The 71,846-nt window shown below is 46.2% G+C and overlaps 3 protein-coding genes and 1 pseudogene across 3 annotated transcripts; 2 read left to right on the forward strand and 2 right to left on the reverse strand.

Annotated features, from left to right (window-relative positions):
• Positions 1 to 39,082: 39,082 nt before the first annotated feature.
• Positions 39,083 to 41,664, reverse strand: LOC147974570 (uncharacterized; annotated as a pseudogene).
• Positions 41,665 to 43,101: 1,437 nt separating this feature from the next.
• LOC125553466 (uncharacterized) lies at positions 43,102 to 44,765 on the forward strand. The gene has a single exon (XM_048717246.2). It carries the CDS (start codon positions 43,278 to 43,280, stop codon positions 44,478 to 44,480), a length of 1,203 nt encoding a protein of 400 aa, XP_048573203.2. The 5' UTR covers positions 43,102 to 43,277; the 3' UTR covers positions 44,481 to 44,765.
• Positions 44,766 to 48,856: 4,091 nt separating this feature from the next.
• On the forward strand, positions 48,857 to 53,155 carry LOC125550375 (uncharacterized). Its single transcript, XM_048713359.2, has 9 exons — positions 48,857 to 49,233; positions 49,359 to 49,428; positions 49,859 to 49,926; positions 50,810 to 50,871; positions 51,050 to 51,131; positions 51,230 to 51,463; positions 52,425 to 52,553; positions 52,652 to 52,713; positions 52,816 to 53,155. The coding sequence occupies exons 1-9, from the start codon at positions 49,183 to 49,185 to the stop codon at positions 52,931 to 52,933; spliced, it is 876 nt and encodes a 291-aa protein (XP_048569316.2). The 5' UTR covers positions 48,857 to 49,182; the 3' UTR covers positions 52,934 to 53,155.
• A 116-nt stretch (positions 53,156 to 53,271) lies between these two features.
• Positions 53,272 to 54,494, reverse strand: LOC125550376 (FKBP-like peptidyl-prolyl cis-trans isomerase family protein). The gene is made up of 3 exons (XM_048713360.2): positions 54,025 to 54,494; positions 53,885 to 53,929; positions 53,272 to 53,813 (listed from the first exon to the last, which is right to left on the reverse strand). Exons 1-3 carry the CDS (start codon positions 54,375 to 54,377, stop codon positions 53,456 to 53,458), a joined length of 756 nt encoding a protein of 251 aa, XP_048569317.2. The 5' UTR covers positions 54,378 to 54,494; the 3' UTR covers positions 53,272 to 53,455.
• Positions 54,495 to 71,846: the final 17,352 nt, after the last annotated feature.

Genomic DNA, 71,846 nt, shown 5'->3' on the forward strand with positions numbered 1-71,846 from the left:
ATTGAGATGAACAATCCGGATTTCTTCAAGGTTGAAACACTTATTGGAGCAAGTCTTAAGTTATCACTATGTTCTCCTCTTAAGGCTTGGGGGCTATAGGTATTATGCATATAAAGGAGGAACATCTTCATTTTATTAGTTTTGAGCAAATCAGGAAGATCAATTACATGACCCGGTGTCGACAACAATTATGACCCGGCGCCATCAATATTTATAAACCGGCCATTTTGGTAATATTAAACCGGCAAGTTTTACATCTTCAAACCGGCTGAATATCAGATAAGTATTTTCAGACCCATATTTCTTAAACCGGCGGAGCTGAGTCAAAGGAGTTATTCTTCACAATATTTCTCGGTGACATGCCAATGTCGGCAAATTGATTATGAAGCTGGTCTGTTGACCTGGATTTCCCAGAAGGAGGAAATAACAAGGACTTAAGGATGATTAGGTACCGGTTTACAAAAATTCTTAACCCGGAGCCTAACCTGTCAAATTTGTTCTTGTGTTTATTTTGCAGCATAAGTTTACCATGAATAAATCCAAGCTAAACTTGGGGGCTAATGTCGGGGATATACCCTGCGGTGTAAACCGGCCGGAAGTTAACCCGGCCGGACTTGGCGGTTTATCTGAAGACCCCGCTGACACTTGGCGAGTTACTGGCAACCCGCCCTGACCTAGCGGTTTACAAGCAACCCACCTGGTCATTATGACTCACTGGTGATCCGGCATGCGGGACAGACGGATGACAAGGCCCAAGACCCAGAAGGCCGGTTCACGTTTAACGATGGGCCGGTTTAAGAGGAAAGGCATGAGGAATATTTGTCCTACAAGGAGTTAAGACCTGGACTTGTATCCGGTTTGTATTAGAGGTAGACTAGTCCTAATCCTAATAGGACTCTACATGTAAACCACCCCTCCAACATATATAAGGAGGGGCAGGGCTCCCCAAAAGGGGAGAAGATTGACAAGTTCCACAAGTTGGACAAGTTAGGTTTAGACAATAGCTCTCGAGATAGAGCACTCTTGTAACCGTGATCATCATCATCAATATCAATGAAGCAGGATGTAGGCTTTTACCTCCACCGTGAGGGGCCGAACCTGGGTAAAACATCGCGTCTCTCGTCCCGCTCAACCCCTCTCAAGCTACCACATAGATGCGTTGGCCTCGCGACTAAGTCCTGACACTAAGGACATCTGTCGTGACAATTCCACGACACATACCCTCAGCACCGAGGGAGAACTACTCCCTCCTCGTCATGGAGAGCACTGGGATGATGAAGATGGCCACCGGAGAGGGATTGCCCCCTCCGACAGGGTGCCGGAATGGGTCTAGATTGGTTTTCGGTGGCTACGGAGGCTTCTGGCGGCGGAACTCCTGATCTATTGTGCTTTTTGGAAGTTTTAGGGTACGTGAGTATATATGGGTGCAGGAAGTACGTCGGTGGAGCTTCGCGGGCCCCACGAGGCAGGGGGCACGCCCTAGGGGGGGGCGCCCCACCCTCGTGAGCACCTCCCTTGGCTCCTGACGTGGGGTCCAAGTCCATCCGGTAGCTTTTCTTCCAAAAATAACTTCTCAAGTTGATTTCGTTCCGTTTCAACTCCGTTTGATATTCCTTTTCTTCGAAACACTGAAATAGGCAAAAAACAACAATTCTGGGCTGGGCCTCTGGTTAATAGGTTTGTCCGAAAAATAATATAAAAGTGGATAATAAAGGCCAATATTGCCCAAAACAGTAGATAACATAGCGTGGAGCAATCAAAAATTGTAGATACGTTGGAGACGTATCTACAACCTATGTCAATTGTGGACCTGACTAATTGTAAGCAAGAGGAAGGTGAGTCCACAACCCATTGGGTGCGCCGGGTCAAGGAGATAATACATTCATCTGATAAGATGGATGCCGGATCTGCGGTCTTAATGTTGGAGAAAAATTGTCGTTTTGAACCTCTGAAACAGAAGCTGGGGCGGCTCAAGCGTGACTGTAATGACATGGGCCAGTTCAAAGAAGGACAAATCCTGGCGGCCCTTGTAGCGGAAGTTCAAAGCAGCCTCTCCAAGCAGTTCTCCAGTCCGGCCACTAAACGACCGGACACCGTCAAGCGCGCCCGGAGTAACCTACAACAAGACCGCCTGGCATGATCCGAGCAGGCGTAGCAATGCGGCCCCAACCCCAACCCTCGCAAAAGGCGACGCCAGTACTTCGCGTACATAACTACGCTCTAGAGATACCATGGGCACAAGGGGAGGGGCACCATCACGGCACGCCCAAAACACGGCTTAAACCGTACCAGGGGCTGCCGATTTTTTAATTTTCTCTTACTTTCAGGACTTCATCCTTCGGAAGGCCTGTTCGGCAGTTCAATTGCCGCACAAACGATGCAAAAACCAGGGAAGCAGACAAGCCACGCCGCACTACGGAACTCCCAGGTGGTCTCTATCACGAGCAGTATACCCGTTCCGCATACTATTCCGCAGCTTGCCCCTGGAACAGACATGTTAACTAGTCCAACCTTCCACTTATCGCATTATTTGCATCGTTCTGCTTTGATCGCAGCCCTTTTTAATAAACAATGCATAGCTTTCGTCTATTTTTGCATTACCTTTTTTTCTTTATATATGTTCCTTAACGACATGTTGCACCCGTACACGTTGGTACGGCCAAAATATGCCAGGGGCTTTAGTACCCCTCAATATGGTGTGAGAAGTCCGAACACTTTAACAAGTGCGGCACCCCAAACTTATAGCATTATATGCATCAGCTCTGAATCATGTCTTGGGTCAATAGTTGGGTTTGCCCGGCTCCTATGTTTTGGTGCCTTACGTTCCGCTATATCGGCTAAGGTAGCACTAGGAGAACCACTGTGATTGTGCCCCGGTTGAGCTGGGTCGAGCACCTCAGTGGAGAAAGCTAAAACTGACTGTCATGATGAAGCGAGAGCTAGTCGCTATTCGAGAGGTTTTTTCGAGTCCCTAAAGACTTATGTCGCTTAGGGCGAGGAGCCGGCTCTGTCTGGCCAAGGCGTGGATAGCGCCCCAAACTCGGTCTTCCGAATATCAGGGGCTTCGCCGAAATTTAAAATTATAGAATTCTATGGCTAAGTGAGAGTGTTCACGCATTATAGTCCGACTGCCTTGTTCGTTGGGCTGAGCACCTCCCTCGAAGGACCCAAACATGGGAAAAAGAGCGCTCGGATTTATCCCCGAACACCCCAGCACTAGCGGCACGGGGCAGAAGCCGATGACTCGCCATCTCTCAGAATTGATAAACAGCCGCACAGAAGGTAATATTTTAAATTCCAACAGCATTGCTTAGCGCATATAAACAAGTTTTCAGCGCACAGGACAAAACGAGCAAGTTTCACTCAAAAATTACATCCCTAGAACATTCATCCGCCACAAGGCGGGAACCCTTCAGAACATCCTTATAGTAATTCTCGGGCTTGCGATGCTCTTTCCCCGGCGGTGGCCCATCCTTCACCAGCTTCTCAGCATCCAGCTTGCCCATGTGCACCTTCGCACGGGCAAGGGCCCTACGGGCACCTTCAATGCAGATGGAGTGCTTGATGACTTCGAGCCTTGGACAGGCCTCCACCAAGCACCGCACCAGCCTGAAATAGCTCCCAGGCAGAGCCCCTCCAGGCCACAGCCGAACAATGAGACCCTTCATGGCCTGTTCGGCCACCTTGTGGAGCTCGACCAGTTGCTTCAGCTGGTCGCTCAGGGGCACGGGGTGTCCGGCCTCAGTATACTGAGACCAGAACACCTTCTCTGTCGAGCTGCCCTCCTCGGCTCGGTAGAATGCGGCGGCATCGGATACACTCCGGGGAAGATCTGCGAACGCTCCTGGAGAGCTCCGGATTCGGGTAAGTAACAAGTAACTCACGTTTATGTGTTTGCTTTGCATAAAGAATGCCTTACCCGCCACTATCTTCTTCACCTCATCCAACTCTTGGAGGGTCTTCTAGGATTCGGCCTTGGCAGACTTGGCGTTTTCAATAGCCACCGCGAGCTCGGACGCTCGCGTCTTTGAGTCAAACTCCAAACTCTCATGTTTTTCCATGAGAGCCTGGAGCTCTTGCCGCACCTTGCCAACCTCGGCCTCATACTTCTCGCGCTCGGTGCGCTCCGAGGCCGCCCTTTTCTCGGCCTCGGCCAGTGCCTGCTTAAGGGTTGCCACTTCAGACGTGGCCCCTAAAATAGCCACGATAATCCTGTCATTCTTTGCAATTGCACCTTTATATATATATATATTTAAAAACAAGGTATTTCTTACCTTCATTGTCCTCGAGCTGCTTCTTGGCACGCCCGAGCTCTTGCTCGGACCGCTCGAGGTCCTGCTTCAGCATGTCCACTTCCGCAGTCAGTGTGGCGGACGCAAGCAGGGTCGCCTGCACATGCATATTGATTCATTTTTGTTAGACTCCTGCGAATTCTATTTGATCCTCTATTCGGCTTTTCTTCCCGAACGCCAAACAGAGCATCAGGGGCTACTGTCTATGCGGTACTATTATTTACACTTTCTTTACTTACCTCAAAGCCTGTCAAAAGGCTAGTACAAGCTTCAGTCAGTCCGTCTTTGGTGGACTGAACCTTCTGGACCACCGCACTCATAATAGCGCGGTGCTCCTCGTCGATGGAGGCGCCTTGGAGCGCCTCCAACATATTGTCGGGCGCCTCTGGTTGGACGGGGGCCGCTGGCACGGTGGACTTGCTCCTCTTGGAAGGAGGTCCCCCGCCGGACTCTGGAACCTTTGAAGGTTCCGGAGCGGTGTCCGGCCTAGAGCCGGACTTGGAACCCTGAGGGGTTTCATCCCCTTTACTCCTGGAGTCCGGGAGGTCGCCTTGCGGCGCCTCCAGGACCACCTCCGCCCGGCTTGGAACCTGTTGAGACAACACCTCGGTGTCGTCCGTAGGGCGGGGGGAGGAAGCCGTCGAAAGCGAGTTCACATCCAACCAGTCCAGTGAGCCGCTCGACGACGCGTCGAGCCGGTCTTTGGGTGGGCTGCATAAACATATTCGACGTAAGGGAAAGCTATGCAATAAACGAATACTATGAATTACTCTGGTATCCGGATACTTACAATTTTGCCAGGGGCTTGGCCCTAGGCGCCCAATCCTCTCCGCCACCGTCAGCGTCGGTGGAGCAGTCCGGAGGAAGGGTTTTCCCCTTCTTGGACCCTTCGGCCTCCCCAGTTGGGGCGGCCTTCCTTTTCTTCCCTTCCCCCGCTAGAGGGGGAGGGGTCTCTTCTTCCTCCTCCTCGTCTTCACGGGAGGAGTGCGTCTTGGATTCGTCGGATGATGAATCCGACACCTCCGGGCATCAGGCACTCTTTCGAGTCCCCGTGGCCTTCTTCTTGACCTTCTTCTCCGGCACCACATAGGGTGCCGGAACCAGCAGCTCCGCCAAGCGAGCGTCCGCTGGGCCTTCGGGCAAAGGAGCCGGACAGTTGATCTGTCCGGATGTCACCTGCCAATCCTGTCAAAGGTAAGGGAGTTTAGATCCCGCATGGAGTCAAACTATGAAAAACTGATACCCTGTAAAAGGAAAAAACAGCTTACCGCGAGAGCGTGACGCTGCGCACTGAATCCGCGATCCTCAGTAGCGGATGCGGGAGCCTTGGCGCCCTTGAAAAGCACCTTCCAGGCATCTTCGTACATCGTGTCGAAGAGCCTGCTCAGAGTCTGGTGCCACGCCGGGTCGAACTCCCACAGGTTGAAAGCCTGCTGTTGGCACGGGAGGATCAAGCGGATGAGCATAACCTGGACTACGTTGACAAGTTTGAGCTTCTTGTCCACCAATGTTTTGACGCATGTTTGGAGTCCGGTCAGCTCTCCTTTTTTACCCCACGATGAAGTTCGGGGCCAGATCGTGGAAATCCAGGCCGTAGTAGAACATGAGCCCCCGGACAAATGGGTGGAGAGGGAAGCCCAGTCCGCGGAGGAAATGGGGGAGGAACACCACCCTCTCATGGGGCCTAGGGGTGGGGATGAGCTGCCCCTTTTCGGGGAGCCGGTACGCGATGTCGTTAGACAGGTATCCGGCCTTCCTCAGCTTTTTGATATGTCCCTCCGTGACGGAGGAGACCATCCACTTGCCTCCCGCTCTGGACATGACTGGAGAAGGTTGAGGTTGGGAGTGTGGACTTGGGCGCTGGAGCTCGAGTGCGCAAGAATGGATAGGCGAAGGAGGAAGAAGGCGTAGGTGAGAAGGTGGATCCTTATCCCCTTATATGGGTGGACGCAACTACATGTCCCCACCAGCCTGGTAAAACTCGCTTATCTCCAAGCGCCGTAATCAATGGCGCGGTTGGGTTACCCACGCCCGTATTGATGAGAATCCCGGAATAAGGGGACACGATCTCTGCTTTAACAAGACGTGCCAAGGAAACCGCCTCGCATAACGCGCTAAGATGGGACAGTAAAACGGTTCGAATAAAAGCTTGGCCATGGTGTGATGTCACACTACGGAATACATCAGCAGATTAGATTTGTGTAAATATTATTCTCTCTATGGCAATATGTGGAAACTTATTTTGCAGAGCCGGACACTATCTTTGTGTTCAAAATCTTCTATGAAGTACTTGGAGGAGGAACCCGCCTTGCAATGCCGAAGACAATATGCGCGCTGGACTCGTCGTCATTGAAGCCTGGTCCAGGGGCTACTGAGGGAGTCCTGGATTAGGGGGTGTCCGGATGGCCGGACTATACCTTCAGCCGGACTCCTGGACTATGAAGATACAAGATTGAAGACTCTGTCCCATGTCCGGAAGGGACTTTCCTTGGCGTGGAAGGCAAGCTTGGCGATACGGATATGTAGATCTCCTACCATTGTAACCGACTCTATGTAACCCTAACCCTACCCGGTGTCTATATAAACCGGAGGGTTTTAGTCCGTAGGACAACATACACATCAACAATCATACCATAGGCTAGCTTCTAGGGTTTAGCCTCCTCGATCTCGTGGTAGATCTACTCTTGTACTACCCATATCATCAATATTAATCAAGCAAGACGTAGGGTTTTACCTCCATCGAGAGGGCCCGAACCTGGGTAAAACCTCGTGTCCCTTGTCTCCTGTTACCATCCGGCCTAGACGCACAGTTCGGGACCCCCTACCCAAGATCCGCCGGTTTTGACACCGACAGCGGCCCTGGTCAAATATGCTGATTCTGACAGTACCAAGGATCCCGTGTCTGATGAAGAAAAAAACAGGGAAGGGAAAAAAGAACGGCAATGGCAAGGGTCACCAGCATAACCCAGCGAATCAAGGAGGTAATAAACGTAAGGCTGACGAGTTTGTGGCTAACACCAATACACATGGCAACAACCAACGGCGCAAGGGTAGGCCACCTCCTTGGTCAGGCGGGTCAGGTCCCACCCTTGAACAACTACTGAATGAACCTTGTCCAAGACACGGCACCCGGGAGAAGCCAACTACCCATCTGTGGAAGGATTGTATGATCATGAAGGCATTTAAAAATTCCAACATGTTTGATGGTAGCCACGGACCTGGCAGCAGCTCAGGCGGAGGCGGCTTTCATGGCCCGGGCGCCGGTTCAGGCAGGGGCGGTTTTCACGGTTTGGGCCATCCGGGTAACCAGGGTGGCTATAATCAGCAACCCGGCTAAAGTAATCAGCAGCAACAGTCAGGGTATCAGAGTAATCCAAAACAGTTGAATAGTGGGCAGTACCACGTATTTACCACTAGTTTATGCAAAAGGGACCAGAAGCTTCATAAGAGGGCTGTCAATGTTGTTGAGCCGGCAATTCCACGTTATTTGAGGTGGTCAGAACAACCTATTATGTGGAGTAGGTAAGATCACCCTCCCCGGGTTGATAATCCGGGTCACTTGGCCTTGGTGGTGGCACCTCAGGTGGGTGGACATAAGTTCACTAAGCTGCTCATGGATGGAGGCAGTAGCATCAACATCCTCTATTATGAGACGTTTCGTCGGATGGGGTTGACTGATAAGAGTCTTAAACAATCCAACACTGTTTTCATGGTGTTGTGCCTGGTAAGTCGGCATACCCAGTTGGTAAGATTGAACTGAAAGTAGCCTTTGGGGATGAATATGATTTCAGGGCTGAGAAGTTAACTTTTGAGGTGGTTAAGATCAAAAGTATCATGCTCTGTTTGGACGGACGGCTTATGCCAAGTTCATGGCTCAGCCGTGTTATGTGTATCTGCAGCTCAAGATGCCAGGTTATAAAGGCACCATCACAGTACATGGAAGCCGGAAAATAGCCCTGAAATGTGAAGAAGGTGATGCCGCTTATGCTGAGTCTGTTTGTGCGACAGAGGAGTTAAAGTTTTATAAAGATAATGTTGACCCGATAGACATGATGTCTTTTAAGAAGCCAACTATGGAGCATGAACCGGTGTTGAAATTCAAGTCAGCTGATGACACCAAGATGGTTGATTTTGTGCCTAGCGACTCATCCAAACAGTTCATCATCAGTGCCAACTTGGATCCAAAATAGGAAAGCGCGCTCATCGAGTTCATCCGTGAGAACCGGGACATCTTTGCATGGAAACCTTCTGACATGCCGGGTGTCCCGAGAGAACTCGCTGAGCACACTCTTAATATTGATCCAAAGTTCAAGCCGGTCAGGCAGTTTCTTCGACGGTTTAACGAGGAAAGGTGCAAGGCCATTGGAGAAGAGGTGGCCCGGCTCTTGGCGGTCGGGTTCATTGTTGAAGTTTTTCACCCAGAGTGGTTGGCTAACCCGGTGCTTGTACTCAAGAAGAATGGCACCTGGCGTATGTGTGTGGATTACACCGATTTGAATAAGGCTTGTCCGACCGATCCTTTTGGTCTCCCTCGTATTGATCAGATCATTGATGCAGAGCCAGTGAGTAAGTGTGATGTAGCCACGGCGGTTCAGTTCATGAAAAAGGTGATTTTTCGCTTTGGTTTTTGACACAGCATTATCACTCACAATGGCACTAATTTGTCCCAAGGTGCTGTGGAGGAGTTTTGTCAACGAGAGCACATCCGGCTTGATGTGTCTTCCGTAGCTCACCCTCAGTCTAATGGTCAGGCTGAGAGAGGAAATCAGGAAATCTTAAAAGGTCTCAAGCCCCGGCTTATGGTTCCCTTACAACGGACGCCGGGTTGTTGGGTAGAGGAATTACCCTCGGTGCTGTGGAGTATCAACACCACTCCTAACAGGTCTACAGGTTATACACCTTTCTTCATGGTTTATGGAGCAGAAGCGGTGCTGCCCAGTGACATCCGCATGACTCGCCTCGCATGGCGGCTTACGTTGAAGCTAATAATGAACAAGCCCTATAGGATGCACTTGAAATGTTAGATGAGGAGAGACTTGGCGGCGGCTCGATCAACAATTTATCAACAGGACCTGCGCCGTTATCACAGTCGTCGGGTTAAGTCCAGGACCTTTCAAGAAGGTGACCTGGTGCTTGCTACGTCTCGAGCTAGCGTTGGTTTTCCCCGAAGAGGAGGGGGTGATGCAGCATAGTAGCGTAAGTATTTCCCTCAGTTTTTGAGAACCAAGGTATCAATCCAGTAGGAGGTCACGCGCAAGTCCCTCGTACCTGCACAAAACGGTAGCAACTTGCAACCAACGCTTAGGGGTTGTCAATCCCTTCACGATCACTTACGAGAGTGAGATCTGATAGAGATAATATTTTTGGTATTTTTGGTATAAAGATGCAAAGTGAAAAGTAAAAGCAAAACAAGTAAAATAAAGTAATGGAGATTGATATGATGAGAATAGACCCGGGGGCCATAGGTTTCACTAGTGGCTTCTCTCAAGAGCATAGATATTCTACGGTGGGTGAACAAATTACTGTTGAGCAATTGATAGAATTTAGCATAGTTATGAGGTTATCTAGGTATGATCATGTATATAGGCATCACGTCCGTGACAAGAAGACCGACTCCTGCCTGCATCTACTACTATTACTCCACTCATCGACCGCTATCCAGCATGCATCTAGAGTATTAAGTTAAAAACAGAGTAATGCCTTAAGCAAGATGACATGATGTAGAGGAATAAATTCATGCAATATGGTAAATACCCCATCTTGTTATCCTCGATGGCAACAATATAATACGTGCCTTGCAACTCTTTCTATCACTGAGTAAGGACACCGCAAGATTGAACCCAAAGCTAAGCACTTCTCCCATTGCAAGAACTACCAATCTAGTTGGCCAAACCAAACGGATAATTCGAAGAGACTTGCAAAGATAACTCAATCATACATAAAAGAATTCAGAGAAGATTCAAATATTATTCATAGATAAGTTGGATCATAAACCCACAATTCATCGGTCTCAACAAACACACCGCAAAAAGAAGATTACATCGAATAGATCTCCACGAGAGAGGGGGAGAACATTGTATTGAGATCCAAAAAGAGAGAAGAAGCCATCTAGCTACTAGCTATGGACCCGAAGGTCTGAAGTAAACTACTCACACTTCATCGGAAGGGCTATGGTGTTGATGTAGAAGCCCTCCGTGATGGATGCCCTCTTCGGCGGAGCTCCGGAACAGGCCCCAAGATGGGATCTCATGGATACAGGAAGTTGCGGTGGTGGAATTAGGTTTTTGGCTCCGTCTTTGGTCTAATGGGGGTACATAGGTATATATAGGAGGAAGGAGCACGTCGGTGGAGCTCCGAGGGGCCCACGAGGCAGGGGGCGCGCCCAGGGGGGGTGCCCTCCACCCTCGTGACCTCCCCGAAAACTTCTTGGAGTAGGGTCCAAGTCTCCTGGATCACGTTCGGTGAGAAGATCACGTTCCCGAAGGTTTCATTCCGTTTGGACTCCGTTTGATATTCTGTTTCCTCGAAATACTGAAATAGGCAAAAAAACAGCAATTCTGGGCTGGGCCTTCGGTTAATAGGTTAGTCCCAAAAATAATATAAAAGTGTAAAATAAAGCCCAATATAGTCCAAAACAGTAGATAAAGTAGCATGGAGCAATCAAAAATTATAGATATGTTGGAGACGTATCAGGCATCCCCAAGCTTAATTCCTACTCGTCCTCGAGTAGGTAAATGATAAAAAGAGAATTTTTGATGCGGAGTGATACTTTGGCATAATTTCAATGTAAATCTTCTTAATCATGGTATGAATATTCAGATCCGAAAGGTTCAAGACAAAAGTTCATATTGACATAAAAATTGATAATACTTCAAGCATACTAATCAAACAATTATGTCATCTCAAAATAACATGGCCGAAGGAAGTTCATCCCTACAAAATCATATAGTTAGGCTATGCTTCATTTTCGTCACACAAAGATGTTCCCAACTTCTATACCCCCGATGACAAGCCAAGCAATTGTTTCATACTCAAATAATCTCAAACTTTTTCAACCTTCACGCAATACATGAGCGCGAGCCATGGACATAGCACTATGGGTGGTATAGAATATGATGATGGGGATTGTGTGGAGAAGACAAAAAGGAGAAAGTCTCATATCAACGAGGCTAATCAATGAGCTATGGAGATGCCCATCAATTGATGTTAATGCAAGGAGTAGGGATTGCCATGCAACGGATGCACTAGAGCTAAGAATGCTCAACAAAAGAAAACTAGTGGGTGTGCATCCAACTTGCTTGCTCATGAAGACCTAGGGCATTTTGAGGAAGCCCATCATTGGAATATACAAGCCAAGTTCTATAATGAAAAATTCCCACTAGTATGAACAAGACAACTTATGAGACTCACTATATGAAATCATGGTGCTACTTTGAAGCACAATATATGAGACTCACTACATGAAGAACAAGGTGCTACTTTGAAGTACAAGTGTGGAAAAAAGAGATAGTAGCATTGCCCTTTTTATTTTCTCTTTTTTTGGGCCTTTCTTTTTTCCTTTATTTTTGGCCTTTCTCTTTTTTTTGATTGGGCAATGCTCTAATAATGATGATCATCACACTTCTATTGATTACAGCATAATGATTACAACTTGATACTAGAACAAGATATGACTCTATATGAATGCCTCCGGTGGTGTACCGGGATGGTGCAATGAATCAAGAGTGACATGTATGAAAAATAATGCATGGTGGCTTTGCCACAAATACGATGTCAACTACAAGATCATGCAATGGAAATATGACAAAAGTAAAGCATGTCATGATGATGATGATGATGATGGTGGAAGTTGCATGGCAATATATCTCGGAATGGCTATGGAAATGCCATGATAGGTAGGTATGGTGGCTGTTTTGAGGAAGATATAGAGAGGTTTATGTGTGAAAGAGCGTATCATATCACGGGGTTTGGATGCACCGGCGAAGTTTGCACCAACTCTCAATGTGAGAAAGGGCAATGCACGGTACCGAAGAGGCTAGCAAATGGCGGAAAGGTAAAAGTGCATATAATCCATGGACTCAACATTAGTCAAAAGAACTCATATAATTATTGCAAAAATTTAGAAGTCATCAAAAATCAAGTACTACGCGCATGCTCCTAGGGGGATAGATTGGTAGGAAAAGACCATCGCTCGTCCCCGACCGCCACTCATAAGGATGCACAAGCCAGGTACACTTCATGCTTGAAATTTGTTACACAACTTTAACCATACGTGCATGCTACGGGACTTGCTAACTTCAACACAAGTATTTCTCAAATTCACAACTACTCAAATAGCACGACTATGATATTATCACCTCCATATCTCAAAACAATTATCAAGCATCAAACTTATCTTAGTATTCAACCCACTAAAAAGAAAGTTTCACATATCTTGAATACCAAGTATATTAACATTAAGCAAATTACCATGCTATTAACAACTCTCAAAATAATCTAAGTGAAGCATGAGAGATCAAGTTTCTTTAAAACAAACCACCACCGTGCTCTAAAAGATCTAAGTGAAGCACTAGAGCAAAAATTATCACGCTCAAAAAGATATAAGTGAAGCACATAGAGTAAACTATCAAGCTCAAAAGATATAAGTGAGGCACATAGAGTATTCTAACAAATTTCAATTCATACATGGATCTCTCAAAAGGTGTGTACAGCAAGGATGATTGTGGTAGACTAACAAGAAAATACACAAATAATACAAGACACTCCAAGCAAAACACATATCATGTGGTGAATAAAAATATAGCTCCAAGTAAATTACCGATGGAAGTGGACGAAAGAGGGGATGCCTTTCGGGGCATCCCCAAGCTTTGACTTTTTGGTGTCCTTGGATTATCTTGGGGGTGCCATGGGCATCCCCAAGCTTAGGCTCTTGCCACTCCTTGTTCCATAATCCATCAAAAGAATTCACCCAAAACTTGAAAACTTCACAACACAAAACTCAATAGAAATCTCGTGAGCTCCGTTAGAGAAAGAAAACAAAAGACTATTTTAAGGTACTGTAGTGAACTTGTTCTTTATTTGTATTGGTGTTAAACCTAATGTATTCCAACTTCTCTATGGTTTATAAACTATTTTACTAGCCATAGATTCATCAAAATAAGCAAACAACACACGCAAAACAGAATCTGTCAAAAACAGAACAGTCTGTAGTAATCTGTTACTAACGCAAACTTCTGGAACCCAAAAAATTCTACCAAAATTAGACGACCTGGGAAATTTGTTTATTGATCAGCAGCAATTGGAATCACTATTTTATCACGTTCTGGTGATTTTTGACAATTCGGGCACTGAGCGCAAAGATTCTGGAAATTACAGCAAGATCAAATAACTATCTTCCAAGAAGATCTAATAGGTTTAACTTGGCACAAACACTAATTAAAAGATAAAACCACATCTAAACAGAATATATATGGATTATTTATTCCTAAACAAAACCAAAAACAAAAAACACAAAATAAAATTGGGTTACCTCCCAACAAGCGCTATCGTTTAACGCCCCTAGCTAGGCATAAAAGCAAGGATAGATCTAGGTATTGCCATCTTTGGTAGGCAATTCTTCAATGAGGCATCCACCTCCTTTAGAATTTTCTTTCTTTCTATGATTATCAAACTTTTAGGCATAAGATCGAAAAATTCATTCGTGGCAAATGGTTCCTTAATGATTGTAAAAAGATCGGGGTGAATACTTATAGATTTAAGATCCGCATTTTCCTTACTAGATGATTCACCCTTATTTTTAGGAACATACATAAACTTGGCAATTTTAGTGGGAGGACTAGGAGTACTTTTTACGGAAGAAAAAGCAGTTCCCAAGTTGGTAATGATACCCTCAAGTTTATCGATTCGAGTAGAGTCTAGATTTATTTTTTCATTAACCATGGGTTCCTTCTCCTTAATATTTTTCAAAGTCATTCCTACCTTAGATCCATATTGAGTAATTTGATTATGAATATTTTTATCTAGATTTTCAATGGATTCAATGGTAGCAACTTTGTTTTCAATAATTTCAAGCCTTTGCATAACATGCTCCAAGGTTAACACAGTTCCATTAACCAAAAGGGGAGTTGAGCCAAATAAATCTATTAAAACATTATAGGAATCAAAAGTATGGCTACCCAAAAAAATTCCCTCCGGTAATGGTATCAAGGATATATCTATACCAAGGATTAGCACCTACATAAAAATTGCGAAGAAGGACTGAAGTAGATTGCTTTCTGGTAGATCTATTTTGAGCATTGCAAATTCTATACCAAGCATCTTTTAGATTTTCTCCCTCCCTTTGTTTAAAATTTAGCACTTCATTCTTGGGAGATAACGGAGAAGATAAGGAATTCGACATAGCGACAGGTAAGCAAACTAACACACGAGCAAACAAAAGGCAAAGGGAAAGAGAGGGCGAATAAAATGGCAAGGGTGAAGTGGGGGAGAGGAAAACGAGAGGCAAATGGAAAATAATGTAATGCGAGAGATAGAGATTGTGATGGGTACTTGGTATGTTGACTTTTGCGTAGGCTTCCCCGGCAACGGCGCCAGAAATGGCTCGTTGACGGGAGAGTAAATCTTGACTTGACTTGGCGTAGGCCTCCCCGGCAATGGCGCCAGAAATCCTTCTTGCTACGTCTCGAGCTAGCGTTGGTTTTCCCCGAAGAGGAGGGGGTGATGCAGCACAGTAGCGTAAGTATTTCCCTCAGTTTTTGAGAACCAAGGTATCAATCCAGTAGGAGGTCACGCGCAAGTCCCTCGTACCTGCACAAAACGGTAGCAACTCGCAACCAACGCTTAGGGGTTGTCAATCCCTTCATGATCACTTACGAGAGTGAGATCTGATAGAGATAATATTTTTGGTATTTTTGGTATAAAGATGCAAAGTGAAAAGTAAAAGCAAAACAAGTAAAATAAAGTAATGGAGATTGATATGATGAGAATAGACCCGGGGGCCATAGGTTTCACTAGTGGCTTCTCTCAAGAGCATAGATATTCTACGGTGGGTGAACAAATTACTGTTGAGCAATTGATAGAATTTAGCATAGTTATGAGGTTATCTAGGTATGATCATGTATATAGGCATCACGTCCGTGACAAGTAGACCGACTCCTGCCTGCATCTACTACTATTACTCCACTCATCGACCGCTATCCAGCATGCATCTAGAGTATTAAGTTAAAAACAGAGTAACGCCTTAAGCAAGATGACATGATGTAGAGGAATAAATTCATGCTATATGATAAATACCCCATCTTGTTATCCTCGATGGCAACAATACAATACGTGCCTTGCAACTCTTTCTATCACTGAGTAAGGACACCGCAAGATTGAACCCAAAGCTAAGCACTTCTCCCATTGCAAGAACTACCAATCTAGTTGGCCAAACCAAACGGATAATTCGAAGAGACTTGCAAAGATAACTCAATCATACATAAAAGAATTCAGAGAAGATTCAAATATTATTCATAGATAAGTTGGATCATAAACCCACAATTCATCGGTCTCAACAAACACACCGCAAAAAGAAGATTACATCGAATAGATCTCCACGAGAGAGGGGGAGAACATTGTATTGAGATCCAAAAAGAGAGAAGAAGCCATCTAGCTACTAGCTATGGACCCGAAGGTCTGAAGTAAACTACTCACACTTCATCGGAAGGGCTATGGTGTTGATGTAGAAGCCCTCCGTGACGGATGCCCTCTCCGGCGGAGCTCCGGAACAGGCCCCAAGATGGGATCTCGTGGATACAGGAAGTTGCGGCGGTGGAATTAGGTTTTTGGCTCCGTCTTTGGTATAATGGGGGTACGTAGGTATATATAGGAGGAAGGAGCACGTCGGTGGAGCTCCGAGGGGCCCACAAGGCAGGGGGCGCGCCCAGGGGGGCGCCCTCCACCCTCGTGACCTCCCCGGAAACTTCTTGGAGTAGGGTCCAAGTCTCCTGGATCACGTTCGGTGAGAAGATCACGTTCCCGAAGGTTTCATTCCGTTTGGACTCCGTTTGATATTCTGTTTCCTCGAAATACTGAAATAGGCAAAAAACAGCAATTCTGGGCTGGGCCTCCGGTTAATAGGTTAGTCCCAAAAATAATATAAAAGTGGAAAATAAAGCCCAATATAGTCCAAAACAGTAGATAAAGTAGCATGGAGCAATCAAAAATTATAGATACGTTGGAGACGTATCAGTGCTCCGGCTCATTCAGGATCTGTCGGATGCACACAAACTATCCCCGCCTTGTGAAGGACCTTTTGTGGTCAGCAAGAATTTAAATAATGGGTCATATTACCTCATTGACATTCGAGAGCACAAAGACTCACGTAAGTCGGAGGAGGAGACCCACCGGCCGTGGAACATTGCTCAGCTTCGACCATACTACACCTGAGCTACCGGCTCTCGTCATGTACATACTTTGACGTTCTATATATTATGATAAGTAATAAAGCAGGACCTCTGTCTGTTTTTCTTCAAGGGTCATATATCTTTACTATTCTCATTATTTAAATGACTATTAAGGAGCTGATCATATCTGAATCTAGTTTAACCTTTTTGGTCCAGCTTATGATCGTATTCGAATCTAGCTGTAAACCTCATGATCACTTGGGGGCTTCCTGTTCAAACATAGGTCGTATTCGAACCAAAGAGAACATAGCTGTCGTAACCCTCTTGATCGGATCAAAGCCAAACTCACTAGGGGGCTTCTTGATCGTATTCGAATCATAGCTTAACCCCTTTTGGGTCCGACTTGGATCGTATTCGAATCAGGGTCGTTAAAAACCTCTCAAGGTCATTTGGAGGCTTCCTGTTCAAACATAGGTCGCATTCGAACCAAAGAGAACATAACTGTCGGTACCCTCTTGATCAGCGCAACGCCAACGCCACTGGGGGCTATATGATTGTATTCGAATCTTAGCTTAACCCCTTTGGTCCGGTTTACTGATCGTATTCGAATCAGAAACCCCCAATTTATGTTGTTTGAAATCTGCTATTTTGTCTTCCTGGTTTTCATTATCTCAAATCTAAACTATCAGTATGGTTTTTATTTAAGCCGGCTTGACAATAAGCCGCCAAGGCATGATAGTCATCAGGTGTATGGAAGCATTGACTTTTCAAAAAGATTGGATCATGAAAACCGGCAGTCCAGAAACACAGGCCAGTTCTTTCATTTTTTGCAGGAGCAAAGTTAAAACATTGCAGATGTAATCAAAGATGTGCTGGCAAAGAGTAGTATGCAACATTTTGTGTGTGATGGCATAAGCAACACATACCGTTTCAAGCTAAATCTATTACAAGGCTTTAAGAGCCCATAAGATGGTTATGACTCCCCCCTCGCTGGTTCACCTCCTTCTACTGATTGGAAGCTGGGATTGGACCAGTCAAAGCCGTTCAGGGCAATGAACTCTGCTTCATCATCAATCAGGCCGGCCGGATCAACTTCCGGAGCAAAAGTATGTTGACGAACCGGCGGGATAAGATATGTCACCTTATAAGAGGGAGTCGCCATCTTCTTATTCTCCATATCAAAACCCAGATGATATTTATAAATGTTGGTCTCATCTCCAAGAATGGTAGCTTGAGGTCGAACCCCCCTCACGCAGGCAATGAAGTCATCTTTCTCAAATAGAGTCCCGTCTTCCTTCACGGTAGGGTACCCCTTAGCTACATCCGCCGGGTCTAGATCTGGCACCCAGGCTTTGGAGCGGCTCAGGGCAGTCAGGGCTCCGGCTCTGGCACAGGATCATTTAACCTCTCGAAACCTGGCGGGTAAGATTGACAACTTCTTCAAGACATCCCTCAACCGATTGGGTCCTTGGTTGGCAGGGGAGATGGTGGCAAGTGCTCGTTGAGCGCCAGTATACAATTGCTCCACCAAGGTATAAACTGCCTTCAATTTGGTCACACTATCTTGGCTCAGATTTTTGCTTCGTGGACCTGCGAGTGTTTTTTAAACAAAGGCTCAGCAGGCGGCTTATATTCCGGGTCAAAAGAAGGTATAAGTGATTAATACAGATGACTTACCAAAGATGGTAGAAACCATTTGAGACACCCGGTTTTTTAAGCCGGTGAGCTCCGTGGTAACCTCCTCAAGAGCTGCTTCAGCTATTTCAGCACGTTGTATTAGCAGCGTCTTTTCTTCGGCCCAGGATTTATTCTTTGCAGTCAAGCTGGTCTTCAATTTTTCTGTCTCAGAAAGACTCAATTGGAGTTTAGAGTCAACAGTCTTGATTTCTGCCTCTTGATCCGTCAGCCGGGTCTTTGCATCAATTAATTGGGAGCTCAATTCAGATAGGGTGTTCTACAAAACATACACAGGTGTGTCAAAGCTTAAATTAAAAGATATAAGGGTTCAAGTCTCAAGTACTATGCACCGCAATACCACTTGACACTTGGGGGCTAATGTCTGCCAAAGCTTTTTTTGACTCTTATATGTTTTAAGTCCCAAGTGCTTTACAAAGTAATAGCATTTGGCACTTGGGGGCTAATGCATGATATTCAGAAAGTTTCTCAAGATTAAGTCGGATTGCAATACTTATTGGGACTAGTAAATGACAGTTATGATGTTAAGTACCGGTTCATTTATGATAAATTGAGCCGGCCCTTGGGGACTACAGGTGAAGTTTACACTACTTTGTTGGACTTTCAAAAAACTTAGAGAGAAAGTGTCAACCTATATCATAAAGTCTACAGATCATTCAGGTTCATCATCTGAAGACTTGGGGGCTGGCAGAGTATAAGTGAACCGGAGAACATACCTCATATTTTAGCTGCAATTGCTTGACCATCTCAATTTCTGACTCACTGCTGGAATGAACATGACTGAGATAGTCGGACAGTATGTCACTAGCATTCAGATGAGTGTAGTGAGAGATATCAAAACGCACTTTCTGCTTCTCCAAGGCTTCTTGTTTAGCAGTGTGCCAGGCTGACACAGTGGGGGTCCCCGGTTCAACAAATCGGCTACTAGTAATCAACACGTTAGTATCAGAAGTTGTTGGCGGGTTAGCTGAACTAGATGGTTCAGTGATAGCCGGATTAAGGGTGATCTCATCGACTGACAACTCAGGACGATCCAATTGAGTATGAACAGTCGGGTCTTCAGGTGCTTCAGTTTCAGAGGGAGGAGTTGGTATGGCCGGCTCAGGTGCAGGAACCTTCGGGTCTTCTGACGGCTTAATCACCTTGGCCTTCTTGGATTTGGCTTGGCCGCTAAGAATTTTTTTGAGACAGTTAGTATAAGAATGCAGTTTTTAAAGATACAGAGGAAAGCTAATTGTTCCTTACCCAGGAGCAGTTTTGAAAGCCGGAAACTGAGTCTGAGATGAGTCGCCAGAAGAGCGAGAAACCTCCTGTAAAAGGTAAAATAAAGTCAGGGAATAGATTCATTAATGAAAGCAACGGATGAAGATGAAAGAACCTCATTCTGGCGCTTTCGAGGAGTTTGTTGTAAAACGGAAGGCGGTTCATCATCGTCATTATTCCGGGCCTGACGGCGGCTCTCATGTTGCTGCTTTTTCAAAAGAAAATGAGGGTCAAAATAAGCCAAAGGGTGCGAAAACCTTACTTTTCGGGTTACCAGTCGAAGTTTTTGTCTTGGCAAATGGGTTGAGTCAGAGGAAATAGTTACCTCTTCTTCTATGGCATGACTGGCCCCCGTGTCGTCCTGGCAATAGTCAGTGTCAATAAGGTTATCAAAAAACTGGCCAAGGGATTCAAGGGCTACCTCCGACTCAATATCATCGTCAAGCTTTAACAGGTCCGAAGCACTGCTCCTTTTCTTCTTGGACCTCCGGGTCGTCTTCCTGGCGGCTATGGCGGCGGCTCTAGCCTTCTTGGCAGCTTCATGGTTGATAACCCACAAGTATCGGGGATCGCAACAACTTTCGAAGGTAGAGTATTCAACCCAAATTTATTGATTCGACACAAGGGGGGTCAAAGAATATTCTCAAGTATTAGCAGCTGAGTTGTCAATTCAACCACACCTGGAAACTTAGTATCTGCAGCAGAGTGTTTAGTAGCAAAGTAATACGATAGTGGTGGTAACAGTAACAAAAGAGTAATGAAAGCAAAGTAATATTTTTGGTATTATGTAGTGATTGTAACAATAGCAACGGGAAAGTAAATAAGCGTAAACCAGATATGGAAAGCTCGTAGGCATCGGATCAGTGATGGATAATTATGCCGGATGTGGTTCATCATGTAAAGTCATAACATAGGGTGACACAGAACTAGCTCCAATTCATCAATGTTATGTAGGCATGTATTCCGAATATAGTCATCCGTGCTTATGGGAAAGAACTTGCATGACATCTTTTGTCCTACCCTCCCGTGGCAGCGGGGTCCTAATGGAAACTAAGGGATATTAAGGCCTCCTTTTAATAGAGAACCGGAACAAAGCATTAGCACAGAGTGAATACATGAACTCCTCAAACTACGGTCATCACCGGTAAGTATCCCGATTATTGTCACTTCGGGGTTAACGGATCATAACACATAATAGGTGACTATAGACTTGCAAGATAGGATCAAGAACTCTCATATATTGATGAAAACATAATAGGTTCAGATCTGAAATCATGGCACTCGGGCCCTAGTGACAAGCATTAAGCATAGCAAAGTCATAGCAACATCAATCTCAGAACATAGTGGATACTAGGGATCAAACCCTAACAAAACTAACTTGATTACATGGTAAATCTCATCCAACCCATCACCGTCCAGCAAGCCTACGACGGAATTACCCATGCACGGTGGTGAGCATCATGAAATTGGTGATGGGGGATGGTTGATGATGACGACAGCGACGAATCCCCCTCTCCGGAGCTCCGAACGGACTCCAGATCAGCCCTCCCGAGAGATTTTAGGGCTTGGCGGCGGCTCCGTATCGTAAAACGCGATGAAATCTTCTCTCTTATTTTTTTCTCCCCGAAAGCAGATATATAGAGTTGGAGTTGGAGTCGGGAGATCTCCAGGGGGCCCACGAGGTAGGGGGCGCACCCTAGGGGGGGGCGCCCCCACCCTCGTGGACAGGGTGTGGGCCCCCTGGTCTTCATCTTTGGCGAGGATTTTTTATTATTTATTGTAAGATATTCCGTGGAGTTTCAGGTCATTCCGAGAACTTTTGTTTTCTGCACATAAAACAACATCATGGCAATTCTGCTGAAAACAGCGTCAGTCCGGGTTAGTTCCATTCAAATCATACAAGTTAGAGTCCAAAACAAGGGCGAAAGTGTTTGGAAAAGTAGATACGACGGAGACGTATCAACTCCCCCAAGCTTAAACCCTTGCTTGTCCTCAAGCAATTCAGTTGACAAACTGAAAGAAATAAAGAACAACTTTTACAAACTCTGTTTGCTCTTGTTGTTGTAAATATGTCAAGCGAGCATTCAAGTTTTCAGCAAAGATTATAACTAACCATATTTGCAATAATTCTCAAATCTCATGATTACCCATATCAATAGCATAATCAATTAGCAAGCCATAATAATAAATCTCGGATGACAACACTTTCTCAAAACAATCATAATATGATATAACAAGATGGTATCTCGCTAGCCCTTTCTGAGACCGCAAAACATAAATGCAGAGCACCTTTAAAGATCAAGGACTGACTAGACATTGTAATTCATGGTAAAAGAGATCCAATCATAGTCACACCCAATATAAATTAACAGTGATGAATGCAAATGACAGCTGCGCTCTCCAGCTAGTGCTTTTAATAAGAGGGTGATGAGTCAACATAAAAGTAAATAGATAGGCCCTTCGCAGAGGGAAGTAGGGATTTGTAGAGGTGCCAGAGCTTGGTTTTGAAATAGAGGTGAATAATATAAATGTGATACCATTTTAATCTAAAAATATTGATTTTTTAAGACATTTGGATATTTAACTTGGATGGTAGTTTTCATTTGTTTTTGAAATGCCCGGATCTATTATTAAAGTACAAACCATCCCAAACATAACAAAAAACTACATTGAGATCTTTGGACTACCGAACAACCACTATCGTCGCTAGAATGAGTTGCCGACGCACTGCTAATCTGCTATCGCCACTCCCATACCAGACCCGGTCCGACCTTGTCGATGATGGTTGGGACGTCTTCATGCGCGTGACCCTAAGGACCAGCGTCTTGGAGCTGCAGTCATCGCCGTTGAAACCATGAATCGATCTGAAGCGCTTTGATGCCATATCTTGCCGTCGCGCACACACGATGAGAAAATCTAACCTCACCGCCCCAAGAAGGGGGCAAGAATGTACGCCATAGCTCCTTTGAGTCCATCCCGACGGGCAAATTCAAGGAGGATCGAAGCCCGAAAGGCAAACTCAAAGGAGAAGGGAAGGCACCGAGATTCCCCTCCCCATCACTAGTCGTGAAGGCGACATGCAGGGAGATGATAATCCACGGGCTAGCCGGTGGAGCTTGTAAGGGAGGAGAACTTTCCCCTAGCCGCCTTTGCGTGAGGAAAAGAAAAAGAGTCATGACCCTGCCCTATTGTACATAATAAGTTTTCACTACAAATTACTCTGTAAAATTGATGGATCTTGCTTTCAAGATGTTGTGATCGAGTTCTTGTAGGAGAAGACACCGCTAAAATGTACATCTACAAGGGTAACGTTTTTCTTTTAGCGAACTTAAAGGTTAAAAGCAGATGCAAGGACTAACATCAAGAAGGAATGACGCGTTACAATGGACATGCTGAAGCCTATCATGTTGAATGCCTCCTACCCCAAATGTTCACTCAATATTTTTTTCCTTTAAAAAATAGTTAACTTTGAAGCAGCAAACAAGACGTGTGCCAATCCATTCAGATAGACGACACATGTGGTGATTGAGGCAAAGCTCGTACGACTGACGACGGCGGTAGGGCCTGGGTGGTTCTGAGGCGCCTGGTGAGCTACATGTGTGGTGATATAACATAGCAGTGGCGGCTTGAGATGTGTTAGTGACACGGTAGAGGCACAATGACAACAGTGAAACACGACTCAAGGGTGATGCGATATTGGCGTAGCATCATTGTTTGGATCTTGGTGAGGAAGTGGGCTCTCCTTCAGATTGCATAGCGACGATGCCGGCCGGTGTCGTGGGAGGGGAGTGGTGATTGAAGGGTCTTGGGGAGGGTCTCTCCCTCTAGCCCTGATGGCATTTTTTGGACGAGCATTGGCCTACTAGATCAGAGCTAGATTAATCATCAATTCCGAGTGGAGAGGTCTGCATGGGGCTGAAGGAAATATGCCCTAGAGGCAATAATAAAGTTATTATTTATTTCCTTATATCATGATAAATGTTTATTATTCATGCTAGAATTGTATTAACTGGAAACATAATACATGTGTGAATACATAGACAAACAGATTGTCACTAGTATGCCTCTACTTGACTAGCTCGTTGATCAAAGATGGTTATGTTTCCTAACCATAGACATGAGTTGTCATTTGATTAACAGGGTCACATCATTAGGAGAATGATGTGATTGACATGACCCATTCCGTTAGCTTAGCACCCGATCGTTTAGTATGTTGCTATTGCTTTCTTCATGACTTATACATGTTCCTATGACTATGAGATTATGCAACTCCCGTTTACCGGAGGAACACTTTGTGTGCTACCAAACATCACAAAGTAATTGGGTGATTATAAAGGTGCTCTACAGGTGTCTCCAAAGGTACTTGTTGGGTTGGCGTATTTCGAGATTAGGATTTGTCACTCCGATTGTCGGAGAGGTATCTCTGGGCCCTCTCGGTAATGCACATCACATAAGCCTTGCAAGCATTGCAACTAATGAGTTAGTTGCGAGATGATGTATTATGAAACGAGTAGAGAGACTTGCCAGTAACGAGATTGAACTAGGATACCGACGATCGAATCTCGGGCAAGTAACATACCGATGACAAAGGGAACAACGCATGTTGTTATGCGGTTTAACCGATAAAGATCTTCGTAGAATATGTGGGAGCCAATATAAACATCCAGGTTCCGCTATTGGTTATTGACCGGAGACATGTCTCGGTCATGTCTACATAGTTCTCGAACCCGTAGGGTCCGCACGCTTAACGTTTCGATGACGGTTATATTATGAGTTTATATGTTTTGATGTACCGAAGGTTGTTTAGAGTCCCGGATGTGATCACGAACATGACGAGGAGTCTGGAAATGGTCGAGACATGAAGATTGTTATATTGGAAGCCTATGTTTGGATATCGGAAGTGTTCCGGGTGAAATCGGGATTTTACCGGAGTACCGGGAGGTTACCGAAACCCCCCGGAAGGTAAATGGGCCTTAATGGGCCTTTACGGAGAAGAGGAGAGGCGGCCAGGGCTGGGCCACGTGCCCCTCCCCCCTAGTCCGAGTAGGACAAGGAGAAGGGGGCGCCCCCCCCTTCCTTCTCTCCCTCCTCTTTCCCCCTCCCGAATCCTATTCCAACTAGGAAAGGGGGGGAGTCCTACTCCCGGTGGGAGTAGGACTCCTCCTGGCGCACCCTCTCCCTGGCCGGCCGCACCCCCCTTGCTCCTTTATATACGGGGGCAGGGGGCACCCCATAGACACAACAATTGATCAAGTTGATCTTTTAGCCGTGTGCGGTGCCCCCTCCTCCATAGTCCACCTCGATATTACTGTAGCGGTGCTTAGGCGAAGCCCTGCGTCGGTAGAACATCAACATCGTCACCACGCCGTCGTGCTGACGAAACTCTCCCTCAACACTCGGCTGGATCGGAGTTTGAGGGACGTCATCGGGCTGAACGTGTGCTGAACTCGAAGGTGCCGTACGTTCGGTACTTGATCGGTCAGATCGTGAAGACGTACGACTACATCAGCCGCGTTGTGCCAACGCTTCCGCTTTCGGTCTACGAGGGTACGTGGACAAAACTCTCCCCTCTCGTTGCTATGCATCACCATGATCTTGCGTGTGCGTATGATTTTTTTTAAATTACTACGTTCCCCAACAGGGGCACTTGGAGAGGCTATTGTGGCTTTTGGCACCTCTCGGTGTAGCTGGCTCGCGCCATATGTGTAGTGGTAGAGGTCATTCTTTGTGGTAGCAGGGGCTCCTATCGCTACTCAGTAGCTTCCTCACATGGGCATGACAACCGATCGTGTGGCGACTCACGTCAGGCCGTGCACATGAGCGATTGTTTCCGGGTGTGTATGGAGGTGTTGGTTCTGCAAGTGAATGTTCTAGCATAGGACGACTTTGGTCTGGTAATGTTTTCCTAGTACCAAGTTTGGAGTTCTCAAAAGAAAAACCCTACTGGTGGACTTCATTGGTTGGACTTGACAACGAGGGTGTTTACGTGATGCTTTCTTCTTGGAGGCATTGCTTGCATTTTGCTTGGACTTTCTTCTTTGAATTGGAAACTCTTAACCTAGACTTTTGTATATAGATTCGTCGACTCACACATTGTTTTCTTTGCAGAGGCATTGATTTTGGAGAACCTTACTCGCGGTCCACATGTTTGTCTAGGGAAATGGTTGATGTTGTTGCTGGTTGTAACACATTGTTCCAAACTTCAACATGACACCCGATGTCATGTTCTCTTTTTTCACTTCTTTCATTTTCATTTTGATTTACAATTGTAACATCCCAAATTTTCAATTTGGAATGTTATACAATAGATCATCATTGCATATCATATTTCATTGCATTTTGGTTGATCCAGAAATTTCATGCAACTCAAGGACCCTCGTAGAGAGTTGGGGATTTCGTTATTTTCATATTTGAGTTTTCCAAATTATGAAAATAGGATCATTTGATTTTATTTATTTCATCTTCAATTATTTCTATTATAAAAATATGAGAGAGGGAATAAAATGACTTTCCCAAAATAAAGAAATATTGAGGATTTAATAAAAAATCAAATAATATTTTATTTTGGATTTATTTGCTATTTTATTTGAATTTAGGAAAAATGTGCGTTTTTCAAAATTGCATTTAGGCCCCAAATAAATGTTCATCTTGTGCGGCTTGATTTTAGAAGCTGGGGAAAATTTATTTCGGGATTTTTGAAGCCCGTTTAGTATTCCTTTTGTTTTTTTTCTGAGCGTAACTATTTTTTAAAAAAAGTCCGAACCAACCTTGGACCGTGTCCGGCCAGGACTCCGCCTGGCCGGGGCTTTATATAGCGCGACCCCGGGCCGCCCCCAGCCCAAGCCGCGCCGCTTGCCCAAACCCTAGCCGCGCCGCACCCCAGCCGCCGCCGCCGGAGCTCGCCGCCGACGAGGTTGTCCCGCCGCCGTTTTTTTAGAAAACCGTTGGTTTTCACCGGTTTTTTCGGTTTTTTATTCGTTTTTTAGATAGATCGTTTTTTTCTCGGTTTAGTTATTTAGCGAGCGTTCGCTCGTTCGTTCGTTTTAACGAACGCGTTCATTGTTTAGATCCAGATAACGAAAGTTCGTTCGTTAATCTATTCGTCGTTTTTCTTTTTCTCGGACTAAATCCGTGATTTTTCTGATCGCGATTTCTGATCCGATTTTCGTTCTAGTATAACTTTTCGCTCATTTATCAGAATCAGGCGATTCAAGCGCGTGGAGTTTCGTCTCGAAACCCTCTTTCCGTTTAACCAACTCAAATAAGTTTTTGCATCTGTAAAATTTGACCTAGATCCAGAATAGTAAATGAAGCTTGTTTCTTTTGCCGTTTGTCTTTCGTCGCTTCGTTCGATTTGATTCTTTTTGCCAACCGGAGTTCTTAAGTTGATCTTTTTGGTTAGTTCTCTTATTTGAGTTTTACCTGTGCATTAGTTGAGTACTTATTGTATGCTTGTTTGTTTGCGATAGAGTACCCGGAGTGCGCCGCTTGCTACTTCGAATTGCTAGGTTTTGCGGATCATCAGCAAGGCAAGTAACACTTTGATCATACCTCCTACTACCCAGTTTTTATTGCATTAGATCAATCCTCACACATTGCATCATTAGGATCTAATTAAATTGTGGGTTTGGGAAGTAGATGAGGTAGTACCTATCACATGTTTTATTATCAAACATTTGGGAGTTACTTCTACGTTTGCTTATTATGCTATGCTATGCTAGTAGACGTGGATTGGGTGAGTGTATCCATGACCGATGTGAGATTGTTAAATTAATGGTTTATCTAAGGTGGTAACTTAAATACACATCTGGGTGGATTGAGGCACCTGGGTATTCTAGCGATTGCCTGTTTTTCTGTTGGACCGCCACCCAGACTCAAAGGGATCATGAGATTATTCATACTAGAAACTTCCGTGTGCAGCCACAAGCTACTATGGGCTCTAGCATAGTTGACTAAGTTGTGCGAACTCTTACAGTGGTAGACTAGCAGATGTAGGGGAAAGTAGGTGTACCGGTCTACCCGATCGTAAGGTGCTAGCGCTTCTGAAAGGCTATGTCTCGGTCATCCGTTTCTCAAACACCATGAAGTGCGAGAATCCCAACGGAGGAGACCGGGTCTTGTGGGGAAAAGTGCGCAAACCTCTGCAGAGTGTATAAACTAATCATGGTTAGCCGTGTCCCCGGTTATGGACATCTTGAGTATCTAGTACTTGGATTATCATGTGAATCTCATCATGTTACTCTAGTTAATTTGTTGGGTTTTAATGATGATGTTTAATTGGGATTGAGAGGGTGTCTACACTCTCAATGTTTAACAACCACCATGATAGTTAAATAAAATTTATTCCTTTGTAGTAGGGAAAAATTGGCTTTGTGCAAAACTGTAACCATAGAGCTTTCCACTAGCGAAATATGCATGTAGTATAGTCTTATTCCTTCATTGCTCTCTATGTGTTACATTGCCAGCATATTCCATGTGCTGACCCGTTTCGGGCTGCAACGTTCATGTTGCAGACTTTTCAGACGACGAGTAAGGTGCTTTTAGGTCGTGGTTCTATACTCAGTGATGCCGTTGGAGTTGATGGACTCACTTATCTTCCAAGCCTTCCGCTGTTATCGTTATTAGATGGCCTTAAGCCATACTTATTGTAAAAAGGTCTCTTTTGAGACACTTGATGTATTAAGTGTGTGATTGCTACTCTGTTATAAATCCTTCAAGTACTGTGTGGTGTCAGCATTACTGATCCAGGGATGACACCGGAGCACAGAGATTAGACCGTTTGAGGTCTGGTCGCTACAAGATGGTATCAGAGCACACGCTGACTGTAGGACATGATCACTAAGATAAAGCCCCTAGATCACTACTCACTCTTCTCATTCTGACTCCTCATCTTTTCTACTCTTTTAGGATGGCGGATGCAAGGAACAAGTTCACGCAACCGGATCAAGATACACCCTTTGGACGTCACTTGAAGGAAGTCACTAGATATCTGAACATAGGAGTACCAAGCTTCACCGGGACTTACAACGCCACTTTACCCGAAGAAGAGCGCTGGATGATTCAAGTTCAAGTTCCAGGAAGGACGTTCATGCCAGTCACTGAGCCCATAGAGTTTTCCTTTGATGCACCAACCTGGAGTCTAGGAAAGAGCATGGCAGCTCACATCGCCATGGGACGCATTGGAGAAGTTTACCGCAATGATCTCAAGGATACTATCTACCAGATTTGTGGGCGCTGAGATGAGCACTGGGAGATGATCAGCACCAGGAAGGATAGATCAATTGCAGCTTTTATCCAGGAATTAAACCAGCACATTCGACGTCAGGAGAACCAGATGTGCGCCGAGATGATAGATCTGAAGAAGGCAAGGACTAGAATCAAGGAACCGGAGGAAGAACTCAAGGCTACACGTGAAGATTATGAAGAGGAAATCGAAGTATTAGTGAAGAAGAATGACGATCTGATCAAGAAGATCGGAATATTTATGGGAGGCCCTACACCAGTAGAAGAAGACGAAGAACCCAAGGAGATTCGCCCGAAAGACTACATCATCATCGACGACACCGACTCGGATCCAGATGATAGCGATGATGACTATGTTTATGAAGCTGGAGCAGATATCATGGAGTCTGCAACCGAAGAATATTTCTAGTAGACCACCCCACCAGTAGTAGTAGTCCACCATGTAAATATAGTAGTCCGAGCACTTTTGCGATAGTTAGATCGATTGTATGCCCTTGTTTGATTGAATGAAGTGAATTGTTTGCTTTTGCCTCATGTGCATATGGGTAGTGTTTTCTCTCTAGACCCCTCTCTATTCTTAAATCTCATCTTTTCTAAACCCTCAGATGCCTCCGAGACATGACCCCGGATTTACCTTCCCACCGGAGCTCACTCAGTTGATCCAGCAGCAGAACACATTGATGGAGTTGCTAGTTCAGAATCAGAATCAGGGGAACAAAAACAACAACCCACCACCACCACCACCACCACCTGTTGATCACTTAGCCCGTTTTCTTAGGCTGAATCCGTCGGTGTTTTCCAGTAGCACCGAGCCGATAGTAGCAGATGATTAGCTCCGCAAGACAGCAAGGGAGTTGACCACGGCAGGATGCACAGATGCGGAAAAGGTGAAGTTTACCGCACATCAGCTTGAAGGACCCGCAACATCATTGTGGGAGAATTTCACAGCCACTTTCCCTATTGACACTATCACATGGGACCAGTTCCAGCAGGCTTTTCCGTACTGCCCATGTTTCAGCAGGAGCTATGGCCATGAAGAAGCGAGAGTTTCGCAACTTGCGCCAAGGAGGACGGACAGTTGTCCAGTATGTGGAGGACTTTAGTAAACTAGCACGTTATGCCCCAGATGACGTTGCTACGGATGCAGCTAAGCAAGAGAAGTTTCTGGAAGGACTGAATGATGAGTTGAGCATGCAGTTGATGGTAGCAACCTTCAACAACTACCAGGAGTTGGTAGATCGTGCTCTTATGATTGAAGGGAAGCAACAGCAGATTGAGAATCGCAAAAGGAAGTATGGACAAGGGAAGTACAATTTAGGAGCTCAGCAGAAGCCACGTTTTACCCCTAGACTGGGAGGACATTTTCAGCATACCCATGGAGGAGGTAGCTCGCACAATCATAATGGCACCAAGAATGGTAATGGGAATGGAGGAAGCAACGGCCAGAACCGTACCAACCCATCAACCCCAGCCAAGAGAGACCTGAGCCAAGTCACTTGCTTTAAGTGCCAGAAGACCGAACATTATGCCAATGAATGTCCTGAATCACATAATGGAAATGGCAATGGAAGCTCTGGGAAGAAGCCGAACCCTTTCAATAGGGGACAGGTGAACCACGTTAACGTGGAGGAGGTTGAAGAGCAGCCGGATGCAGTAATCGGTAAGTTTTTAGTTAAGACATTTACTGCAATCGTTCTTTTTGATACTGGTGCATCGCATTCATACATATCAAGGGGATTTGTGGATAGGTATAACCTGCACACCAAAGTTCTTAGAACACCTATGTTAGTAAGCTCACCAGGAGCGGAGTATATGGCTAGTAAGGGATGTTTTCAAGTGCCATTGAGTATAGGTAGGCATGTGTTTCCCTCGGATTTAATCATTTTGGAATCACAAGGTTTGGATGTAATTTTGGGTATGGATTGGCTATCGATGTATGGAGGGAACATCGATTGCGCCAGTAAGTCAATTTTTCTTACCACCCCAGAAGGGAGAAGGATCAAGTATGTATCCCGACATGTGCCTAAAAGGACTCAAGTGAATTCGTTAACAGGAGTTGTGCAGGAGGAAGTACCAGTAGTGAAGGATTTCCCTGATGTATTTCCAGAGGAGTTGCCAGGCATGCCACCGGATAGAGATATTGAGTTTTTGATTGAGCTTTTGCCAGGCACAGGGCCAATATCTAAGAGACCATATAGGATGCCCGCAAAGGATTTGGAAGAGATTAAAAAGCAGATTAAGGAGTTACTGGATAAATGTTATATTCGCCCAAGTTCTTCGCCTTAGGGATCACCAGTACTTCTAGTGGAGAAGAAGGATGGATCGTTAAGGATGGTTGTTGATTATCGAGGATTGAATGAAGTAACCATCAAGAACAAGTACCCACTACCGATGATCAATGATCTGTTTGATCGATTGCAAGGAGCTAAGGTATTTTCCAAGATCGATCTGCGATCAAGGTACCATCAGTTGAAGATTCGAGAACATGATATACCTAAGACAACTTTTACCACCAGGTATGGGCTGTACGAGTATACCCTTATGTCATTTGGTCTGACTAACGCACCTGCATATTTTATGAACATGATGAACAAAGTGTTTATGGAGTTTTTGGATAAGTTCGTCGTAGTGTTCATTGATGATATCCTGGTTTACTCAAAGAATGAAGAGGAGCATAAGGAGCATTTGCGTTTGGTGCTTGGTAAACTCAGAGAACATCAGTTATATGCCAAGTTTAGCAAATGTGAGTTTTGGTTGAAGGAAGTTGGATTATTCGGACACGTTATATCCGAAGAAGGTATAGCACTAGATCCCACCAAGGTTGACACTGTGACAAATTGGGAAGCCCCAACAACAGTTGGAGAGATCCAGAGTTTTCTTGGACTTGCAGGATACTACCGAAGATTCATTGAAAATTTCTCAAGGATTGTGAAGCCTATGACGGAGTTGTTGAAGAAGGATACCAAGTTCATATGGACCAAGGAATGTGAGGCCAGTTTCCAGGAGTTGAAGAAACGTTTGGTTACATCACCAGTGTTGATTTTGCCAGATCAGACTAAGGATTATGAGGTGTATTGCGACGCTTCACGTCGAGGACTTGGAGCAGTGCTTATGCAGGAAGGAAGAGTTGTTTCATATGCCTCACGACAGCTTAAGCCTCATGAGTTAATTTATGCCACTCATGTTTTGGAGTTAGCAGCCGTAGTGCATGCATTGAAGATTTGGAGACATTTTCTCATTGGAAACCATTGTGAGGTGTACACGGATCACAAGAGTTTGAAGTATATTTTCACGCAGAAGGAGTTGAATCTCAGACAAAGGAGATGGTTGGAGCTCATCAAGGATTATGATATGAGATTGCATTATCACCCCGGAAAGGCTAACGTAGTAGCCGATGCGCTGAGCCGTAAAAGTCATGTAAACACCCTAATGACGGGAGATTTACCAAGGGAGTTAGCCGAAAATCTTTGTGAGCTATGTTTGGAGATAGTCCTGAGAGGCTATGCAGCAGCATTGGAGATTCAGTCTACTTTGATGAATAAGATCGGAGAAGCTCAAAGGACTGATAAGGAGATCGCTTCTATTAAGGAGAAAATGAGCAAAGAAAAATCTAAAGGATTTCGTGAGGACGAACACGATACCTTATGGTTTGAAGACCGTGTTTATGTGCCTAATGATTCGGAGATCAGGAAGTTGATTCTGCAAGAGGCCCATGATTCACCATATTCGATTCACCCAGGAAATACCAAGATGTATTTGGATTTGAAGGATACTTTCTGGTGGACCGGAATGAAGAAGGATATTGCGGAGTATGTAGCAGTTTGTGATGTATGTCAAAGAGTAAAGGCAGAGCATCAGAAGCCAGCGGGATTTCTACAGCCATTGCCAATACCCGAATGGAAGTGGGATAAGTTAGGCATGGATTTTATCACAGGATTGCCCAGAACACGTTCAGGCTATGACTCGATATGGCTTGTAGTCGATCATTTGACAAAGGTAGCTCATTTCATCCCAGTGAAGACTACCTATACCAGTGCTAAGTTAGCAAAGATATACATGACCAGGATCGTATGTCTGCATGGAGTTCCAAGGAGCATTGTATCAGATAGAGGAACCCAGTTTACCTCAAAGTTCTGGAATCATTTGCATGAAACTTTGGGTACCAGGCTAGAGTTCAGTACAGCTTTTCATCCGCAGACAGATGGACAGACCGAGAGAGTCAATCAGATGTTGGAGGATATGCTGAGAGCTTATGCGCTAGATTACGGATCTAGTTGGGACGAGAATTTGCCATATGTAGAGTTCTCTTACAACAACAGTTATCAATCCAGTTTGAAGATGGCCCCTTTCGAAGCCTTGTACGGAAGGAGGTGCAGGACCCCATTGTCATGGGATGAAGTTGGAGACCGTCAGTTGTTTGGACCGGATCTGATTAAGGAGTCTGAACAGAAAGTAAAATTGATTCGCGATAGGCTCAAGGTAGCCCAGTCCAGGCAGAAGAGCTACGCAGATTCAAAACGCAAGGGACAGTTTACGAAGTTGGAGACCGAGTCTATCTTCGAGTATCTCCACTTCGAGGAGTTAAGCGCTTTGGAGTTAAGGGAAAGTTAGCGCCACGTTTTGTAGGACCATACAAGGTTTTGGAGCGTATGGGACTATAAGTTGGAATTGCCCGAAGGATTGTCAGGAGTTCATGATGTGTTCCACGTTTCACAGTTGAAGAAGTGCCACGCGGAGGTGACTGATATACCGCTGAGAGACATAGTGCTGCTGGAAGCGATTCAGTTAGACAGTGATTTGACCTATGAGGAGAAACCAGTCAAGATTCTTGAGTATGCCAGCCGAGTCACCCGCAACAAGGTTATCAAGTTTTGCAAAGTTCAGTGAAGCCACCACACGGAGGATGAAGCCACCTGGGAACGAGAGGAAGAATTGCTGAAGGACCACCCTCACCTATTTTCTAGCCAACCCGAATCTCGAGGGCGAGATTCATCTTAAGGTGGGTAGGTTTGTAACATCCCAAATTTTCAATTTGGAATGTTATACAGTAGATCGTCATTGCATATCATATTTTATTGCATTTTGGTTAATCCAGAAATTTCACGCAACTCAAGGACCCTTGGAGAGAGTTGGGGATTTCGTTATTTTCATATTTGAGTTTTCTCAAATTATGAACATAGGATCATTTGATTTTATTTATTTCATCTTCAATTGTTTCTATTATAAAAATATGAGAGAGGGAATAAAACGACTTTCCCAAAATAAAGAAATATTAAGGATTTAATAAAAAAATCAAATAAGATTTTATTTTGGATTTATTTGCTATTTTATTTGAATTTAGGAAAAATACGCATTTTTCAAAATTGCATTTAGGCCCCAAATAAATGTTCATCCTATGCGGCTTGATTTTAGAAGCCGGGGAAAATTTATTTCAGGATTTTTGGAGTCCGTTTAGTATTCCTTTTGTTTTTTTCTGAGCATAATTATTTATATAAAAAAAAGTCTGAACCGACCTTGGGCCGTGTCCGGTCAGGACTCCGCCTGGCCGGGGCTTTATATAGCGCGACCCTGGGCCGCCCCCAGCCCAAGCCACGCCGCTCGCCCAAACCCTAGCCACGCCGCGCCCGAGCCGCTGCCGCCGCCGCCACTGTCGCGCCGCCGCCCTGCCGCCGCCGACGAGGTTGTCCTGCCGCCGGGTTTTTTTAGAGAACTGTTGGTTTTCACTGGTTTTTTCGGTTTTTTTGATTCGTTTTTTAGATAGATCGACTTTTTTTCTCGGTTTAGTTATTTAGTGAGCGTTCGCTCGTTCGTTCGTTTTAACGAACGCGTTCATCGTTTAGATCTAGATAACAAACGTTCGTTCGTTAATCTGTTCATCATTTTTCTTTTTCTCGGATTAAATCCGCGATTTTTCTGATCATGATTTCTGATCCGATTTTCGTTCTAGTATAACTTTTCGCTCGTTTATCGGAATCAGACGATTCAAGCGCCTGGAGTTTCGTCTCGAAACCCTCTTTCCGTTTAACCAACTCAAATAAGTTTTTGCATCTGTAAAATTTGACCTAGATCCAGAATAGTAAACCAAGCTTGTTTCTTTTGCCGTTTGTCTTTCGTCGCTTCGTTCGATTTGATTCTTTTTGCCAACCGGAGTTCTTAAGTTGAACTTTCTGGTTAGATCTCTTATTTGAGTTTTACCTATGCATTAGTTGAGTACTTATTGTATGCTTGTTTGTTTGCGATAGAGTACCCGGAGTGCGCCGCTTGCTACTTCGAATCGCTAGGTTTTGCGGATCATCAGCAAGGCAAGTAACACTTTGATCATACCTCCTACTACCCAGTTTTTATTGCATTAGATCAAGCCTCACACATTGCATGATTAGGATCTAATTAAATTGTGGGTTTGGGAAGTATATGAGGTAGTACCTATCACCTGTTTTATTATCAATCCTTTGGGAGTTACTTCTACGTTTGCTTATTATGCTATGCTATGCTAGTAGAGGTGGATTGGGTGAGTGTATTCATGACAGATGTGAGATTGTTAAATTAATGGTTTATATAAGGTGGCAACTTAAAAACACATCTGGGTGGATTGAGGCACCTGGGTATTCCAGCGATTGCCTGTTTTTCTTTTGGACCGCCACCCAGGCTCAAAGGGATCATGAGATTATTCATACTAGAAACTTCCGTGTGCAGCCACAAGCTATTATGGGCTCTAGCATAGTTGACTAAGTTGTGCGAACTCTTACAGTGGTAGACTAGCAGATGTAGGGGAAAGTAGGTGTACCGGTCTACCCTATCGTAAGGTGCTAGCGCTTCTGAAAGACTATGTCTCGGTCATCCATTTCTCAAACACCATGAAGTACGAGAATCCCAACGGAGAAGACCGGGTCTTGTGGGGAAAAGTGCGCAAACCTCTGCAGAGTGTATAAACTAATCATGGTTAGCCGTGTCCCCGGTTATGGACATCTTGAGTATTTAGTACTTGGATTATCATGTGAATCTCATCATGTTACTCTAATTAATTTGTTGTGTTTTTAATGATGATGTTTAATTGGGATTGAGAGGGTGTCTACACTCTCAATGTTTAACAACTATCATGATAGTTAAATAAAATTTATTCCTTTGCAATAGGGAAAAATTGGCTTTATGCAAAACTGTAACCATAGATCTTTCCACCAGCCAAATATGCATGTAGTGTAGTCTTATTCCTTCATTGCTCTCTATGTGTTACATTGCCAGCATATTTCATGTGCTGACCCGTTTCGGGCTGCAACGTTCATGTTGCAGACTTTTCAGACGACGAGTAAGGTGCTTTTAGGTCGTGGTTCTATACCCAGTGATGCCGTTGGAGTTGATGGACTCACTTATCTTCCAAGCCTTCCGATGTTATCGTTATTAGACAGCCTTAAGACATATTTATTGTAATAAGTTCTCTTTTGAGACACTCGATGTATTAAGTGTGTGATTGCTACTCTGTTATAAATCTTTCAAGTACTGTGTGGTGTCAGCATTACTGATCCAGGGATGACACCGGAGCACAGAGATTGGACCGTTTGAGGTCTGGTCGCTACAACAATACATGGGTGTATGCATCCTAGTGCTTCGTATGCTCCTGATATTGTGATGTTGTATAGGCTTGTCATATCTGATCTAGGATTACTTTCTCAGATTTGAGTAGAAGGGGAAAACCAGAGGAGGAAGCTTGAGGAGGAAGAAGATACAGAGAGATACAATTCTATTACTCGCCAACTCTGTCTAATGTGCTGATGGGTTTATATATCACCCGTACAAGACTTGGACCCCTATCTCCTATCACGGCCCGTGGCCCACCAAGCTAAGCCGGCCCAACCGCTCCAGCACCGCTCGAGTCCCTTTCCTGGGCGCCTGCGCCTGCCATCTTCAGTACATCTTCTCCGTGTTCAGTAGTGGGCAGTACGCCGGTACTGACAGGTCCCGGCTCTCCAGAACCAGCTTGTCCCCAAGCTGGTGCATTAGGGAATGATTGCTTAACTGTCTCGTAGTCTTCCCAAGTTGCATCTGAAGGGGAAAGCTTGTTCCACTAGATCAACACCTGGAGCAGGGCATGATTACCTTTCTTTACTAGACGTCGATCAAGAATCAGAGCAGGTTGTAGATCTTCCACTTCCATCAATACTGGTGCCGGTAGTGTTGTGAAGACTGGAGTGTGGTCAGGCACATGCTGCTTCAACTGGGACACATGGAACACCGGGTGAACCTGACTGCTTGCCGGGAGATCCAGTCTGTACGCCGAAGGACCAATCTTCTCCACGATTGTGTATGGTCCAAAATACTTGAACGCCAACTTAGGAAAGGGCCGATTGACGATTGATGATTGAGTATAAGGCTGTAACTTGAGAAATACCTCTTCTCCTACCTGAAATTCTCGTGGGGAACGGTGTTTATCTGCTTCAGACTTCATTTTGACTTGAGCTCTGTGTAGTTGGGTCTTCAAATGTTCAGAGTAACGTTGGCGCTCTTGAATCCATTGCTCCACCTCAGCATTGTCAGTTGTCACCACATGGGGCAACTCTCCCATGTGAGGTTCATGACCATACAGGGCTTTAAAGGGGGAACAGGCTAACGAGGAGTGGTGTGAGGTATTATACTAGAACTCAGCAAGAGGTAACCAGATAGCCCATTTAGTTGGAGTAGCATTGACAGAGCACCGAAGGTACATCTCAAGACACTGATTCACACGCTCTGATTGTCCATCAGTTTGAGGGTGCCTGGCAGTGGACATTTGCAGTTTGGATCCCCATAAGTTCCATAGCTCCTTCCAAAATTTACTTGTGAACACTGGGTCTCTGTCGGATGTTATAGTATAGGGCATACTATGCAGCTTGACAATGTGTTGCAAGAACAGCTGAGCAACCGAAGCAGCAGTGTAGGGGTGTTTCATAGGCACAAAGTGGCTGTACTTTGTGAACCTATCCACCATGACCATAATCACAGAATAGCCACAAGATTTAGGTAATCCCTCAACAAAGTCCATAGTCACATCTTCCCAAGCCCCTTGTGGAACAGGAAGTGGATTAAGCAATCCTGGATACTTACACTGTTCATGTTTTGCCTGTTGACATACTTGACATTGCTGTACAAAGTTGAGGACAGCCTGTTTGAGACCAGACCAGTGAAAAAGTTTCTTGATCCTCTGATAGGTCGCTTGCATTCCAGAGTGTCCCCCTACTGGACTAGCATGAAAGGCTTCAATAATCTTAGTTTGCAGTGCTGAATTTGCTCCAATCCAAATACTGCCTTGATGTCTGAGTAAGCCATTCTGAAGTGTGAAATCTGGGTCCGCTTTAGGTGTAATAGCTAATTTCTGCAGTAGTTCCTGTGCTTCAGAATCAACTACATAAGAATTTAGGACCTCCTGGATCCACACTGGTTGAGAGGTGGAGACTGCTTGTAGGGAAAAGGCATGTCCCACTCTAGAAAGAGCATCAACAGCCTTATTATCAACTCCCTTTTTGAACTGAAACTTGAATTGGAGCCCCAACAATTTGGTCATTGCTTTCTTTTGTAGATCTGAAGTGAGTACTTGATCCTCTAAACTGCACAAGCTCTTGTGGTCAGTCTTAATAACAAAAGGGCCTCTTGACATATAGGGCCTCCATCTATCTACAGCCATGATCACAGCCAAGAATTCCTTCTCATAAATGGAGAGCTTGCTGTTGTTTATGCCCAAGGCTTTACTATAATAAGCTACTGGATGTCCTTGTTGACTTAAGATGGCACCAATCCTCGAGTCACAAGCATCAGTTTCAATGCAGAAGGGTTGTGAGAAGTCAGGGAGAGCCAACACTGGTGTTGTACTCATAGCTTGCTTTAACTTGTCAAAAGCTCTTTGTGCTTCTTCAGACCACATGAAAGCTTTCTTCTATAGTAACACAGTCAAGGGTTTTGCCAGAATTCCATAATTTTTCACAAATTTTCTGTAGTAGCCTGTTAAGCCCAGAAATCCTCTCAACTCAGTCACCGTAGTGGGAGTAGGCCACTGCAGCATTGCTTTGGTTTTCTCAGGGTCAGTAGACACACCCTTATCAGAAATAATGTGCCCTAGGTACTCCAGCTGCTGTTGAGCAAAGAAACACTTGCTTTCCTTAGCAAACAATTGGTGGTCTCTCAAAGTTTGCAACACCTGTCTCAAATGCTCCAAATGAGATTACAAGTCTTCACTAAAGACTAAATGTCATCCATGAAAATCAACACAAATCTTCTGGTAAACCGTGCAAATATAGCATTCATAAGGCACTGAAATGTAGCTGGAGCATTAGTGAGGCTGAAAGGCATAACCCTGAATTGAAACTGACCATGATGTGTTTTAAAAGCAGTCTTTGCTTCATCTTCCTCCACCATCCTGATTTGATGATAACCAGCTCTTAAGTCTAGTTTAGAGAACAATTTAGCTCCTGCCAGTTCATCCAACAGTTCATCCACCACAGGCATTGGAAACTTGCTCTTTACTGTCAGCAAATTGAGCCTTCTATAATCCACACAGAACCTCCATGTTCCATCCTTCTTCTTGACCAAGAGCACAGGAGAAGCAAAAGCTGACATACTTGGTTTTATCAATCCAGCAGCAATCATTTCCGACACTTGCTTCTCAATTTCGTCCTTCTGTAGGGGAGAGTACCTATATGGTCTGGAGTTGACTGGGGTACTGTCAGGTAACAGAGAGATGGCATGGTCATAAGCCCTGTGTGGTGGTAGCTGTTGTGGATCTTGGAACACATCAGCATATTCCTCAAGCAGCTGCTGAATACCATCAGGTATGTCCTGTGTGACTGCGCCTTTCTCAGGAGTCAATAGAGCTGTGGCCCATACATCATTTCCCTTAACACATTTCTCAAACTGTTCAGCAGTTAATTCCTTTATTTGAGTCACAGGTTTGTCTTTCATGCCTTGCAAAGTAATAGTATTGTCATTGTGTTGAAACTGAATCCATTTCTCTTCCCAGTGACATGTCATGGGCCCCCACTGCTCTAACCAGTCCATGCCCAAAATGGCATCATAACCTCCCAAGGGCACAATCTTCATGTCAGTGGTAAATGTATGCCCTTGTATCCACCATTTCAACCCTTTTGTCTCTTGACTACACCGCATAAAATCCCCATTAGCTACTTTCACTTTCAGAGAAGTGGGCAGTGAGGTGGTAGGGCACTACAATGTGTCTGCTAATTGCTGATCAATAAAAGTGTGAGAGCTACCCGAATCAACCAACAGTAGCATAACTTTATTTCCCACCATTGCTCTCAGGCGAATAGTCTTTGGATTTTCTGACCCAGACAAAGCATTGGCAGATAAAAATGCAGCAGCCTCGGCTGCAGATTCTTCTACTGCCAGAGCATCCAACATAGCATCCTCTAAGAACATTTGGTCTCCTGCTATAATTTCAGTAGCTTTGATTTGTGCCTCATTTTTTTGCAAACATGACCAGGAGCAAATTTATCACCACAGCTATAGCAAAGGCCATTTGCTCTTCTATAGTCTTTCAGTTGCTTGGCTTTACAAATTTCTCCAGCAGCATATTGTGTTCTTTGCATGGGTTCTCTCTGTTGTGGTGATCTGTATCCCCCATTCTTGTGAAACCTGCCTTGCTGGTTTTTGTTTCTTTCTAGGACTGCCTCTTGCACCATCGCATATTCAGCTGCTGTGTTAACTGTGAGAGGTAACTGTATCTCCACGGTTGCCCTGATTTCCTCTTTCAATCCTAACATGAACTGTGTGACCAAAAGTGTTTCACTGACAGCCCCTTCATACAATCTGACTTGATACACCAACTGGTTAAAATTCGTGCGGTATTCCTGCACAGTTCCCAACTGTTTCAGTAGCAATAAGTCTCGCATACAGTCATGATGCACATTGAGATCAAATTCCTGCAGTATAGCAGATGCAAACTGACTCCAAGATGAGCAGTAATCGGTCAATTTGTACGCCTGATACCAATGAGCTGCGTTGCCATGTAGATGCAGAGCAGCAGACATGACTTTAAAATTTTCAGGAATTTGATACAACTGGAAATAGGCCTCACAATTGTCAAGCCAAATTCGAACACCCTCCCCATCAAACTTGGGAAATTCCATTTTCGGCATCCATGGGCGTCTCGGCCCTTGCTCATCAGACGAAAAGGAATTTCGTGGGGTGTATGGTACCTTGCCTGGATCCACTGGAGGAGGGGGGCGATGTTGTTCCTTCGAAATCGATCCGTTCGCCTGCGCTGCTGCTGCCGTGGGCGAGCTCGCAAAACACCCGGGCGCGACCATCCTCTCGAGGTTCGCATCACGAACACCAGCGGATTCCTTGAGCACGCGTGCCACATGCACTTGATCCTGATGGATCTCCCCAAGCGAGCTCACAGAGAGGTTAACCTTGGATTGGACCTGATCTAGCCGAGCCACTTGCTCCTCAAACTTGCTATCCAACCCGTCAAGCCTCGATCAAATTTCAGCGATCCCCTCCACCTGCTCTTGCAGGAGGCGCAACGCCGCAAATTCCTGCATCACCTTTTCCTCAAACGAACCCATCGCCTCCACTAGATGCCTCGTCTGAGCACTTGGCTTGAAAGGCGCCGTCGCCACTCCCTCTGAATTCCGCTAACGCCGATTTCGGATTTCTAGTCGATCGCCCGGGGGCAATCAACAAACCAATCGGTCAATGTTACAGCAGAATCTCGAGATTTTGGAATGCAATCGGACCGATCTAGCTCTGAATACCACTTGTCATATCTGATCTAGGATTACTTTCTCAGATTTGAGTAGAAGGGGAAAACCAGAGGAGGAAGCTTGAGGAGGAAGAAGATACAGAGAGATACAATTCTATTACTCGCCAACTCTGTTTAATGTGCTGATGGGTTTATATATCACCCGTACAAGACTTGGACCCCTATCTACTATCACGGCCCGTGGCCCACCAAGCTAAGCCGGCCCAACCGCTCCAGCACCGCTCGAGTCCCTTTCCTGGGTGCCTGCGCCTGCCATCTTCAGTACATCTTCTCCGGGTTCAGTAGTGGGCAGTACGCCGGTACTGACAGGCCAGATGTATTTGGTATCATCTTCTTGATCTTTGATATTAATATACATTGATTTTATTTATAGAAGAAAATATCAGGAGAACAAAGATGTTATTAAATGGGGTTTAGGTGTGAAGGCATCATTCACAACTAAATCTGTGTATTCCCTTCTGGGGAAAACATTGCTGGGTGTGACTACAGATGGATCTGGAATGCCAGAATTTCGTTAAAAATTCAGATATTTTTATGGCAGTTATTTCAAAATGTTGTTTTGACTAGAGATGCGATGAAACATCTGGGATGGAAAGGGAATCCTAAGTGCTCCTTTTGCGGGGGTCGTGAGACCTCGCATCACTTGTTTTTCACATGCCCAGTTGCTAGGGTAACTTGGAGAACTATTGCATGCATGTTTGGCACCGAGCTGTGTCCTGGTAATATTTGGCAAGCTTTTGTGTGGTGCTTTCTTTTTTCCCTGGAGGAGAAGAGTTTTACACTCTGGGGATTGCGGCCGTGTGTTGGGCGATATGGACTTGTCGTAATAGAGCTACCTTCGAATTCAAACCTCTTAAAACCCCGTTTGAATGCATATTTTCTGCTTGTGCTTTACTTTGTTACTGGGCAGGGCTGCTGAAGCAAGAGGACACCGCAAGCATGAGGGATGGGGCAAAGATGCTGAAGGAGAACGCATCGATGATGACGAGGATCTGTGCTGCAAGTCAGGAAGAAGCGACGCGCTGAGGGCGTGCACTTCATTCTGGTGATGATTGTGCTGTTTAGGCGCCCTGGACTATCTTTGTTCTTTTAATTCCTTCCATGTGTGGGACTGGCCTTTTGATACTCATATGTGAGCGGTTGTTTGTTGATGCAAGGGCTGTTAGGCCTGAATTTAGAATGAGATATGTTGTCGTTGGATTTTCGTCCCACAGTGGGTAATCTTGACGGCGAGTGCTCACGGTGGATTTCCCGACGATGCTTGAACTCGCTATCCTCTTTCCTTTTTCTTTTCTGAACTTTTGTATTTCCGTTATGTCACAGTAATGGAAAGGGGCTATGCCCGGTTAAAAAAAATTATAGAAGAAAATAGGCTGTACGGAAACAATGAGAAAAAAAACTTATGCTTATAGGGCCGGGCAATGTTGGGCTTGGGCTGCTACGGTTCCATCTTATCCGCCAAATCCAATCCCAATCCAATGTCAGCTTAAGCGGTACGCTAAAATCGTCCGTCTCCGCGTAGGAAATAAGCAACGGGGAGTCCTCCGCTGCCCCCAAATCGGCAACCGCCCCTCCGCAAAACTCTGCTCCGACGCGATCGATTCCCCCTCATAAACCAACCCCAATCCAATCCGGCCACCCCCCTCGACGGCGAACATGGCGGACTGGGCGGGGCTCCACGAGGACTTCCTCCTCCTGCTCGTCCCGCGCCTGCCCTCCCTCGACCTCCGCACCTTCCGCACCGTCTGCGCCTCCTGGCGCGCCGCCGCGGCCACCTTCGCCTCGGCCGGCGGCCGCCCGCGCCCCGACCGCCCCTGGCTCCTCCTCCCCGCCGACGCGCCCGACCCGGAATTTCGCCGCCTCGCCATCTGCCGCGACCGCGAGGTCCCCGTCGTCACCCTCCCCGCGCGCCTCGGCCGCGCGCACGACCGCCGCCTGTTCCCCCTCGGGTCCTCCCGCGGCGTCATCGTGGCCGCCGACGACCGCGGGGCCATGCACCTGCTCGACCTCGCCACCGGTCGGCGCGCGCCTCTCCCCCCCGTCGCCGCGCTCCCTCTCGCCGACCGCGTCGACAGGACCCCTGCCGGCCTCAGTGTCCGCCTCAAACGCGACCCACGGGTCTACTCCATCGACGGCCTGATCCACCGCGACGACACCCTGATCCACAAGGCCGTCGCGGTGCCCACGCCCGGTGGCGGGGCGATGGTGATCGTCATCTACTCCCCGCATAGCCATCGCCACCAGTGGGCCACCGCTCGTCCCGGCGACAGCACCTGGAAATCCGTGAAGCCGAGCAGCATCCCCGCCGTGGTGGACCTGGCGCTCCACCGCGGCCAGCTCTACGCCAACACCCTCTTCGGGATGGTGTACGTCTACCCGGAGCTGCACGGGCTGGGCTCCGCGTCCCCGGATATCATCCCGTCCGAGACGCGGAGGCCAACCTCGCGCGTGGAGAGCAGCTTTCTCGTGCAGACCCCCGGCGGCGGCGCGCTGATGCAGGTGGAGCGTGTCAACCCGGTGGCGCCGGCCGAGAGCGAGGAGTTCGTGGCGCCAGCCGAGGGCGAGGAGTTCGTGGTTCGCGTGCTGGACGAGTGCGGCGGGACGTGGGAGGAGGAGGAGGACATCGGCGACGTCGCGCTGCTTGTGGATGCGTCCGGCGCGGTGGCCGTGTCCACGCGGGAGTGCCCCGGGCTACGGCCCAGCACCATCTACTACGCGGACCTCAACGGTGGCGAGACACGGGTCCGGGCGTACAGCCTCGCCGGCAAGCACAAGAAGGTCGAGGTCGTCGAGTCCCTCCCGGGGGCGGAGGGAAACAAGCGGCCGTGCTTCTGGTTCACGCCGGTCTATTCACAGTGACAATGAGGTCTGATCATGATCAATGTCCGTTTTTAGTCTTGCTGAATTACTAGGCGTCGTTTGAATTCTTGCATAATGCCTTGCGGCCGCCATGTGCAAGAGCCAAGAAGCTCGGTTTATTTGTTGGTCGTCTGATCGTGATGCGGTGTCCGTGTGTGTCTACGAGTTGTGCAATGCAATGTTCATCGAGAGTCTCTAGTGCTAGGAATTTTGTGTGTGCAGACCAATGCTATGCATCCTATATCTTATACAGGAGTTTATGTACATACAGAAACTGAACCTGCATCTGTGTATGTCGTCACCAATTTTCGCAATTCTTGAATCGCTTTTTTAATGGGCCATGCTTCGTGTCCGCCGATGGATGACTAGTAAACATCCGCCGCCGAGGAACTCTCCCAGGTGGAGTGGCGGACAGCACAAAAGTCTGGGTTCGAGTCTCCTCATTCTCCTATAAGAATAAGATAGAGGGCTTCTTTCCCTAAACATCCGCCGCCTCGCTGACCGTTGGATGGACGCAAGGATGTCCATCCGATCTACCCACCCACGAGCGCTACTTTCCTTTCGCAACAAGAGCAATGTTGCAGAACACGCCCCGTAACATGATGCTTGTTGCAAAACATCGGGACCGCTATTTAACTTTCTGAAACACTGTTCATGTCGAAGAATTTTTTGCAACTGAGGTCTTGTTGCAGATTTTTTTTACAACTGAGGTTTGTTGAAAAAAAATTGTCTTCACTTTTTTGCAACTTAGCTTATGTTACGGGAGAAAGTTCTGCAACATTGATGTTGTTTCAGAAAAATTTGAGGGGTCATGGAGTCAGGGGCACATGTCATGTAGGACACGTGTTTATTCCTCTTGCAACAAGGCCTTTGTTGTAAATATCTTTTTTTTGTAAAATTTTCTGCAACAAAGGTCTTGTTGCAAAACTTTTTTTCTCTATTTCTACAACAAGACCCATATTATGTAATATCTTCTTTTCTAATTTACTGCAACAAAACCCTTATTACAAAAATTGCCGTAACATCTTTGTCGCATCTAATTTTCTGCAACAAGACACATGTTGCAAAAATTACAACACATCTCGGGCCACGTCATGCTCTTGTGTAGTCATCGTTCACTGGCATCATTCTGAAACAACATAGTTGTTCCAAAAAAGGAAGCGGGGGAGAAACGTGCGTGGTCAAGCAGGCCACGCGAGGTGGCAGATGCCTCGCGCCAGATCGGCCGGTTGATTATAATCATTTCCCTTTTTTAATCGCTTGATTGATTTTGTAACTACGTGGGTAACGTTCCCTTAGTGAGTTGAATGGATACCCTGCTTAACTGAATATTTTCTCTCAAATATACTGAATCCCTCATCCTATGGCCTTTGCAGCTATGGTGAAGGGTGAATATTCCATCTATATTAGTATGTTGGATGCTTCCACCATGAGCTGGATGGTTGAATACAGACACAAGGCTGCATTTGGCATCATTAAGAGAAGAACAACACAGCAGCTTAATGTGGTTCATTAGAGATGACAAGGATCTTTACTCTCCACCTGGGAAAGTTATCTACATAAGGTCCATCTATGCCAAAAAATTTGGCATCATTATTAACGTTCATCTATATCTATTTCTATATCTATATCTATACCAATATAAAAGGACGCAAAGAGGCAGATTCAAATAATCTTGACCGTCAAACGAGGTCAATCCAACGACCTAGACTACCCCAATGACGAGCGCTCAACATGTTTAGCGTGTAATTAATATCATATCAAATAAAAATGTTAGAATAAATCACATAATTAACATGCAAGATGATATTCTATCTAATATCCACGTGCAATTAATATATTGCCTAATATTAACGTGCATTGCATGTACACATTTACTGGTTGCCGGAAAAGAGGAGCCAACGTTATAAACATCAAAATTTCGATAATAACAACTGGCGAACGTTAGTAAATTCTGCCATTTTTTTGTCACAAAATATCTCTTCTTAGAAAATGTCATGTGTTTATGAAAAAACTGTCAACCCCATGCAACCAAATTTGCTATCTAAAACGTTCACAAATGGCAACCCCTCTGAGCGAACCATTCACCAGCTATTGCAGTCTAAAATATAAAGTATGAATTTAGCATGCAATGAGATGAATTGAAGATATGTCTACTTGTTATTCTAATCCGTATCAACGATGGGTTGAAAACAAAAATGACCTTTTATCTATACCAATATAAAAAGACGCAAAGAGGCAGATCTAAATAATCTTGACCGTCAAACGAGGTCAATTCAACGACTTAGACTGCCCCAATGGCGAGCGCTCAACATGTTTAGTGTGTAATTAATATCATATCAAATAAAAATGTTAGAATAAATCACATAATTAACATGCAAGATGATATTCTATCTGATATCCACGTGTAATTAATATATTGCCTAATATTAATGTGCATTGCATGTACACATTTACTAATTGCTGGAAAAGAGGAGCCAACGTTATAAACATCAAAATTTCAATAATGATAACTGGCGAACGTTAGTAAATTCTGCCCTTTTTTTTGTCACAAAATACCTCTTCTTAGAAAATGTCATGTGTTTCTGAAAAAACTGTCAACCCCATGCAACCAAATTTGCTATCTAAAACGTTCACAAATGGCAACCCCTCCGAGCGAACCGTTCACCAGCTATTGCGGTCTAAAATATAAGTATGAATTTAGCATGCAATGAGATGAATTGTAGATATGTCTACTTTTTATTCTAATCCGTATCAACGATGGGTTGAAAATGAAAAATGACCTTTTATTCATAGGGTCCGTCTAGGACACATCTAGATGTGACATAGTTATGTCACATTTAACCTGATGTCCACTATGCTTGTAGTCTATTTTTTTGTCTCAGTTTTTTTTGGTTTCTTGTTGCTGCGTTATTTGTGAGAGTTTAGATGTGATATCCTTAAGAAAACATCTAAATGTGAATTAGACAAACTATTATTCATAAGCGACACATGAAAATATTCAACGTTGGTCAGAATATCATCATATGCCACTAGAACATTTGCTGATTAAATCTCTAATCAAAACTTCTCGTTAGTTCCATTTTGATTAGAAAGACATAAAATTACATAATGACCAACATGAACATTAGCCAAATTAATAGCCAACATTAACATAAAGCAACAATAATGCAATCTAATGTGTCATGGGGCACAATGACCCATAAGGTGGGGAGTAACTTAGACTAATGTCATGCATATGACACTAGTCTATGATACTCCCTGTTCAAGAATTCATCCGATTAACCAGTTAACTTGCCGATTAATCCCTACTCATAGGGTCACCGAGTAGCCGATAAACTGATAAATCGTCAATTGATTAAATGGCCGATTAACTTGCCGATTAGCCTATTAATCCCCTACTCGCCAGCCAACCGAGCAGTTACCAGTTAACGATTTTCTCAACAATGATGATACTACCTTCACACTGCAAAGTATCATAGAGGGGAGAATATCTGGTGCTTCGGGAGCTCCTGGTCCGTTCGATCTCAGATCCAGCGTCCACGGAGAGGGCTCATAATTTTTTAAAAATCCTGAGGAGTCTGATAATTACGTCGAGGTATTGTGCATCTTTAGATGACAGTTGGATCTAGATCCAATAGCAGTGCCCACGCTGGAGCACCTAAGTTAGGTGCTCCCGGAGCACATGCTATTCTCCCTATCATAGAGCTAGTATCATAAATGATTGCATTTATTGGCCTATAGACTCAATTTTTCTAGACATGCGCTATGTGATGGTAATTAACATATTATGTTACCACAATCATCTCTTTTCTCATTTAATATTCGATTTTCCTGTCGACGACAACCTAGGACACCACAGGTGTGCCCCAAAACCCCCACATCGCCTCCCCGCCTAGCTCCACTACGACTCACAGTCGTGCTCCACCCCTTTGTGCGCCACCGATTCCCGTCGCCACCATCGCCGCCCGCTTGACGACGCAAGGCGTGGGCTCCCACCCTAGGGTTTAGGGCCCCTGGGTTCACCCGCGCGAGCAACCCAGGAGGAGTCCTATGTGTAATTTGTGAACCCGTCTCTTTTAGTTTTGTGTATAAAGCAGGACGAAAGCATAACTTAAACATTGCTTTGATTTTCCTGTCGATGACACACGTGTTCGAAATGGTCATCAAGTTTCAATCCACACCAGCACAATTTAAGCTACAATCGTCCCTTTTCCAAACTTCACGGCGTGTGAAAGTGAGATTTCCCGTTCACCTAGGACTAGTTTTCCATTTTGACCGTGCCTCAGCCGTGGGATCTCCAAACCACCGGTAGAACAGTCGCCGGCTGAGCCCGTGAAGTTCCAGTCTCTCCGAGGGCCTGAAGCAATCCAAGATTCGGAGGCGATCGCACCACGGTCCCGTCTCGCACAGCCGCGCATTCGCACCACCAGCGTCGCACGCATTCGCCCGCCTCCCTGTCCAGCCTCCAGCCACAAGTGACAAGTGACAAGTCCTCCTCCCCCCCTCCCAACGCGCTCCGCCGGGTCGCACCGCCGCCGCCGTCGCCGTCGACCGGATCCAGTCCCGACCCCGTTAAAAGCCCGGCCGGCGCGCGTGCTCGCTTCTCACTTCATTTTTCCTCTCAGAGAAAGGAAAGGGGGAAGGATAAACAAACAGACCAACAAACAAATCCACTGACGGCCGGGGGGAAGAAAAGGCGATGGGAACAGTGCTGGACTCCCACTTCCTGGCGCTCACCGCCCTCGTCACCGTAAATCTCTCGCGCCGCCTCCTCTGACCTCTCCTCTCCTCCCCCGCCGTCTCCGTCTCTCTGTTACCTGGCGTGTTTACTAACTGTTGCCGTTCTGGTGTTCTTGGTGGTGGTTGTGGTGCTAGGTCGGGTACCAGCTGGTGTTCTTCATCATCACAGCTCTCCTCCGCTTCGACAAGGTCACCGATTTCGCAGGTAGCACTCCACCTCCCGCGTCTTCTCCTCCTTCCTCCTTTCTTCTTGTTATTATTTTCTGTCGGGCGAATCTAGTTAAAGGCAGTGCTCTTGAAAAATATCTAGTTAAAGACCGGAGTCCATGAGCTCGATTTCTCAGCCCAGTAGGAAGCTGGTTTGGCAATTCTGTATTATGTTTTTTCGGAATCTTAATATATATATATATATATATATATATATGCTGTGCGTGTGCCAAGATTGCCATCTTGTTGTGCACGTCAATTCAGATGCTGCCTGTTCATCCTAGTAGTTAGGAGGCAGCCAGTTTCTTCAGAAATAGGTGCTCGGGTGAACCCCTTTGTCTGAGTACTAGCGTGTGTTCAATTTCTCTGCAACGGTATACCTTCGTACAATTCATTTCCTTTTTACTTATTTGTGTTCCTTTTTTCAGGCAGTACAAATTTTGTCATAATCGCCGTCCTTGTAGCAGCTTTGAAGGGAACATGGCACTTCCGCCAGGTAAATAGTAGTAGTACTAAGAACTCAGTTCACTTTGTTACTCAGTTGTTGTAAACATGACTGTTATTGCAAATCTTTTAATACAGCTGCTTATGAATGTTTAGTTCTAAAAAATTGGCTTAGTCATTGTCGTTGTCCAACTTGATGTTTCTTGTACCTTTACGGCGAATCACTCTTTTCACAATAATATACTTGAAACACATGTTCAACAGCATCTGAACGCTGCACTGTCTTTGATTACTTTTTCTTAGTTAAAAAATCCTTATTACAGTTGCAACTCTTTTAAGTTAAGCACGACCAGCAAGTTGTTTGTCTGAACCTTGCCTATAGATCGTTAGAGTTGTCATGAGTTTGATGCGTGTTTGGATTTAAAATAATTTACCATCCCTCGTATGCAGTTGAATTAGCTTGGGCATGGGTCTTACTGAATTTGCAGCAATGTGGCATAATTGCATCTCTGCACTGTCTATGCTCATAAAGTAGAAAGAATCATCTTACCACTTACATGCTACATTAAAAATTAAATCCTACATATGGTACCATGGTTCTCAAAGACTAGATGGAAACTGTATTCATGAGGTGGTACAATGGTTATCCATACCCATTTAGTGGGAAATACAGCATCGGCATATGTCTGTTCCAATGAAATCTAGTTTGTTTTTCCAAGTTGCAAAGAAATCAGGGAGTTAATACAGAGATTGGGACAGTATAAATGTTAAGGATAACCTCATTTCATTTGAACGAATATCTATCAAAGGATAGTGGTATTCCTCTGTGTTACCAACTGGATAATTGACGTGCCCATGTATTATTTTGAAGCAATGTCATCACAATTGTTTTTTAAGAAGTTCGTCCATTTCTGAACATAGACCCGTTTTTCCAGATCGTGTTGACAGTGCTTGTTATAATCTGGGGACTTCGTCTGGCAGTGTTTTTACTAATGAGGTATGTTACCCTAAAACATATATTCTGTTGATAGTTCAAAAAGCCCCACTGGACTATGTCTAGTGGAATCTCTTTTTTTTGTGATTTTTTTAGACATCTGTTGCCTGAGTCAAAACATGTTGTTCTTGTTCTTATGAAAGTGAGTCGCTAATGCTTTGCTTTGCCTGATGGTGTCTAGGATTTTGCAATGGGGAGAGGACAAACGGTTTGATGAGATGCGCAGTAACTTGGGAAAATTAGCCGTCTTCTGGATTTTTCAGGTAAGTTTTGCAACTTATGTTAAGCAACTAGAGTTTGTTAAATGGTCATTGCATTTGTAAAGAGAACCTCACCAGGACTTTTATCCTGATTTGGGCAGGCTGTCTGGGTTTGGACTGTCAGCTTGCCTGTTACTATTGTGAATGCAAGTAGCAGAAACCCTTCAATTGAAGCTCGGGATATCATTGGTTGGATAATGTGGGCCATCGGGCTAGCTGTGGAAGCTATAGCTGATCAACAGAAGCTTAAATTCAAGAATTCTCCAAGCAATAGGGGAAAGTGGTGTAATGTTGGTCTTTGGAGTTATACTCGCCATCCAAATTACTTTGGGGAGGTCAGTTAATTTACTGTGATTATTCTTTGCATATATGTCGTCTATTAATTCCTTGATTTAGTTGGCCCGGTCTATGAATCTATCTATCATCCTTCATTCACTGCAAATCTGTTGCTCACATTCTCAATCCCGGGTTCTCCTTTCCCTAGCATGCACCCAACATTACCCTCACGAAAGTGAAATATATTTACCTAGGACAGAGTTTGAAAAGCTGAGACGGTTCCAGACCTAATATAACTACTGGCATTTTAGGTTTCATTGTTATGGCTTTTAATTGTCACCTGTGTTTGAGCTTCACAGTTTTACTGCTATAAGCTTGAACTTCATAACTCACCAGTACAGCTAATATGACTGTATAACAAGGTTCACCGGCGTAGTTGATGGGAAAATAGTTATATTTAAATAGAAGTAAGGTGCACAAATTAGATACAGTTATCACCTGCCTACATTAAGGCAGGGACATGATTAAGAGAGAAACCTATTGCTTAGAATAATAGGAAAGAGAAATACATGAACGAAATGCTACAGATTACGAATTTAATTCAGAGCAGGCACTTCTATGCACTTGTAGGTTTTAAGTGAAAGAAATGTACTGGTGGAGCTCAACTGTAGCATTTTCGTAATGCAATAGTTCGATAGTGAAATAGTAGCTGCACACACAAAAAAAAGAACATGCTAGGTAACCGCTTCTGTAGTCTCTCCAATCACAGCCTTGAGCAAGCAAGTAATCTAGGCCAACTTTAGCTACAGAAACAAGTCTGCTATATTTGCTAAACCGAAGGCCTGCTGAGCTTCTCATGCTTTTTCATTATTTCATCGTGAATAGCCTTTTACTGGCAATAAATCCAAACAGCTACCTCAGTGCATACTGAATGTTACATCAATACAGAGTCCAAACACTAGCTCATTATGGAATGTCGAACAAATCCCGGCATACACTTGACAGTTTAATCTGATGCAGATGTTCCTTTGGTGGGGGGTGTTTGTAGCATCAGCACCGGTTCTCTCAGGAGCTGAATGGCTTGTAATCTTGGGACCCATCTTCCTGACGCTCTTGCTTCTTTTCGTTAGCGGGATCCCACTTCTTGAGGTTAAACTCTATTCTTGCGCATCCAAAACCCATCCCTAGTTTGCTGTATCTTTCCTCTCAGTGCTAATGCACCTCATCCTCTAAATTTCGCTGTGCAGTCATCTGCTGATAAGCGCTTCGGTCGGTCTGAGGAATACCGCACATACAAGAAAACCACAAGGTAAACACCATTCTTTTACTAGGTCATTCCCAGATCTCTCCCCAACCACTGCTTTGTCGCAGAGGGGTTACTGAAGTTTGTACCGGCTGTGTTCCTCTGCAGTCCTCTTATCCCATTGCCGCCGGTTGTGTATGGAGCCCTACCCGATTGGTTCAAGGTGGCATTCCTCCTGGAGCTGCCCCTCTACAACCCAGGACCGGAACGCGACCCTGTCAGCTGAGTGATGAATGTGCATTGTTCTTCTGATCACAAGTGATTATACATGTAATGTACTGCTTTTATTCTGGATGGGTGATTCTTTTCCCATTGATTTCAAGGGGTTATAGTGAAGTTTGTCCATATGTATCTATCTCCCAGGATGTTCAAAAGCATAGTTTTTGTACTTGTCTTTAATAGGGATATTGTGTACTTGTGTTAATAGTGGAAAACTTTGGTTTTATTTTGTGCCCTCTTGTACCAAATCCTGTATGAAAGTCTGAATTTTCTCTAGTTTCTATGGGAATTTTACTCTTTGCCACGAACTCCGTTTGAAATTTCTAATTTCTAAACGGGCTTCGATGGTTTGTGAAGCTTGCATGAGTTCATATTTATCAGGATTCAGATTACAGCAAGAAGGATTAGCTTCTTAAGCTCTGAGAGAACTTTGACATGGCAATAGAATCTGCACGCAGTGCTGTCCAACACAATCTGAAACAGCATATGTCGATCATCTATCTACTGACGTCCGGCACGCCGGAGAGCCTCACGCCGGCGCGATGGACACCTTGTCGACCTGCACGACGTACTCCAGCGTCGCGCCGGGAGGCACCTGCGCGCCGTCGTCGCCGAAGTCGGCGCCGTCCTCGCCGAAGCCCAGGCTCGCCGGAACGACCACCCGCCGCTTGCCGCCGTTCCGCATGGACCGCAGCGCGTACTCGATGCCCTCGCACATCCCCCTGGTGTAGGGCCTGGAGCCCATGACGAGCGCCAGCGGCCGCTTCCCGTCGCCGAACGTGTCCACGAACGCCTCCCCGCCGCCGGCCACCCGCCCCTGCAGGTCGATCACCACCAGGTCGCCCGGCCGCGGCACGTCGCCGCCGCCCACCCGCATCTCGGTGTACCTGCACCATTGCTGCTGCTCAGAGGAGCTACCCAAGAACGTACCTAGCTGGTGCCATGCACGCATGCTTACCGGATTCCATTGGGCAGGACGACCTCCTGCTCCTCCTCCACATCCCTGCGAGAACGAGACACACGACATGGGTGGCTTAGCTAACGAGAGCATGGAGGATGTTGATTAATGGAGGTGAGGGGTCGAGGTCGGTGGCTGACTTGGTATTGGCCTCCTGCTGCGCGACCTCGAAGCGGGTCTTGAGCTGCTCCGACACGACGCCGAAGGCCAGGAACCCGACCCACGCCAGCCCGGCGCCGATGCCAAACCGCCGCGTCAGCGACGACGCGACCCAGTCCGTCGAGTCGGCCGACGTCGCCGCGCGCTTCGGCGCCGGCGCCCTCGCCGGTGCCGCCTGCGCCTGCATGGGCTCTTGCTGCTGCTGTGGCGGCGGTGGGGGCTGGTCGGACGGCGGCTGGGCGCTGGGCGGGCGCGAGGGCGGCGCGCATGAGACGTGCGGCTTGGCGGCGGGGCGGACGAGGAAGGCCGGGGAGCTGCCCAAGAACGTGGCCATGGCGGGCACCGGCGCGATGGGCACGTTTGCTTGTGTGTGTGATGGGCGAGACCGTACGGCGAGCAGAGCAGCTGGGAGGATGGAACCGGATATTTGGCTAACCTTTTCGTTGCTTTGCTTTCTCTATGTTTTTGAGATTTCTTTGGCTGCTTTTCGGCGGTTTCGTGGACGGAAACGTGGCCACAAACACACGCCGGCGACTGGACTGGGCAGCTCGAGAGGCTTATCCGGTTATCTCGTTGCTATACTTACTTCAAGCTTGAATATTGTTATTTAACAATGAATCTTCTCTTCTCTTAATGTCTGTATAGATGCCGGTCAGAAGAAAGCATGTATTATGTCCCTATGAAAGATTAAGAAAAGGAACCCCAGGATATACAACATATGAATAAGATGTTCTGCTGTAAACGGAGGCGGTTTTGCAAAAAACAAAAAAGAAACAAAAAATAAAACCCGAAGCTCCCGCGATCTGGCGGCGACGGAGGAGAAGAGTGGGTGAGATGGGGACGGCGCTTCCGGCGGGTCCGCCGGCTGGGAGGAACGCCCGTACGAGGGTGGGCACGCTTGAGGGGCCATTCAGTGTCCAGGGGTGGAGCGAAATCAAAGCAAGGTCGAGGTAGATATGCCGGAGATATGTGGATGGAAGAAACTTCGAGATAGGAAGAAACTTCAAGAGAGGATGGAGAGGGGGAGCTAGTCAGCGTGAGTTCAGGTGAGATCCAATCCAATCCGAAGGGAGAGGGGTCAGCTCGCATCTTTTTGGGCAAGAAATTATCTTGGACGCGTCTAGGGATTCCCTGGAGGCCTGCCCGAACAGGAAAGTTCCTATCCCCCCGTATTGAAAAAAAGGAAGTGCCCAGTCGACCCTCCCCCGAGATCCACTTCGATAAAGCACTCGGTCCCCGTCCCCCCTCACGTGATCCCCCCATCCCCACCTCCCCCCTCCTATTCCAGGCGCCAGCTGCCAGAGCATCATCCCCATCTTCTTCTCCCCCAAGAAAGGGCACAGTTCATCCTTCCCAAATCCAAAAGCTTCACAACCCTGCAATGGCGGCATCCATGAAACTGTTGATCTAAAACACCTAGAAAAGCAAGAGAAGTAAGAAGTCACAGAGGTAAAAATAGCAGATTTAGCCACCTTTACCCCCACTTTTGCCCTTATCCAACCCTGTAGAAATTGGCTCTTCTTGATCCAACATGCCTTTGATTTGCTACATCTGTGTTTCATCCTATTGCATATCAACACATTGTAAGCAACTATTGTGCCTTTTTTTTTGAATTGGCAAGCTTCGCAGGATTGGACCAGCTCGGTGGCGTCGCAGAGCGTAGTAGGCCAATAGAAGCCGCTTCGGAACACCTTACCGGCAAGGATCCGGGACGAGGAGTGGTGCCTGCAATCACCTCTGTGGATGTCGGCAAGCAGCTCCCATCCTTGCTCCTCTGAGATGCACCTCAATGAGACACCGTTGGGGCGCCTATGGTACAACTCGCCGTCCTACAAGCAGTAGGCTGTGGCTTGCCGGACTACGCGCTCCACCTCCGAGTCCTCCTCAGGGAGGGTGCCATGAAGCAGGTATGCCTTGAACTCCGATGCCCAGCTGCCAGCCTGTGGCTCCAGTGTTAGCAGCAGGCGGGCTCCTGAGGCCGGGCCACATCCGGCGCACCCCGGGGTGCCGCGGGCGGAAGTTCCTCGCGAGGTAGCACTGCGTCGACTGCTGTCAATGTAGCTGATGGCCTGGGCAGCCTTTCTTAGAAGATGCCAGGCCTCTGGGGCTCGCGACGAGATGCTCGCTTGGCGATGTCGCCGGCTTCCTTATTGTCGCTGCGTGGAACGTGCTGCAGCTCCAAACCAAGGAAACGCTTCTCAAGTTTACGCACCTCTTCGAGGTAGGCCGCCATGTGCTCGTCCTTGGGCTTGTATTTTTTTGTTGGAGAAGCTGACGAGGAGCTAAGAGTCGCCCTTGATGGTGAGACGCTTGACGCCCAGGGCAGACACGGCCTCAGGCCGGATGAGGCCCTCATACTCCGCAATATTGTTGGAGACCTTTTCGTCGTGCCTGAAGCATAGCTGGACAACATAGTAGAGCTTCTCTCCGGTTGGTGAGGTGAGCACGACGCCAGCCCTCGCGCCGTATCTAGAGAATGCGTCGTCGAAGTACATGGTCCAACCATTGGGCGCTTCGTCCCCTGGCAGGAGGGATTTGTCTTCATGTGTCTCTTCCTCGTACGGGTCCGTCCACTCCGCCACAAAGTACGCCAGAGCTACCGTGACGCCCCCGATTTGATCATACACTAATCATACACGCAAATGTGTATGATCAAGATCAAGGACTCACGGGAAGATATCACAACACAACTCTAGACACAAATTAAAATAATACAAGCTTCATATTACAAAGCCAGGGGTCTCGAGGGCTCGAATACACAAGAGTCAACGGAAGTAATAATATTTGAGTACAGACATAAGTTAAACAAGTTGCCATAAGATGGCTAGCACAAACTGGGATACTGATCGAAAGAGGCGCAGGCCTCCTGCCTGGGATCCTCCTAAACTACTCCTGGTCGTCGGCGGCGGCCTGCACGCAGTAATAGGCACCTCCAGTGTAGTAGGAGTCGTCGTCGATGGTGGCGTTTTTGGCTCCTGGGCTCCCTCATCTGGCCGCAACAACCAGGTATAAAAAGGGGAAAAAAGGGGGAGCAAAGCAACCGTGAGTACTCACCCAAAGTACTCGCAAGCAAGAAACTACACTACATATGCATTAGTATCAAATGAAAGGGGTAGTATATGTGGACTGAACTGTAGAATGCCAGAATAAGAGGGGGATATCTAGTCCTATCGAAGATTACGCTTCTGGCAGCCTCCATCTTGAAGCAGTAGAAGAGAGTAGATGGTAAGTTAACCAAGTATCAACGCATAGCACAATCCTACCCGGAGATCCTCTCCTCGTCGCCCTGTGAGAGAGCGATCACCGGGTTATATCTGGCACTTGAAAGGGTGTGTTTTATTAAGTATCCGGTTCTAGTTGTCATAAGGTCGAGGTACAACTCCGGGTCGTCCTTTTATCGAGGGACATGGCTATTCGAATAGATAAACTTCCCTGCAGGGGTGCACCACATTTCCCAACACGCTCGATCCCCTTTGGCCGGACACACTTTTCTGGGTCATGTCCGGTCTCGGAAGATCGACACGTCGCAGCCCTACCTAGGCACAACAGAGAGGTCAGCACGACGGTCTAAATCCTATGGCGCAGGGGTCTGAGCCCATCGCCCATTGCACACCTGCACGTTGCGAACGCGGCCGGTAAGCAGACCTAGCCTCCCTAATACAAGAGCAGGCGTTCCAGTTCAATCCGGCGCGCATCGCTCAATCGCTAACGTCAAGAAGGCTTTGGCTGATACCACGACGTCGAGTGCCCATAACTGTTCCCGCGTAGTTGGTTAGTGCGTATAGGCTAGTGGCCAGACTCAGATCAAATACCAAGATCTCGTTAGGCGTGTTAATTTGAAGTAACCGCGGACGCCAACCAGGGCCAGGCCCACCTCTCACCTAGGTGGTCTCAACCTGCCCTGTCACTCCGCCACAAAGTAACAGCCGGGGGCCGTCGGGAACCCAGGCCCACCTCTACTGGGATGGAACCACCTGTCCTTTCAGCCCCCTCATCGGAATCACTTGCGGGTACTCTACGAGCCGACCCGACTTTAGTCACCACATGTATCATATAATATGTATGTAATTATATATCCATGGTCACCTCCCAAAGTGACCACGACCCGATAATATAGCATAGCAGACGGAAAAGAATGTAGGGCCACTAATGGAATAGTAGCATCCTATACAAAGCATTTAGGATTGCAGGCAAAGGTAACAACAGTAGCAACAATGACATGCTATGCACCAGAATAGGATTAACCGAAAGCAGTAACATGCTACACTACTCTAATGCAAGCAGTGGAGAGAATGAATAGGCGATATCAGGTTGATCAAGGGGGGGGGGGCTTGCCTGGTTGCTCTGACAAGGAGGGGTCGTCAACAACATAGTCGATCGGGGCACCAGCAGCGGCGTTAGTCTCATAGTCTACCGGAGAGAAGAGGGGGAAGAAACAATGAATACAATGCAAACAGATGCATATGCATGACATGACAAGTAACGGTGCCAGGTGTGCCCTAACGCAGTAGGAGGTGATACTGGCGAAGGGGAACATCCGAGAAAGTATCCCGATGTTTCGCGTTTTCGGACAGATGAACCGGAGGGGGAAAGTTGCATGTTCACATGTTAGGGGTGTGTGGCGGACGAACGGGCTGCGTATTCGGATTCGTCTCGTCGTTTTGAGCATCTTTCATGTACAAAGTTTTTTCATCCAAGCTACGGATGAATTACTAAGAATTTCCAAAGTTTAAACAATATCCAATAACTCTGTGAAATTCTGCCAAGTCCGAGAATTGCTCAGTTTTAAACATCACTTAGCTATTTTCCGAAGGCTATAATTATTGTTCTGTACATCCTATGGTTTGTGCCTTAAATTAATTGTGAGCATATTTCTGTGATCTGCATGTTAGTAACACTTTCCTTCATATTAGAGTTCATTTGCTTGATCAGCAACAGCTCTAAAGTAGTTATGAATATAAAGCTGTTTTTCAGTTTTCAGCCAACAGAACTTAGCATTTTGTGAATTGAACTCTTGTGAATTTCATAGGATTTAAACCGCGCATCAAATAGATTTGGTCCAGTGGAAAGAATTGAACCCTGTCAAGTGTACTACACGCCCATATTTATTTTAGATATGTTAAGCTTTATTTAGTTGCTGTTTTGAGGCTGTTTAGAGGGCCAGTCAGCGTTTTACTGTAGCAGCAACACGACAAGCAGCAGAGCAAGCAGCGGCGTCCAGCGCCAGGAGCAGCGACGCAGCAACAGCGGCGGCCAGCGACAGGAGCTAGCGCACGGGGGGAGGCGCCCATGAGCAGCGGGCGGCGCGGGCATGCGACCAGGCCACGCGCGGGCGTAGGTGCTGTCGGGGCCAGGGGCCAAGGGCCTGTGAGCACGGCGGGCGCAGCTCCGGGCAGGGGATGGGATGTCGGCCATGGCGACTATTTGGACCGACGCTTGCTCCTACAAGATGCGGGCGACGCAGTGAGCACGGTGGTGGTGGTGGCAGTTCGATCAGAGGTGAGGTAATCCGACGGCGGTGACGAGCAGTGACGGCGGCCGGATCTCGGGCACGGACGAACCCGGGGCCGTGGAGCACGGCACGATCCGCGGGTGGTCGCGTTGGGTGCCTGGGCCAGCGCCAAGCACGCCAGGGAGCTCGAACACGAGCTTAGCACCTGGTGGCCGCGGCGGCGCCATGAACGGTGGTGGCTAGATTCGGGACGACGGCGGTTACAACTACGGGCACGGAATCAAGCTAGAGAGCGAGGGCGAAGATCCGCGTGCTCACCACGGTCCTGTAGAGGTTCACGAGTGGGCTCGGGGAGGTCCGACGACGGCGATCGAGGCGGCCGAAGGTCGAAGAAGGGGTCGATGCAGAGGCTCCCAACTCCAAGGGGTGGCACCAGAAGACGAGGAGGACGATGGCGAAGCTCGTGGACACGTCGGCGAGGCGAAGGGGGTTCGGTGGCCGCGTGGGCGTGCTCGACACTGGCGGCGATGGTTCGGCCTTGCTCGTGGAAGAGGAAAACGAGAAGGGGAAGGAAAAAAAGCCGAGGCGCTAGGGTTTGTCCACAACGACGGAGGCTTTATAGGTCGTCAGGGTGTGCTCGATGGCCGGCACGTGGCGATCCTCGCCACGGATGGGCTCCCTGCGTCCACGGTGCGAGGGGTGAACAGGAGGAAGAAGGAGGTCTCTTGATGGGCTGGATCGGGCACTGTTGAACTAGAGCCCACTACCACAGTAGGACTTGGTTCTTTTTTTTTACTGTTTGCATTTTCTATTCTGTTTTGTATTATTCTTAGCTAGTATGAATTTTGTTCAATACTAAACTTGGCACACAAATCATGCACAATGGTGTGGTGACGCACAAACAAAGTTTCAGAGCTTTTGTAAAGTTTAAATTTTTTTTTTGAAATTGAAAAGGTCAACTAAATTGTTATTGGCACTATTTTGAACATATTAGGAGCATTTAATCCTGTCAAATGATGTTGGCTTCTAAAAGATAAATACTTAGTGAATTTTTGTAACTCATTGAACATTTTTGTTTTATCGGTTGAAGTGAAGGAAATATGCCCTAGAGGCAATAATAAAGTTATTACTTATTTCCTTATTTCATGATAAATGTTTATTATTCATGCTAGAATTGTATTAACCGGAAACTTAGTACATGTGTGGATACATAGACAAACATAGTGTCACTAGTATGCCTCTATTTGACTAGTTCGTTGGATCAAAGATGGTTAAGTTTCCTAGCCATAGACATGAATTGTCATTTGATTAACGAGATCACATCATTAGAGAATGATGTGATTGACTTGACCCATTCCGCTAGCTTAGCACTTGATTGTTTAGTATATTGCTATTGCTTTCTTCATGACTTATACATGTTCCTATGACTATGAGATTATGCAACTCCCGGATAATGGAGGAACACTTTGTGTGCTACCAAACGTCACAACGTAACTGAGTGATTATAAAGGTGCTCTACAGGTGTCTACGATGGTACTTGTTCAGTTGGCATAGATCGAGATTAGGATTTGTCACTCCGATTGTCCGAGAGGTATCTCTGGGCCCTCTTGGTAATGCACATCACTATAAGCCTTGCAAGCAATGTGACTAATGAGTTAGTTGCGGGATGATGCATTACGGAACGAGTAAAGAGACTTTCCGGTAACGAGATTGAACTAGGTATTGAGATACCGACGATCGAATCTCAGGCAAGTAACATACCGATGACAAAGGGAACAACGTATGTTGTTATGCGGTTTGACCGATAAAGATCTTCATAGAATATTTAGGAACCAATATGAGCATCCAGGTTCCGCTATTGGTTGTTGACCGGAGATGAGTCTCGATCATGTCTACATAGTTCTCGAACCCGTAGGGTCTGCACGCTTAAACGTTTTGTGACGATTTGTATTATGAGTTATGTGATTTGATGACCGAAGTTTGTTCGGAGTCCCGGATGAGATCGGGGACATGACGAGGAGCCTTGAAATGGTCGATACGTAAAGATCGATATATTGGAAGGATATATTCGGACATCAGAAAGGTTCCGAGTGATTCGGGTATTTTTTGGAGTACCGGAGAGTTATAGGAATTCGTATTGGGCCTTAATGGGCCATACGGGAAAGAAGATAAAGGCCTCAAGGGTGGCTGCGCCCCTTCCCCATGGACTGGTCCGAATTGGACTAGGGAAAGGGGGCGCCCCCTTCCTTCCTTCTCCTTCTCCCTTCCATTTTTCCTATTCCATACGGGAGGTGGAATCCTACTAGGACTAGCGAGTCCTAGTAGGACTCCACACTTTGGGAGCGCCCTATGAGGGCCGGCCTCCTCCTCCCTCCATCCTTTATATACGTGGCCAGGGGCACCCCATAGAGACACAAGTTGATCATTGATCCCTTAGCCGTGTGCGGTGCCCCCTCCACCATAATCCACCTCGGTCATATCGTCGTAGTGCTTAGGCGAAGCCCTGCGCCGGTAGCTTCATCATCACCGTCATCACGATGTCGTGCTGACGAAGCTCTCCCTCGACACTCTGCTGGATCATGAGTTCGTGGGACGTGACCGAGCCGAACGTTTGCAGATCGCAGAGGTGCCGTACTTTCGGTGCTAGGATTGGTCGATCGTGAAGACGTACGACTACATCAACTGCGTTGTCATAACGCTTCCGCTTACAGTCTACGAGGGTACGTAGACAACACTCTCCCTCTCGTTGCTATGCATCACCATGTTCTTGCGTGTACGTAGGAAATTTTTGAAATTACTGCGTTCCCCAAAAGTGGCATCCGAGCCAGGTCTATGCGTATATGTTATATGCACGAGTAGAACACAAAGGAGTTGTGGGCATGGGTATATACATATTGCTTGCCGTCACTAGTTGATTCTTGATTCGGCAGTATTGTTGGATGAAGCGGCTCAGACCGACATTACGCATACGCTTACGCGAGACTGGTTCTACCGATGTGCTTCGCACACAGGTGGCTACTGGGTGTCTGTTTCTCCAACTTTAGTTGAATCGGATTCAATGAACAGGATTCTTTCTAAAGATCAAAAAGCAATCACTATACCGCGTTGTGGTTTTTTTATGCGTAGGTAAGAACGGTTCTTGCTAAGCCTGCAGCAGCCATGTAAAACTTGCAACAACAAAGTAGAGGACATCTAACTTGTTTTTGCAGGGCATGTTGTGATGTGATATGGTCAAGACGTGATGAGATATAAATTGTTGTATGAGATGATCATGTTTTGTTAAAGTTATCGGCAACTGGCAGGAGCCTTATGATTGTCTCTTTATTGCATAAGATGCAAGCGCCATATAATTGCTTTACTTTATCGCTATGCGATAGCAATAGTTGCAAAAGCAATAGTTGGTGAGACGACCATGTGACGACACGTTGATAAAGATCAAGATGATGGAGATGATGGTGTCATGCCAGTGATGATAGAGATCATGATGGTGTCTTGGAGATGGAGATCAAAGGCACAAGATGATGATGGCCATATCATGTCACATATTTTGATTGCATGTGATGTTTATCCTTTATGTATCTTATTTTGCTTAGTTAGGCGGTAGCATTATAAGATGATCTCTCACTAAATTTCAAGGTATAAGTGTTCTCCCTGAGTATGCACCATTGCAACAGTTCGTCGTGCCGAGACACCGCGTGATGATCGGGTGTGATAAGCTCTACGTTCACATACAACGAGTGCAAGCCAGTTTTGCACACGTGGAATACTCGGATTAAACTTGACGAGCCTAGAATATGCATATATGGCCTCGGAACACTGGAGACCAAAAGGTCGAGCGTGAATCATATAGTAGATATGATCAACATAGTGATGTTCACCATTGAAAACTACTCCATCTCACGTGATGATCGGACATGGTTTAGTTGATTTGGATTACGTGATCATTTAGATGACTAGAGGGATGTCTATCTAAGTGGGAGTTCTTAAGTAATATGATTAATTAAACTTTCATTTATCATGAACTTAGTGCTGATAGTATTTGCATATCTATGTTGTAGATCAATAGCTCGCGTTTAGCTCCCCTGTTTTATTTTTGATATGTTCCTAGAGAAAACTAAGTTGAAAGATGTTTGTAACAATGATGCGGATTGGATCCATGATCTGAGGATTATCCTCATTGTTGCACAGAAGAATTATGTCCTTGATGCACCGCTAGGTGACAGACCGATTGCAGGAGCAGATGCAGACGTTATGAATGTTTGGCAAGCTCGATATGATGACTACTTGATAGTTTAGTGCACCATGCTTTACGGCTTAGAATCGGGGCTACAAAGACATTTTGAATGCCACAGAGCATATGAGATGTTCCAAGACTCATGCCCATGTCGAAAGGTATGAGACCTTTGACAAACACTTTGCCTACAAGATGGAGGAGAATAGCTCAGCTAGTGAGCATGTGCTCAGAATGTCTGAGTACTACAATCACTTGAATCAAGTGGGAGTTAATCTTCCAGGTAAGATATGATTGACAGAGTTCTCTAGTCACTATCACCAAGTTACTAGAACTTCATGATGTACTATAATATGCAAGCGATAACGGAAACGATTCCCAAGCTCTTTGAAAGATCGTGGATGTCGCCTAGAGGGGGGGTGAATAGGCGTTTTAAAATAATTACGGTTTAGGCTTGAACAAATGCAGAATAAACCTAGCGGTTAATTTGCCAGGCACAAAACCTACAACAACTAGGCTCACCTATGTGCACCAACAACTTATGCTAAGTAAGATAGACTACTAGGTGATAGCAAGATATATGATAAGAAACAATATGGCTATCACAAAGTAAAGTGCATAAGTAAAGAGCTCGGGTAAGAGATAACCGAGGCACGCGGAGACGACGACGTATCCCGAAGTTCACACCCTTGCAGATGCTAATCTCCGTTTGGAGCGGTGTGGAGGCACAATGCTCCCCAAGAAGCCACTAGGGCCACCGTAATTTTCTCACGCCCTCGCACAATGCAAGATGCCGTGATTCCACTAAGGGACCCTTGAGGGCGGTCACCGAACCCGTACAAATGGCAACCCTTGGGGGCGGTCACCGAACCCGTACAAATGGCAACCCTTGGGGGCGGTCACCGAACCCGTACACTTTGGCAACCCTTGGGGGCAGTCACCGGTACCCGTCAAATTGCTCGGGGTGATCTCCACAACCTAATTGGAGACCCCGATGCTTGCCCGGAGCTTTACACCACAATGATTGAGCTCCGAACACCACCAACCGTCTAGGGTGCCAAGGCACCCAATAGGAACAAGCTCTAGGGTGCCCAAACACCCAAGAGTAATAAGCTTCTCAAACTTCACTTCCACGTATCACCGTGGAGAACTCAAACCGATGCACCAAATGCAATGGCAAGGGCACCCGGAGTGCCCAAGTCCTTCTCTCCCAATCCCACCAAAGCAACTAATGCTAGGGAAGAAAATGAGAGGAAGAACGAAAGAAGAACACGAAGAACTCCAAGATCTAGATCCAAGGGGTTCCCCTCACTTAGAGGAGAAAGTGATTGGTGGAAACGTGGATCTAGATCTCTCTCTTTTCCCTCAAGAACTAGCAAGAATCATTGGAGGGATTGAGAGTTAGCAAGCTCGAAGAAGGTCAACAATGGGGGAAGAACACGAGCTAAAAGGATAAGGTTCATTGGGGAAGAAGACCCCCTTTTATAGGTGGGGAAAAATCCAACCGCTAGGGCGGAAGTACCCCTTTGAAAAACAACAGCGAGGAGGCAAAAGGCCAGAAGAACCGCCGGAGCGGTACTACCGCTCGTCCTCACGGTACTACCGCTCGACCTCACGGTACTACCGCTCGACCTCACGGTACTACCGCAAATGGTAGCGGTACTACTGCTTGCGAGCGGTACCAAAAAAATACATCTGGGCCTACCACCGCAAGACTTGGGACAAGTTTTTGGTCCGGAACGGTACTACCGCTGTAGGAGCCGCGGTAGTACTGCTCTGGAGCGGTGATAAAAAATTACATCCGCTCCAATTCACGGTAGTACCGCTGCAGCCTTTTCAGAACACCAAAACTGCCACAACTTTTGCAAACGGACTCCGAATTCGATGAAACCAAGTTTGTTGGAAAGCTAGCGACAAGGGCTAACACAATCTTGAAAGAAATATCAATAAGAAGCAAATTAGAAAAGGCCCATAAGAAAATGGTGAGGACCCTTCCTCGGATAAGACCGGTAAAACCTACAACACCGAAAACATCATAGAATACGCATGCGAACTCCGTTTTCGATGAACTCAAGCTTGTCATCAAGATGACCATAAGCTCTAAGACTCACAAAGAGAACCAAACAAGAACCAATAAACATGATGCAAGGATGCAATGGTTTGAGCTCTCGACGAACGATACGATCAAGCTACTCACTTGAGAGCCCCCCTTGATAGTACGACTATCGATCCTATAACCCGGTCTCCCAACTCCCACCATGAGACCGGTAAAATAGAAAAACTATCAAGGGCAAACCTTTGCCTTGCACATGATCCACTTGATTTAGATGATGACGATCTTGTCCTCCTCAAGATGGACCACCTTTCTTGATTGCGTTGGGTCGATGAAGACTAGATGATTGCTCCCCCATACTCCACTATGGGTGAGCCACTCTTCGGCACATCTTCACAAGTCCATTGACACCACAATGGATGGCAAGCTTCAAGCACTTGATCTCTTCGTGATTCTCCACTTGAAATTGCACACGACAATCTTGATGACGATCACCACTTGATGTCATCCTTCCCATGGGCTGTATGATATCATCCTCTTGACGCAAGCCCATGGACACGTACCTAACCCCACATAGACTCTCACATAGACCATGGGTTAGTACACAAAGTGCAATGGACAATGCTTACCATACCATGGGATCACTTGATCCCTCTCGGTACATCTTCTACTTTTTGTGAGTTGATCAACTTGATTCACTCTTGACTTAGTCTTGATCAACCTTGAATCTTTCCAACTCTCTTCGTTTGGATGATGTCTTGAAGGTAAACATGAATGATCACACAATCTTCTTCTTCAAGACATGCTTGCAATAAGCTCAACTCTCAAATGACCAATCTTTGGATAATTCCTTGAATAGCACCTTGGTCGACACAAACTCTCCTTGAAACCAACACATGTACTCCAAGAAAAGCCTATGGACAAAACCTTCAAATATAACTGAAAGTGCGTTATATCGACTAGAGGGGGGGTGAATAGGCGATTTTTATGAAAGTCTTCAAAACGTGGAAGTTTTGAAGACAAACGATGGAAATAAACCTATTACCATGCGGCGGAAGGTAGACTACACTAGGCAAACCATAGTCAAGTATTCAATGAAGTGAGAGCACAATGACTAATAGTAGCAATGTAGTGAGGATTAGGTAGGAAGATATTATGAAGCCGAACAGAACACACAGTCACTCAGTGAAGACAAAAGATAGTGCAATCATACAATGACTTCACAAGGATCAACAGTAAGTAAAGGGAAGGGAAGGATGAAACCAGTGACTTGTTGAAGACAATGATTTGTTGGACCAGTTCCAGTTGCTGTGACAACTGTACGTCTGGTTAGGGCGGCTAGGTATTTAAACCTGAGGACACACAGTCCCGGACACCCAGTCCTGAACATGCAGCTCAGGACACCCAGTCCTCACCGTATTCCCCTTGAGCTAAGGTCACACAAACCTCGCCCAATCACTCTGGTAAGTCTTCAAGGTAGACTCCCAAACCTTCACAGACTTCATTCACCGGCGATCCACAATGTCTCTTGGATGCTCAGAACGCGACGCCTAACCGGCTGGAGGATTCACAGTCCTCAAGTGTAATAAGTCTTCAGATCACACAGACAGGAAGACTTAAGTGATGCCTAACACTCTTTGGCTCTGGGTGGTTAGGGCTTTATCCTCGCAAGGAATTCTCTCTCAAAGGCTTCGAGGTGGGTTGCTCTCAAACGACAAAAGCCGTACTCTAGCTCTGAGCAGCCACCCGTTTATGGTTGTAGGGGGTGGGCTATTTATAGCCACTGGGCAACCTGACCTGATTTGTCCGAAATGACCCTGGGTCACTAAGGAACTGACACGTGTTCCAACGGTCAGATTTCAAACACACACGGCAACATTACTTGGGCTACAAGCAAAGCTGACTTGTCCGACTCTGGACAAGATTCGCTCTCATAGTCTTCACTCGAAGGCATAGGTTTTGGTTAAGCATCACTTCAGTCATTCTGACTGGTTCTCTTGGACCCCACTTAACAGTACGGTGGTTCCTATGACTCAACAAAGAAGAAAAAGAACTACGAAAGACCTAAGTCTTCGAGCTCCATAGGCTTCATGCGATGTCTTCTCTTGTCATAGTCTTCAATGTGAATATCTTCATATACCACCTTTGACATCAATGTCTTCATAAATTTTTAGGGGTCATCTCTGGTAGGAAAACCGAATCAATGAGGAACTTCTACATGTGTTATCCTGCAATTCTCACAAACACATTAGTCCCTCAACTAGGTTTGTTGTCAATACTCCAAAACCAACTAGGGGTGGCACTAGATGCACTTACAATCTCCCCCTTTTTGGTGATTGATGACAAACTAGTTGAAGTTTTCAATGGGGAATATAATATGTGAAATTGTAAAAGGATAAGGAATTGTCTTCATAAGATGCGAGGGCTCCCCCTGAAGATGTGCATATAAGTAATTTGCTTTTGGAATGCAAATGCACATGGCAGGTTGTGCTTGTGGAGATCCTCTTCAACTTATGATGACAATCCATTATGCATGAGAAGGTATGTGAAGATAATGACATGCATAATGGAAAATGGACGTCTGCAAAATGATCTAAGTGCGGAATTTATCGTCACACATGCGGAATTTATCATCGCATCACAAAGTAGCAAATAAGTAGCAGACGACCATCGAGTTTAGGTGTTACAACTCAAAGAACCAAATGTACCAAAACGAGAGTTGTAAACACTAGGCAAAATATAAAGTAACCGCCCATGTGGACCCACTTGAAGACTATCAAACTCATATGCTTCTCCCCCTTTTGTCAGTAAGGACCAAAAAGGTTTGAAGACATAGAGCATCTACTCGTCCCCATGAAGAGTAGGTGAAGCAGCAGGGTCGTCGGTGGTGTTCGGCGGTGCAGAAGAACTTGAAGCAGTGTCGAAGCGTGCTGAAGGAGGTGGCAGTGAAGTAGCATCGTCTTCGTCCTCGATCACTCTGGCATTCACAGTTGCAGCAGAGGAAGAGAACTCAGAGTCTTCAAGAGATGGAGTTCGTCGCAGCACTGCCCTTCGAGGAGGTGTGGAGTCAAACTTGAAGCGTTCAGAGAAGCCATCCTCTTGAAGATCATCTTCAGAGCACATAAGCTTCAGCCCTTTCCATGTGCGTCGAGAGGTTTCATGTGCAACAAAGGCATTCTTGGTGGCAATATTGCGAATACGGTTGACATCCACCAAGAGGCTTTGCATTTGGCGCTTCAGCCAGTCATGATGCCTATCTGTTTCTGATGAAGAGCCACCAGAAGCTCTCGGTCATTGAGAACACGAGTGCGCTTCTTGGGTCGTTGGGCAATTGTGCTATCGGTGGCTTCAGTAAGGGCAGGATGTGGTGCACGTGTAGTTCCAGCCAAAGGATACACACGAGTGACTGCTTCAACTCCTTCAATGTTCTGAGAAAAACTTTGATGCTCCGCATTCTGAAGACTTAGAGGTTCCTTGGTAGGCTCAGGATAAATGGCTTCAACAGACATATCCACATCAGGCAGAAAGATCTGATGATTGCGAGTAGATGGCTGATATGAGATAGCGGAGTGGAGTTTAATCAGCCGCATTATCCATGGAGCGTAGAACTTAAAGCCAAAAAGATCAGAGCCTGATGCAGCAAGTTGGCGGATGAAGAAGTCCTATGCATTGAAGCATTTGCCATGAAGAATATAGAAGACCAAAGTCTTCATTGCACCTTCCAGCTTGGCATGTGGAGAATGTCCTTTGATGGGCCAGAGAGTTCGCCTTATGATGTGATAAATAGTCCTTGGCAGATACTCAAGGTCTTCAACAAGGAACTCCTTAGGATATGCAGCATCTTGTGGCAATGGCTTCATCATACTGAGCATCTGACTCATGTTTGGTTCAGGCTTTTGAAAGATGCTCTCCATAGCTTCACTGTGAAGCTGACAGCCAGGTTCATAGAGATCGCCAGGAGTGGGTAGACCAGTGAGCTCAATGATATCAAAGGCTTTGGCTTCGTGATGAACGTTTCCTGTCATCCACTCCAGGACCCAAGTTTTCGGATCTCTGTTGTACCCATGGATGTGAAGTGTGGCATAGAATTGGAGCAGCAACTCTTCATTCCAATGCTCTTGGTCGGTGATGAACGACAGCAATCCAACCTATTTGAAGCAATCCAGAGCTTCTTCCAGACAGGGCATACCAGCTATTGCTTCAATGTCAAGATGCTTATGTGGGAAGATGCGACCTTGATTGTATAGAATGCAGGAGTAATAGCTTCGCTGCGGATAGCTCCAGAACCGATCAGATGATATTCTTTCCCTTGAGTAGGGGTTCCTGGAGCTATTGAAGAAAGTGTTGTCTGCTTTGAAGCCATTGACATTGAAGGATCCAGGTGCTGATGCAGGACCTGGAAACCTGGGCAATCTAGGGATTGGCTTCTGTACCTGAGGCCTGTGCTCAATATGGTAGTCAAACTGAGGACCAGCAGCAGGCGCAGGAACAGAAGGAGTAGCATCATTGGCTTCACTGACTTCTCGTGCTTGGGTTGGTGAAGGCTCCACATTGGCTTCAGCCATGACAGCGTCAGTGGCGTCGGTGGCAGCCTCAAAATTCTCAACCTCCACTTGATGAGCTGGAGGGTCGGTCATAGTCACGTTCTCCTCGAGAACAGCTTCTTGGTGAGACGGGGGTGTAGCAGCGCTTGGGGTTTCTTCTTCATCGGCTGATGCAGCCGGAATGTCTTTAGTAGCTTTAGCTTCAGACTCAGAGACTGGAGGCCTTGGTCCTTTGCGAAGCCTGCGTAACGCTGGCGACGCCTGTGGAGTTGGAGTTGGCTGGGCCACAAAGTCATCTTCCTCTTGTGCTTGTGGGCGATCAGCCCATGATGCATCCTAAGCAATTGGCGTCAGAGGACGACCAATGCTGATGAGTTCGCTGTGCGTTAGCACAGGTGATGATACCTGTTGGTGCTCGAGCTGAGGAAGAACTGCATCATCTTCAACATGGTCATGGTGACCAATGTCTTCAGTAGCGGTGGGATCAGCTGCTGGAAAGTCTTCAGCCTCATGAGCCTCTGTGAAAGCAGGCTCATGGACAGTCAGTTGGCACTCTTGATGTTCAGTGTCAGGGCGAACCATGGAGATGGGTTCAATAATTAAGGGCTCTGTGGGAGCAGCCCGTTCCTTCTTGGTCTTTCGCTTCTTCTTGGAGGGAGCAGTAGCAGAGGCTTCAGGATGTTTCCTTTTTCTGGCTTCAGCCTCAGCAGTCCTCGTCTTCTTCAGTTCTGAAGCGGTTGACCTAGCCTTTGGCTTCGAGCCAGTCATGCTAGTTGGGAAGACAATGGGATCTGCTTCCTGCCTTGGTGCGTCGGGTTCGGCCATAGCGGGCTTCTTCTTCTTCTTTGCAGCCATCCTAGGGTCGATGCCAGGACGCCCAAGGGCCTTGTGCTTCTCAGCCTCATTGTAGGCTTGCACACACTTGTCAGCCAGGCTCTTCACGCGCTCACGAGAACCTTGAGCTTCTTCACGCTTCTTGAGAAAGGCTTCTTTAAGCTCATGCAGCATGATCTTGAAGTTCTTGACCTCTTGCACGCTGATCTTGGCCATATGCTTCTTGAACTGAGCTTTCTCAAAGTCAATCTTCTGCTTCAGTTCGACGATGCGCTGAGCTAGAGCTAGCTCTGAAGCAATGGCGCCATGGAAGGCGACACTAAGACCAATGGGAAGTTGCAGGTCTTCAATGCTGAGGTTGGACGTTTCAAACCACTCATCAATGAAGTCGTGGATGATTGCCACGTCAAAGAGAGGCAAATTGTTGAAGGTTTTTGCTTCTTCTTTGCTCTTGATCAGCTGCTCAAGAGCGTCATCTGCAAGATCTTCATCACTGGACAGATCAATGGCATCATTGCGCAGAATAGCAGCAACTGTCAGTTCTTGGCCGGTGTGTGGCAGAGGCATCTTGACCTTCTGGGGCTTGGAGATGCGTGACAAATCTTCAGACTGCACACTGTCTTCAGGAGGTGCAGTGGCCAGTGGCTTCGCCCGTGAGATTTTTGGTGCAGAGGCAGGCTTTGAAGCGT

The sequence above is a fragment of the Triticum urartu genome, chromosome 4A (assembly GCF_056163025.1).
Source record: "Triticum urartu cultivar PI428250 chromosome 4A, HENAU_Tu73, whole genome shotgun sequence".
Lineage (NCBI taxonomy): Eukaryota > Viridiplantae > Streptophyta > Magnoliopsida > Poales > Poaceae > Triticum > Triticum urartu.

Bases quoted from the DNA above. Each gene is read 5' to 3' on its own strand.
- LOC125553466 (XM_048717246.2), top strand. From the start codon at position 43,278: ATGGCGGACTGGGCGGGGCTCCACGAGGACTTCCTCCTCCTGCTCGTC.
- LOC125550375 (XM_048713359.2), top strand. From the start codon at position 49,183: ATGGGAACAGTGCTGGACTCCCACTTCCTGGCGCTCACCGCCCTCGTC. The intron at 49,429-49,858 runs GTAGCACTCCAC...TCCTTTTTTCAG, and splicing joins CAAGGTCACCGATTTCGCAG to GCAGTACAAATTTTGTCATA. The intron at 52,554-52,651 runs GTTAAACTCTAT...TTCGCTGTGCAG, and splicing joins GCGGGATCCCACTTCTTGAG to TCATCTGCTGATAAGCGCTT.
- LOC125550376 (XM_048713360.2), bottom strand. From the start codon at position 54,377: ATGGCCACGTTCTTGGGCAGCTCCCCGGCCTTCCTCGTCCGCCCCGCC. The intron at 53,930-54,024 runs GTCAGCCACCGA...TCGTTCTCGCAG, and splicing joins CAGCAGGAGGCCAATACCAA to GGATGTGGAGGAGGAGCAGG. The intron at 53,814-53,884 runs GTAAGCATGCGT...GCAATGGTGCAG, and splicing joins GTCCTGCCCAATGGAATCCG to GTACACCGAGATGCGGGTGG.